Here is a 72,089-nt window from a genome sequence, read left to right as displayed (position 1 = left end):
AAAAAAAATCTAAATTAAAGTACCATGAAAGAATCTGATTTTTTAAAACTTTATTTATTGATATAACAAAATTCTATTGCAGTGTAAAGTAGGGGTTTTCCTGTGTATTTTTCCAAAGGAAGTTGGGGAAACTGTATTTGCAGTTATTTCAGAAGTGCTTGTAACAGAGTAACCCTCTTTCTAAATGCTAACTATGAAAAGCATGAGTTTGACAACCTCAGAAGGCAGCCAAGTCAGGTAGGACTTAAGTAGTAGGAGAGAAGAGACTGCTATGATGAGGTGAACTTTTGCCCTTTTTTTCTTTGAGAGCATCTCTAGATTTGCAGCTGAGAGAAACAAAGACAAACCTGGCTGACAACACTCTCACTGGGCCAAAGAGACAGGTTTGGGTGTTGAGAGCATCTAACGGGGTTAAGATTTAAAGAAGAGAAAACACATAAGAGTAAGCCTGAAATTCTGCCTTAATTTCCATCCAAAAAGGTTGCTGTCTCCAAAATTGCAGTTACATGAATGAGACTCCCAGAAACCTAGCAGAAAGTAGTGGTGTGCCAAAGAGATGGAGAGATTTTAGCAGTATGGTAGTGCTGAGGACACAGAGATTATAATTTGAGGTTCACAAAATGGAAAGGAATCCAGAAAAGAGCCCCATTATTTCACTTGAAACCATAAATAGGGTATACCCTAGAAATAAGTGCTATTTTGCAGGAATGAAGGCAAATTCAAACTAGACTAGTATGGCCCAGTCTAGTTCAGAATATAGAATCCATTCTTGACCAGAATCCAGCTTCTCTGTCATTATCTCTATCTGCTTTCCAAAATGAAGCTAAATAATCTCCAGGGAATATATTATAATCTAGGGTCTCCATCAGTTTTTCAAAGATGCCCAATGATGTTTCAATGATGTCAAGGATATCCAATGTTTCATTGAATGTTGCTAGGCAAGACCAGAAACAAAAACAAGACAAAGACAAGAAAAACAAATGGAGAATTAAAAAAAAGAGAATTAAAGACTATCCAGATAGTAGAGTTATCACTAGAGAATTTGAAATAATGATATCTAATATATTCATGAAAACTGAGAAAAATTAGAAGACAATTAGCTACTAAAGAATAAAATGGATGTTGTAGAAATGAAAAAAAATAGTAACTGAAATAAGAATACAATACATGGGTCTAAAAGTAGATAGGCAAATAATAAAAACATCTGTCTACACAAAAATTTGTACATAAATACCATAACAGTATTATTTAAAATAGCTGAAAACTGGAAACACTCCAAATGTCTATCAACTGGTGAATGGATGAACACAATGATAGTATAGGAACACAATGATATATACTTTAGCAAGAAAAAGGAAAAAACTACTAGTATATTCAACAGCATAGATGAACCTCAAAAATATGCTAAGTGAAGCCTGGCGTGGTGGCATATTACTGTAATCTCAGTTACTCAGGAGCAGAAGGATAGCAAGTTTGAGGCCAGTCTGGGCAATTTAGCAAGACCCTGTCTCAAAATAAAAATTTAAAAAGAAGGTTTGAGAGTGTAGTTCAGCGGCAAAATGCTTGCCTAGAATATTCAAGACCCTGGGTTCAGTCTCCAACACAAGAGAGTTTAAAAAATACACACACACACACACACGCACATGCACATGCACACATATATGTAATCATATTCTAAACGAAAGAAAAGAGACACAAATGCCTATATATCATTACATTTGTATGAAATTTCTAAAAGGGAAATCTACACACACAAAAGCAGATCAATGGTTATTTGGGGCTCAGGGTTGGGCTCAGGTTGAAGATAGACAACAAGTAGGCAGGAAAAAACTTTATGAGATGATGAAAATGTTCTAAAACATTTGCACAAATGCATAAATTTACTAAAATATACAAAATTGTACGCTTACTCTGTGCTAATTTGTGCTATGTAAAATCATAAATTATATCTATATCCATATCTATATTTTAAATCTCTAGATTACTCCTAAATTATACATGTGCTAGAAAACAATCCAATTAATGAGAAAAGGAATTTAACTGTAATTTGAGTTACCACAAAAGAAATAGAGCTTGGACTTTGAGTCCAACCAAGTTTATTTTCTGTTAAAGCAAAAAGATCAGAACTTTTGGAAGACTATTGCAGAATACACAAAATACCAGTGCTATGCTCAGGATACAAGTCACAGACACTGAACATTTAAAAATATTATTGAACACAATTTTTTAAAATGGAAAATGTTACCCAAGGGGAGAGGGAAGGTATTTTTAAAAGAAAAAAGTTGGAAATAGCAGGTAAGAATTATAACTATGTCCCGTGAGGTAAATAAAAATATGCCAGTAATGAATAAAAATGATAGGAAATCTCAGTAAAGATATGGTATTCATGGAAAAGAAATGAATTCTAAAACTTCAAATAAAACTGCATCTGATAATTTTAGTAAAAATAAAGATAACAGAGGGAATGATGCCCTTGATGATAAAATAGTGGAAATAGCTAAATCTGAAGAACAAACAAACAAAAAAAAGATTGGAAGAAAATGAACAAAGTCTCAGAGAACTCTGGAACCATAGTACAAGATTTAACATATCTGTAATTGGAATCCCAGAATGAGAGGAATGAATACATCTGAAAAAAAAATTGAAGAAGTAGCCAAGTACACATACTTAAGGAGCTTGGTGATAAACATGATAAGTTCAAAGAAGCTATGCGCACACATATCATAGTCTAACTGCTGAAAACCAAATAAGAAGAGAAAACCATTAAAGCAAATTAAAAAAAAATAATAAGATGGAAGATGTAAGTATACATGGGAACAATGTTTCCAAAGACCATACATTTCTCATTTGAAACTGCGGAGGCCAGAATTCCATAAAACTATCTATAAAGATCTGACAGAAAAAAGCATCAACCAAGAATTCCATATGCAGTCCACATATTCTGCAAAAACAAAGTGAAATAACAAGACTTTTAAATAAAAGAAACTAAGAAAACTTGTTACCCAACAAATCTGCCGAAATCCTAAGTGAAGTTTTTATAAAGGGAAGTAATTCCAGATGAAAACTTAGATCCATAGAAAGAAATGAAGATACTTGGAAAGGTATATTTGGGTAAATATAAAATATTATTTACCACAATCTCTTTTAAACACATCAAGTGTTTACGTCAAAAATTATAAAATTCAGGCTGGGCTTGTGGCTCAGCGGTAGAGTACTCACCTAGTGTGTACAAGGTCCTGGGGTCAATCCTCAGCACCACATAAAAATAAATAAATAAAAGCAAAGGTATTGTGTACAACTAAAAGAAATAAATATTTTTTAAAAAAATTATAAAATTCCTTGTTGATTTGTAGTGTAAGGAAACACATCTGATAATTATCATGTGAAGCACACGTAGGAGAATAATAATCTTATACGATAGAATGTACAGTCTAGTGAACTATTAACTCTAAATTGAGAGCAAAAGGTTTTATATATACATAAATATGTATATGCATAACACACACACATAATATATAGGTGTAGATATAGAGAGATGTATATTCTACATTATCTCCCTAAGTAACCAGTTTGCCTGGAATTATAATCTTTTAAAAAGATAGACCTTTGCCTTATTCAGCTTCCTTCCTGAATCATTCACTACTTTGCATAAAGTCAAACGGAAGGAATAAAATGAAACAATATTTGTTGAGGTGTTTAAAATCTACTCCTTTTACTAGGATCACTCACAGCTGGCTTATGATTATACTCTAAGCATCACATTTCACAGATAGAAAAGGTAAAATAGATGTAGATATTATTATTATTGGTGTCCTTAATGGTGTCTTTGGAACACAATAATGTCATGGGTCATGTTTTCTGAATCATCAAAGGATAACCAATTTATTTGTAATAGAACAGGTTTGTTTTTGAGTGCCCAGACTTTTGTTTGAATTTCATGATGGATACAGTTTAACTTAGATTTTTCCATTGTTTTAGAATTAAGTAACTTCTTGTTTACCTATGCAACATCTCACTTTACTTATGTGTTAAGCAAGATGATGCTAAAACTCACTATAAAGGGCTGCCAAAAAGATGAAAGAAAGGTCAAGTCAATAGCTTAATTGAACTGTTGGCATGAAGAAAGTGCTCAATTTATATAGGGTATATATATTGATGGAAGTTTTGGGATTGATGATACTCGAAACGAACTCTTTAAAACTTTGTAATTCATGGAAAAAATCACACAATTAATTCTGTGCTGATTAGAACTTCTGTTCTCCAAGCTTGATAGATCACTGTGTTACACAACTCCACGGTGTCATGAAAGCTACTTTCAAAGCATTTGTTTTGTTCCACCAAATAAAAAACTTAAGTAACCCTATTATCTCATCACATGAAATAAGAGCAATACAAAACACCAACCCCTTTGAAAAACCCGTAGGCCCCGATGTTTTTTGGAATTCAGAATGCTTTGAATTTAAGAAAGTTATGGATATCTTATCTAACAACCCGAGGGGAGATGGTGGTAGCTCTTAACCAAATATGTTAATAATCCCTCAATTATACAGGTGCATACTCATACATGATGGCGTAAATAAATACCTTAAGTTGTTACAAATCAATTCCAGTCAGATCTTGCCTCTAAACAAGTTTGCTACACTATGCACCTATTTATTTTGCAGTTTTTCAACTTCAAAATTACAAATAAGGGATGGTAGACCTGTGATAGCAAACACAAATTGCAATTGTTATGAGCCAGGTATGTTTTAAATGCTTTGCAAATATTTACCCACAAAAAGTCTATTAGACTTTCCCTTTTATAAATAAGAAACTGAGGCAAAAAGAAGTTAAGAAGTTTACCCTATGTTACATACTTAATAAGGCATACAATGATAATTCTGTTCCAGGGCATAAGCACCATGCTATGCTGAAATCTAATCTAAGCCCCAATTATCTACAATGCAACACATTTAAAGGTCATGCTAAATAACAATTTATAGGATATCAGTCAGCTTCTGGCCAAAGAGACCATTAGAGCTATAGAAAAATTCACCTGCTCTGTGTGCACTCTTGCACTCTGAACAGAAATAGAAAACCTCACTCAAAGTGCCAATATGTACAATATCCACCAATATGTACCAATAACCACATTTGTTTTTCTCCACCATGCTGGCAGTGATGGAAATAGCAGGGGGTGAGAAATTGGTGGAGGAGGCGAGCAGGATGGAAAATAACATGTGAAAAGCAACAGAGTCCCAAGTGGATCGCCTTTTCTCGTTCCCATGTGTTCATTTTCTCTCTTGGGAGAACGGGGTAGCAAGTTGTCTGGGCTTGACTAGAAGTCACATTACATCGAATCTCCTGGACCTCCTCTTGAGGAATTACATAAAAATCACATTAGAATGCTGGTTATTGATTTAGAACATTTCTCACCTCTGATTCACTCAATGTATTAAATACAACTTGAAAAGCTTTACCAGAATTTTCTGTATCTCAAATTCAACTACAAATGTATAATGGCTTCTTTTGAGGTCTCTGTAGTAACTGTGGCAAATCGTTACCTCTTCTTGATCAAGTGATCAACATCTTCCAAATTAGTTTCCTTTGTGAGTATATAGTAATTATATTCTGTCCAAATACCTTCTGTTTAGGTGATTGACTCTGTAGTAGAATGGGCATCACAGTTAAAAATGTTTTTTAATTAGATACTTTCACTGTCAGCCAAAGAAACAAGGTATTCATTGTGTCCCTTGCCATCCCAGATATAGTCAAATCTTGGCTGTGTCTAGAAGGTTGAAAATCATTTTAATTATATGTCTATATTTCTATTGGAAAACAATCTACTTTATTTTTATACTCTTGTTTTCCTATTCTCATTTCATGCCCTGGGCCCCCAGGTAATCATAGCTTTGGCTTTTACATTTGAAAAACAAGTTTTGTGAGATTAGATTTGATCCTCCTCAGTAAAAATGTTAGTTCACTGTAATATTATATTTATGGTATCCAGAGCAAAGAAGTCTCAGAATCAAAGGGTATAAGAAGTGGCTTAATTCTAAAACAATGGAAAAGCAAAGTTAAACTGAAAAAAAAAATGAGAATATAACAAGTAAGCTTGTTATATCTCTATATCCCAGACTTGGATACCATCAAGAAGTATTTAAAATTTTTTTTTAATGAGGTAGCTTAAGATCAAATGGACAAAAGTAGAAAAGGACAAAACTACGCAGATGAAACTTTCAAATAACTCAGTAGCCCCTATTATCTCTCTCCCCAAGGGCAGAAGGGCCATTACTGCCGCTGTGGGAAAGTGAAATATTCTCCTCCTTGCAGAATTGAACCAATCTGCCTTTCATATGGGTGATCACAGCAAGGGTAAATACACTAAGTGAATCAGGGAAATAGAAAGCCTGCAGGGATGTCTGAAGACAAGGTGGGAAAGAGCTCTTTTCTGGTTTTTACCAGGGCAATCACATTAAGGTAAGAGAAGCTTTCAATCAACTAGGAAGAATAGGTTATTATCCCATAACTCCTCTTTTTCACCTGTTTACAATTAAACATGGCAAGTTAAGAAGGAGGAAACTAGCATTGGAACAACACAATGGGTGAGATACCAAGGTAACTGTTTGTATGATCTCATTTGATATTATCATAAATTCTGTGACTTGGTCTTGTTCTTCTCTCATACCAATGAGACTAAACCAGAGAAGCCTCCACGAGGCAATTATGAGGATAACTTGTTCACCGTCACTCTACTACCAAGTGGTAAGATGGGATTCAAACAGCGGCTGTGTGACATGGAAGTATGTGCTCCTCCCACAGCATATGGGAAACAACGACCTGCCAACCAGGTTCCTTTTTGACTCTCTTAAAAATATAACCCATGCTCTTCTCCCTTATCTGAATCATGCATTTTCCAAATAGAACATCCCTGCCTCCTCTCGAACAGAGGTTCCTCTTCAATCAACTGTTTCCTTGAACATCTTTAAGAAATGCCATCGGCATGTAGTAGAGTCGGGACAAAAGGACAACACCCTTTTTAAAATGTGCTTTGTGAAATATAGAGAATGGAAATTGTTTTTCTGCGTTGTAAATAAATTCTGATGGTTTAGATTTAGGTCTATTCTGGATCAAAGTAGTACCTGTGTGCCCATGTGTCAATCATGGCTAAGAATGCCTAGATGATAGGCCTCCTCAGAGGATGCTGTTCCACAAGGGTCTAGGGATGCATCTTGGGATGGGGAATATGGAAATGGATGATAGGCTATCTTCAAGTCCTTCCTCTATTTTCTGCCTTGGTCTTTTGCCATATACTAGTCTTTACTGAATGTGTAAGAGAAAATTAAAATTAGTATGACATAAGATATTTTAAACTGCCTATTTAATATGACTTTGCTAACAGTTTAGAAATCAACAAGACATAAGTCACAGCAGAGTTTAATTTTACCTCCATAGTAGTTCTATCATAGTTTCCACAATTTGAAATTCCTCTTTTGCTGATACTAAGGCATGCAAAGGTCTGAAGTCCAAGAAGAATTACATGGATAATATTTATGGATATTTCATTTGATTCATAAAGAGGCATGATAAAATCATCTTACCATCTCAGGACCAGACTGTTTTCAGACCTTCATATGTGATGTCTCTCCCAGTATGCAATTGAAAAATCCTTTCTTTAACAGTGGATAAAAGCTAACACATTCTTTCACATAGTCAGTATTATTCATCTTTATTAAACTCTCTGCCATCTATGAATACTTGGAGCTTCTATTGATGCCTGTACACATATTTTTAAAACTCTTCTTGTAAACCTAATTTATACTTTATTTCACAAATGATACCTGGATAAAACAAAATTTAAAAGTAAAAAAAATGACAAAATCATGGCATTTGCAGGGAAATGTATGGCACTAGAGCAGATTATGCTAAGTGAAGCTAGCCAATCCCTAAAAAACAAATGCCAAATGTCATCTTTGATATAAGGAGAGCAACTAAGAACAGAGCAGGGAGGAAGAGCATGAGAAGATTAACATTAAACAGGGGTGAGAGGTAGGAGGGAAAGGGAGATAGAAGGGAAATTGCATGGAAATGGAAGGAGACCCTCATTGTTATACAAAATTACATATAAGAGGAAGTGAGAGAAAGTGGAAAAAAACAAGGGGGAGAAATGAATTACAGTAGATGGGGTAGAGAGAGAAGATGGGAGGGGAGGGGAGGGGAGGGGGGATAGTAGAGGATAGGAAAGGCAGCAGAATACAACAGACACTAGTATGGCAGTATGTAAAAATGTGGATGTGTAACCAATGTGATTCTGCAATCTGTATACGGGGAAAAATGGGAGTTCATAACCCACTTGAATCAAATGTATGAAATATGATATGTCAAGAGCTATGTAATGTTTGGAACAACTAATAATAAAAAAAAATTTAAAGTAAAATTCCCCTTTAATCAATACATGAAGGATTCTAGTTTACCCCAAGATTGAGATATGGCAGAAGATGGATGTTAAATGGTTAAATTTAGCACACAATGACAAATAAGATATAAAACACAAGAAGTAAAGTTCTCAGGCCAGTATAATGGACTGTATCTTGAGATGAATTAACAGTTAAAGAATGTTGATTTAACCAAGTTTCTCTGTTCTGATTTCATGTTCATCAAGTAAGCTTCAAGTTATACTTTGACATCTTATGTTCAGTGATTGACACGATAGAATAGCCTGATCATAGACTATGTTTTTGTAGTTAGTGGGACAATTGTATTTTCCATTAAAAATTAATAAATTGGCACTCAATTTTAGACATCAACTTTGAGAGCTTGATTTATGTGAATCTGTCTCTGAGAAACACATCTATTCTTTTGAGTTGACAAAAACTTCAGGGTTTCAAGCCTGGACAAGTTCAGGGCCAGATCATTTGCTGAGATAAATTCACCAAAGCAAAGCCCCCTTGTGGGACTCTGTGAGGTGCCTTGAAAGCCAGCTGCTGGCCTGGCCTTGACAACACACCACTCAGTCAGGGGGCTGTCTTCACATTTCCATTGCTTCTGAGCAACAGTGTTAACCATCACACCCTGTTAATTGTTGGCATCCTAATCTGCCTTATGTGCAGGAATTTACCACACGCAGAACATATTCTTCACATTTAATTGGGAGAAAATTGCACTTTTGTTGTTTTCTCAGCCCACCTTATGTCAATTGTCATTTTTAGTGAGAAAAACTAAAGTTGAGAAAGTCAAAAACCATTGCCCTCTCTTGATACCGAGAACATCAAGTTAATACATAAAAGATAATGATTTTTTTAAATATTCCAGTCTTATAGGCCTTTTGCATTTCAGTATATATGCTGAATTTTTCCCGTTTTGATAACAAAATACAAGATTTTTTTTCCTGTGAAACTTTTCTCTATCTTGAACGTCTGAAAAGAGGCAGATTTGCAAATTCATCATCAAACCAGGATACTGTAAATATACTTTATTCATGTTTACTCATGTCATCTGGAGTATTGTTTGCTCTTCCTGCTGTTTCTGAGGGAAAGTGAGAGCTCTACTTTGCAGGACTATCACAAACAATAGTAATGTAATTTCATGACAACCAGAATGTGGAGGCACTTCTCTATTGGTTTCCAGATGTATTTTGAACAAAATCAACAGATATTTATTGACTCCTTAGTATGCATGTTCGGCCTACAAGAATTCCCAAGTTTATATTCATGAAAATGTTACATTTGAAGTAGATTATATGTGTTTGTTTGAAATTGTGACAGTGACGAGTAGGGTCATTTTTTTTTCCACCCACATGCCACTCTCATAAAAAGCTAAAATATTTTTTTTCTGTAAAAAATTAAATTTCATCAATAGGCCTCTGTCCTAGCCATATGATGGGTGAAGGAGAATTAAAATTTTACTCAAACACATCAACCACAGAAGTCCTTTCAGTCCTAGTAGTCATTAATAGCCTTTGAAACCAATTAAACAAGGTATTGCTGTTGCCAAGCATACTATGCAGTCCTGAGAAAAGAAAGAATGATGCTGCTATTGCTAGAAACTATAAGCAACATCCTGTATAAGCTACCCTCTTCAAATCCATCAATAAAATCATAGTGAAAGGAGAAGAAAAAATGTTACATAAATAATAAGTGATCTCCCTAACAAAAGTGAACTGTTTCTTATGTTAGCTTCTCTTAAGATATATTGTCCTACTTATTATTCTCTAATGTTAGGAATACTGTATCTTCTGAATGGGTGGAAAGACTGAGGAGCCACAAATTCTTCGGTATCCTAGGAATGTGCCTATTCATTGTCAGAATGACTTTGGGGAAAGAATGAGAGTGTACTGTGATGAGAAGATAAAATTTTGTTAGACTTAATGAATAGACTATGCCAAGAGTTAATGTTCTCTTTCACATGACTGACCATAAAGCCCCCCTAAGAACTAAAAGATGTAATGTGCCTGATTTGGAGCAATATTGAAAGTCCCACAGATTGAATTTATATGGTTTAGATATATGCTCCTAGGTTTGGTTGTTTCTTTGGTGTGACATTTTTAATCTCCTTTCATTAGCCTCATTTCAATTTCTACTTATCCTGCCTCTTCCAAAAAATCTCTCCATAATTCCAAAGTGAACTTTCTTCTCTCGTCTTCATGACTTAATATGCACTTCCTACTCATGCACTCACTCCCTTTTAGGGAATTATTTCCCGTTTGTGAATTATCCTGGTGGAAGAATAATTGGAGGTTTCTGCCTTAACAGATTCCCATCTGTAAGCATAGTGAGAGGGTGGGCAGGCGATCTAACCTCAGCCCATAAGTTCTCCTGTTCCACACAATAAATCTGAGCAAGCAAGGCAAGAGTAAAATGAATGGTTGATATACATAGCAGTGTCCACATAGCAGCAGAGTCCTGACAAGATTATTCCAGCCATGCTATGGCTGTGTTCCTGCTTCTCTGCTCTTCACAACTCCCTGGAGTCTTCCCCAGCCCCAAGCATGCCCCCCCTCCTCGGTCAATCTGGCCTCCAAATGATTTCGAGAGCACCTGACACTTTCAAAACAACCTCCATTTTTGATTAATTATTATTGGGCTTCTGTTGCTTGCAACTAATATTTCTTGTTAATATATCAAATATGGTAGCCATTGCTAATATATTTTCCCTAATTTTTATATTTAAATGTTGTCCCACCAACAGGATTTTAAATTGCCTAATTAATATTTAATAAATACTGAAAATCTCAGTATACTAGAAAGCACAAATTAAAGGGAAATTTAAAAATAAGTTACAAATGAAAAAGTGAACGCTGCAGCTAGTAATTTGCTATAGGCCACACAATAGTAGAGTCAGAACTAGAACAAGGATTACCTGTTCTGCTACTTATTACTCTTTCTATCAGAACAAGTTTCCTTCTTGTTCATTAAGTGATTTTAAAAAAATATTAAGACTAAACTGTGAATCATATTCTCAGATAATATTCAAATAGAATATAATATGCATTCAACAAGGAGCCCTAAGAGCAGTTACAGAGCACTCTAGCAAAACAATGGAACTGCATCCGTCATTTTAGGATGTCATCCCGTGGAGCTAATGGAACACAGGAAATAATTCCCAAGAATGTGCCAAAGAAAGTAATTTCCCTTAAGAACCTAAGGAAATATACTGCTATAATGATGACTGCAATAACTGATATACTATTCATAAGCCTTCATTTATCATGAGCTTTATAGAGTTATTTCCATACTGAACAGAAAATTTTTTCTCAGTTTCTTCCATGAGACAGCTGCAATACCTAATATTCCAGGATTAACTAAAAGGTATCATGTTGGATACAGAGTGACTATTAGCATAAGTGTAGCAGGTAGAAGTTTAAGGATTGTGCTGAGAGGTCTGTAATTCATATTAGAGGAGAATCCAGGAACATTGCTGCAAAAGAGCTAAGCACACGACTCTCGTAGTCTGTGCATTCCTTAACATGGTTATAGGAGTGTCCCCTAATGAGAGATGATGCAGATGGCAGAGATTTCCACCTTTGGGGTTTAAAGTTAAGGAGGAAAGCTTTCCTGTCCAGGGTTTTAAGTCATAAATATCAAAGAGCAGAACTTTTAGTTGCTGTGTTTTCATTCTTTTCCATATGCTAGCAAATTAGTACCTTTCTCTTGGCATGACTAAGATGAAGTATTTATAGCAATACTTGGGCCTATTATTTCTATCTATGAACAAACTGATACTTCATTCAGATCCTAGATGTCAATTGTAACTACTTGAGTATGTGTACTCACTTGAAGGACAAGGATTGAATCCTTGGGTACCAAGAGCTGCCTGAGATGAAAATTAGAAGACTATAAATGATTTTTTCACAACTTTTTAGGTATAGTAGTACAAAAAAATCACAAGGAAACAAATGTGAGATATCTTAGTTGTTTCTTTCCTCTGAGATCAAAATTATTTATGTGATCCATTAAATAAAATTAGGTTAATAAATCTAGAGCCTTCTATCAGGATATAAGGGACAAAAAATGCTTAAAAAATTTTAAGGAAGGCAAATTTGTCATCAAAATATTTTACTATGGCCCATAAAGTCTTGTGTTACTTGGCCTCTGCCCACTTGGTCAGAAGTGTTTTCTCTCCCTGCCCAGCTCACTTCACACACCAAACTCCACTCACACAGGGCTTCCTTCTCAGTGTTAGCCTTGGGGCATTTTATACTTTTATCTCATTTTCTCTCTTGCCATTCTTGGAAGGAGTGGCTTTGGGTACAAAAGTCTCCCAAAACTCCTGTGTTAATGCAGGAATGTTCAGAGGCAAAATGATTAGATTATGAGAGCTGCTACCTAATCAGTGGATTCATCTATTTGATAGATTAATAATTTCAAAGGACCACCATACTGGGTAGTAAATTAGGCAAGCGGGGCATTGTTGAAGGAGGATTATATATTGTCCCCTGGCTCCTCCTCCTCCTCCTCCTCCTCCTCCTCCTCTTCTTCTTCTTCTTCTTCTCCTTCTCCTTCTCCTTCTCCTTCTCCTTCTCCTTCTCCTTCTTCTTCTTCTTCTTCTTCTTCTTCTTCTTCTTTTTTCTCTCTCTCTCTCTCTCTCCTCCCTAGCCACCATGAAGTGAGCAGCTTTCCTCTGCCATGCCCTTCTGCCAAGATGTTCCACCTCACTGGGGTCCAGAGTAATGGACCCAGTGACTATGGCTGAGACTGCTAAAACTGTGAGCCAAAATAAATAGAAGTTGTTCTTGTGGGGTACTTTGGTCACGGTGGTGTAAAGCTGAGCAACATATCATGGAAGTTCTCAGCCCAAATAGGGACTTTCAGACCACCACAACTGCATTAGCCTTCTACCCACTTCTACCTTCATAGTCACTTTCTACTCATTACCTCTTCACAGCATTTACTCTAAGCAAAATTAGCCCACTTATTTGCAATAAGTTTATTTGCAGTTGCATCTCAATGGAGGAACAAACATGAAACAGTTTTACACTTTTCCAGTCACTGCCTTCAGCCTTGCATGGGGCACTTTTGTTTTCCTGTCTCTTACCAATCTCTCAGGCAGCTCTCAAAGCTGTTGGGTGACTTTCAGTTATTAAAAAGGCAGTCTAACTCATTTTTTAAAAATATTTTTTAGTTGTAGATGGACACAATATCTTTATTTTTATTTACTTGTTTTTATGTGGTGCTGAGGAATCTTGGACACAGACCGACTACTCTGGCTTTCCTCTTCTAACCTTCCAGCAGTGGTTGGAGGCTCTCCACAAAGTTCTTACTCACCAACTAAGTGAGTCAAGAGGTCAGTCAAGTTCATTTACATTTTATAGAGTCCATGTGAACTGGGAAAGCTTCACATCCTCGCCATGCAAAGGTATTAGAACAGGCCACTGCCTCTCTCTACTCGATCACTTAAGATTTTTTTCCCTTTATGTCATTGTGGCATTGAGGCAGATCCACAAGTACTTGCATAAGCAAATGACCCATAAGAAAATGAGCTGCAGTCTCACTTTTGTTGCACATACCCCCAGTCTCTATGGGTGGTTCTCTTGAACTCCCTCATTTGGTTTTGGGGGTTAAAAAATGCTCACTTGACTTTTATGAGCTGTCTACCCAACTCCATCAAGTAGAGGAAAAGCAAATGTCAATTACTCTCACTTCAGAATGGTTCTCTTTCTTTCTCCCCATGTTCTCTAAAACCCTCTTCGAGAGATTGACTACAGTCAAAGAAAAAGGAGCTAGTGAGAAGTTGAAGAGAACCCAGCAAAGCAATCATAATCCCTGAGGGAATGTCTCCTCTCAGTCAAGGAGTTTAAGGAAGATTGTAGGTTGAGGGTTCCATCACTACTCAATGCTCAAGAGAAGAAAACGGGCATCCAGGACTGCAGTAATGACCAGATTGACATTCCTGTAATGCACTAGTGATCAAACTGGAACTAGAGTCAGACTAGGGGTATGTGCAGGTTCATTGTTGCTCCTTTCTTTCCTTCTTTCTCTTTTCTTTGCTTTAATTGTCTTCAGGGTGTTTTTTTTTTTCCATCCCTGCCCCTCCTCCTCTTTCTCTCCTTGTCTTTCTCTTCTCCTCATCTTCCTCCTTCTCTGTCTCCTTGCTTTCTTTCTGACTCATCCCTCCCTTTTCTCTTCCTTCTTTCTTAACCTGGAACAACAACAACAAAAAAAATAGTACCTCATTCCCATATATAAACAGAAGAGACTGTATTAATAAAAGATGAAATTTTGAAATGTTGAAAAACGAGAATAGCAAATTGACTAGAGTGATCTTTGATATAAAATATAACTTCAAATGACCTTAAGCTAAGCAAACAGTAATTTCACTATAAAGGAAGATTCTGATGTTGTTTATATCTTTAATATGAAAAGGATCCCTAGTCACATAATTATCTTTTCAGCCAAACTTTTAGAAAAGGATAATATTTCCACAATTCCTCCTATTAACCTTTCTTTTTTAACTCAGAATATTCTCCCCTATCAATTTTACAACAAGGAAGGAAGGCACCGAGCAATGTCTCTCTTGTTCACTTTAGGATTTTCCTAAACTCCCTTCAAAATATTTTCTCTGGGTTCATAAATTATTTCTGACCAAGTGCATCAAAAGGTGACATACTCTCTTCCAGTTCTGAAAGGGAGAGGCAAGGAGCAGCTAGAAAAAGCAGACACACTGTTTGCGATGGGATCCCATTATTAATTGAAGTGGCTGGAGGAGGGTGAGGCTGATAATGATGGAGTGGATGGCAACCTCCACCCAAGAGGCTCCATTTCAATGTCACAGAATTTGAGTTTCCAAAATGATCCCTTCTTTAAAAGTTTCCTTCCTATTTCCATTATTGACCCCAAAGCCAGTGTTAAGTCATTATCGTAGCACACGTGAAACAACCCATCCAGCACTGGCAACAGCCACACTCTCAATAGATGATCTTTAAATCCCTTTTCCCACTAACTATATCCAAGAAACTATCGATTTTTGTGGTTTCTTCCCTAAAGTATTTCCCAAATCTGTCCCAGCACCTTCCCATATCATCAGACAATTCCAGCCCACTATAGGGAAAGAATTGCACTTCAGTGTAAAAAGTATGTTTTATTTAGATTTTACCCCTCCAGGAAGCTGATTCTTGTCCTTACTTGTCCTTGAGCTATATTACAACTCTGAAAGATATAGATAAAAGATAACAATGCTCATTATCTATCAATGAGTCAATTCTATCTGGTAGAAAATCAATTGAATTTCTTCCCATCTGCCCCCAAAGACCAATTTTACCTTCATTTGCACATTTATTTAAATATTTCTGAATTGTAATTTTTCAAAAAGTTCTCTCTTGAACTTAAACATTCCACCTAAAGCTAAATAATATCTTTAATATATTTATTTTTATATTAATATGAAAATTGTGATATTTTATCTTTTTGAGAAATGGGATCTTTGACCATGCTTAGCATGTGCTCTACCACCAGCCATGACTTTACCTATTTTAACATATTTAATAGTGACATACTGTCATTTCTTAACATTCAAGGTCATCAGTAATGTGGCCCTTTTGCTCATAGTACTCCCCATGTAAACTGTAATATTAAAATAGCCTAAATTATAGTGCTGAATAGACCTCAAGAGCTTTCATTTCTTTCTTTCTTTCTTTTTTTACTCAGCCAAGAATAATCAAATGTTGATGTCTTCTCTAACCCCACAGCTGGATGGAGGAACAAGTGGGTACATCGGAACACTAAGATAGTCTTGATTTCATAGTCCAGAAAGCATCTCACTATATCTAAGTCTGATGGTACAAAGCCATATTTCCAAATACTGCTGTTTCATTTAGAAATCTGGTTTTGTGATATAATAATTTGGTGATGTCCCTCGGGATATAATGGGGATCAGTTTCTATTGGATGAGAAATGAGGAAAAATCTGGTTTATTAGCCTTTTTCCATTTATTTCTCATTTTGACAATATGTGAACACAACTCAGTCATGAAAATATTTACCGTCCCTGAAAGTAAAGTCATTTCTTTGACATCTGCTCTAGTGATGTTTTATGGTTCCATGTCTGCTGCTTCATGAAGTTGTAGGACAGAAACTGAAAATTGTCAGTAGGTCTGTGCATCTTTAATTGTGAAAAACATTTACCTCTATTTGTATGAGTTTGATATTTTAACACCCCTGGAGTATATAAATAAATTATAAAGACTCTCACATCTAAAGTACTACATTCTAATTGGTGTATAGAGAAAAAACAAGTACTTATATAAATAGTATTCTCAAATTTCCCAGGAAATAAAGAAAATTGAACATCTAAAACTGGCTTCAAAATTCTTATGGAAACCTGAAGGTCAGAGGGAGTTTGGATGAAAACACAAATTCACATCACATAGGTGACTTTTTAACAGATTAGGCTTGTTTGACAACTTTTGAGGTGGGAACAGCTGTATGACTCTCTGGGTTTATCAATGTGGTTGAACTGGCTTCCCCTTGCCATAAGAATATTGACATACTTCTCAGCGTAATACAGCAAACATTTATTATCTCACAGTTTCTGTTAATTAATCAAAACTAAATTTATTAGGCACACTACACTTGAAAGACCACCACCTTGAGAGATCCTTGTATTGCTCAAAATGGAAAGGTCAGAGACAAATGTTTACAAGGTTTGTAGATTGGGTTTACGTGGTTGAGGCAGGTTTGCAAGACAGGAAACTGAAGCAGGGGGATAATGCATGACATGATAGTTGAGGATTAGGAGATATGAGGAAGTGTTTTGTTGTTGTTGTTGTTGTTGTTTTTGTATTGTTTTTGTTTTGATTTGTTATGGTACCAGGTATTGAATCCAGGGATGCTTAACCACTGAGCCACATCCCCAGCCCTTTTTTATATTTTATTTTGAGACAGGGTCTCAGTGAATTGCTTAGGACCTTGAACTTGCCATCCTCCAGCCTCAGCCTCCTAAGCTACATGCACCACCACATCGACCAAGGAAGGCCAGCTTCTTGACATGAATCTTGATAGGTAATTTTTGTTTAACAAGCTAATTTTTTGTCTAGGTGATCAAACACTTATCTACATGGGAGAGCTCTTGACCAGATAAACAAACTTTATCAATAAATCACTTTTCAGAAATTTCTTAGTTAACAGTGAAGTTGTTTATGGGTTTAGAGCTTTAGCTTCCTGGACAAGAATTTCTTACAACAAATAGTGAAGTCAAATTGATACAGGGTTTTCAAAAAGAAGGAAAAATTTATATTGGGGATCTCAGTTCTCAGTTCCAACCATTAAATTGTGTGAATGCAATGCTCTAAATTCTTAAATTATTGTACTATACCTATAATAGAAAAAGTTGTAGTTTGTCAACTTAACCAAGATCCTTATTCAACTCTGAAACCTTGGACTATTTTTTGTTTGTTTGTTTTTAGAAAACGCACAAATTTATTAATGTGCAAAAGGGGAAAATCACAGTATAGGGAAAATAAGAGGAATGTGATTATTCATCTGCTTAACATGATTCATAAGCTTTTACAACTTTTTTTTCCTATAAGAGAGGGGGAGGATAGGGAATTTCTAAGACATGGGAATAATTATTAGAGGAATTAATGGTCCCAGAAACAGTCTCTTTGGAATTTGAGTGCACCTTCTACTATTCTTAAGTTACTTAATGGATAACCCTGAACATCTTGGTAGTTTTTAAGCAACATACAATACTGAAATTTGGCCACCCAGTTTTCAATATATGCACTTTTTTTTTTTTCTTATAGTGAATACATCTGTTGGCAAGTTAATGAGTATGCTTACCTTGGTAATTTAAAAAGTTTAAAAGATGTGTGTGTGTGACTCTTAAGGGGTTATGAGTACAGTCATGAGCTTTGCTAATTTGCTAAACTGTGTGATAGGTGCTTCTTATACTCCCAGTTTTCCCTTTGAAATAAAATTTAGCTAATTTGGCTGAAAGTTAAAATTCACATAGGAAATCAAAGACTACAGTAAAGCAATAGTTACCGAAAAGTATGACTATGAATGCGAGATCATGAAAAGTGTTTTTGTTTTTAAGGATAGGAGGATAGTTTTATCTTAAAGTAAAAGGTCTTTTTTTCTTCTAGAATATAAGAAAAGATCATGCAAGACAAATATAGAAAGTCATAGATATACAGAAAAAATATTTGCCTCAATTGCTGATTGTGAGTTTTAAAAGAATCCAATATATTCAAATTTGATGGGTTTATTTATTAAAAAAATTAAAAATAGGGCAGGGAGCTCATGAATTCTTTTCTATTACATTAATGTAAAGCTAGAATTTGGTTTTATGTATATTAAGATGATAGCTAATTAACATAAGCTAACTATTTGGTCTTCTCTTATCAAAGGATATGTGTGAGTCAGCTTTGCCTTGCTGTTACACAGATACCTGACAAGAACAACTTAGAGATGTAAAGATTTATGTTGGCTCATGGTTTCAGAAGTCTCAGTCCATGGCTGACCAAGTCCATTTCTCTGGGCCTGATGTGAATCAGAACATCATGGTGGAAGAGAATGGTTGAGGATAGTTGCTTAGCTTATGATAGCCAGAAGCAAAGAACCAGAGAGAGATAGGAAAGGCCCAGGGACAGATATAGTCCCCTGCTGCCTACTTACCACCCAGTAGTCCATTCAAATTAATAATCCATCAAATGGATCCATCCAGTGATGAGGTTATAACCCTCAGGATGAGATTATAGATTTCATGATAATGGCCGCACCCTTCAACCTTGTCATATTGGGGACCATGATTTCAATATATGAGCTTGCAGGGGGGAATTCCAGATCCAAATCATAATAAGATAGTAAAAGGTTTCTCTTTCACATTTTATGTGATCTGTCTATATGGCATAAATTCCATATCCCATGAAAATATTTTTCTGTATTTTGTACTGATTTTGTCAAGCCTTTGATCATCAAGCAACAAAAACTTAAAGTTTCTCATTTCTGAAAGAGTTAAGACTTCTTTCTTTTGTGTCACCTTTTGTTATTTAAAATATTGTCACTTTGATTAATATGTGCCAAATTTATTGTTTCTCAGGCACACTAGATCCTGTCTTAATAGGTGATCTGATATACTCTGATGGCTGTTTTCATTTCACTTTCTCACTATCATATCCCAGATTCAGAAAAATAAAATCTTTAGGATTTTCTTTATACATAAAACTATCCTTGAAATTTCCCAGAAAACACCTGTAAAATCATTTTAAAAATTGTTTTTTTTTTGCCTTATGATAGAAGTGATGCCCAAAATAATTGATGCTAACATATTGTATAAATTGTTCAAGAGAATGGCCAAATTAAAGGATAAATTTTATAGATAAAATACTCTTTTTTCTGAGGTGCTAACCATTCTAATCAAGTTTCTATTAAAAATTTACCTATTGTACCTCAATAGATAATTTACCTAGGGCTGGGATATAGCTCAGTTGGTAGATAGAGTGCTTGCCTAGCATGCACAAAGCCCTGAGTTCAATCTCCAGCACCACCCTAAAAAAAGAATTTCCCTGTCTTACATCTAATATTGTTGGATACCCAGTAAATTAACCATAATTAGCCATAATCATTAGTCTTATTGATAAATTTTCTATTATCTTCTGATGCTTGTTTAAGAGATCCTGGGTTAAATTAAGATTTTTGTGTTCAAAAATGGAGAATCTCAAAATTTCACAGAATGGACTGCATTTGATACATTTAATTATTTAAATTCTAACAAATAAGTTCCTAACAGCTTTGGAACATGAAGATAACATTGCTGGTACAATTGTCAGATGTATAGGAGAACCTGTGGGGAGTCTCAGGACTCCTATTAGAGCAAAAGCAGATGACTTCATAGGAGCAGCCTGATGACTCAAGTCACAGTAGAATAAGAAGTAAGTACTCAAACTAAATGAATTGATGAGTAATATTGAAGAAAGCTCTTTATTTCAGTGGGAATTGTACACAGGGTCTCACAGATGAAATCTTTTTTTTTTTTTTCAAGATTGGGTCTCACTAAGTTGCCAGGCTGACCTCAAACTTGCAATTCTCCTGCACTAGCCTCCAGAGTACCTGGAATTATAGGCAAGCACCATCCTACCCAGCTATTTCTATCTCTAACCGTTTGCATCAAATCAAATATTTAAAAAATTATTTCAAGCTTTCAATCCCCCTTTAGAATTTAGAACAAAATATCTTTACTAAATCTTCTCAACTTTCAATAAAATAAAATTACTTACATAGGGTCAAAAAGAAGCTGTCTTCCTTCTTACCAGGTACCAAAGTCTTCTTTAAAGAATTATATAATGGGGGCTGGGATTGTGGCTCAGTGGTAGAGCACTCACCTAGTACGAGTGGGACCCAGATTCGATCCTCAGCACCACATAAAAATAAAGGCATTGTGTTGTGTCCATCTACACCTAAAATTAAATATTTTTAAAAAAGAATTATTTAATGAACCCCAATAAAGAATTTTACCATCTTCAATAGCCACATAAGGTCATACCTAGAGTCATACTTGAGAATAAATGACATTTCAACTGATATTGAAAGACCATAATTATAGATGTTACCAATATCACCAAAAAAAAAAAAAAAAGACCTATTTTATTGTTAAAACCTCACAGGTGATAAGTACTATCACTTGCTGGCCAACCAGGAATCTCAGTGTATTTGGAGACTTCAAGAAGAAAGGAATTTGCCAGAATCTGTAAGTAATGGAAGTAAGATCTTCAAAGATGAATTTTATTAGCCTTTGTTTCCTAGTTTTGGATGAAGGAAAAATAATAGAAACATTTAAATTATCAAATTCAATATTCCTTAATGAAATTACTCTGAAGAATTCAGTTCTTCAGCACCAGTAGTTGATCAATACCGAATGCTCAAGGAAGCACAAATTAATTAATACCTCTTACTGAACTATGTAAACAATTAGGCCAAAACATAATGAAACTAGTTGTGTGTGTGTGTGTGTGTATGTCTGTGTCTATGCATGTGCATGTGTGAGTGAGAAAGAAAGAAATAGAGTGAGATATATCAACAATAATCTCCAGAGTATTTTATAAAAACTAGTGACTGTTAAGCAGATGCATTTAAAACTTAGAAATAAGGTGGAAAGGTGGATTGACAAAAGATGGGTCCTTTAATGTCACACTGTTTGTTTGTTTGTTTGTTTGTTTGTTTTTTTAACAGCCTCAGCAAAAGTTTATTTAAATATCTAAGGGTACGTATCTGCACTTGGCTATTTTCTGCCAATTAAACATTCAGTCTCTAAAATATGGGTTTACTCGTAGATTTATACTGGTGGAGGGCAATTTTAAGAGCAACTGCTCATGAACTCACCAGCCACAATGAAGTTTGAAGGAAGAAAGAGTTTTTTACTGAGATCATCTAAATGTCAAGAACTATACATTACTCATTTAGTCATAAAAACAACTTTGAGTGATAGATGTTATTATCTTCATTTTACAAGTAAGAAAGTTGAAGTTCAACAGGTAAAATGATGTGCCACATTGTTTAGCTGGTAAATGGTAGAGCCAGGTGTCAAACGCAAATGTTCTTTCAAAACCTACGCTCTTTTTACTACATTATTCTACCCCCATAGTAAAAACTTTTCTCTAACGACCACAAAGTTATACCTGCCACTCCTGCAAACTGAAAATGATATCTAAATGTCACAAAGGAATTTGCTAGTTAGAAAGGCAGAATTTCGTGATGAGAACTCTAAGTATATGTTCTGTGTGCATGGAGTAAAAAGATCTATGAGTCATCTCTTGCAACCCACTAAGTGTTTAGTTGAAGATTGTTCTTTATCATCTAGCTGGATGGCAATTAGAAGTGTGTGAGACAAAGTATGCCTTAGGAAAAAGTGGCTAAATAATAAATCATTTAAAATGCTTTACAGAGGCTACCTAATACATTTTCACGCGTCCCTGTGAGCTACACAGCCTTACACAAAAAGCAATCCTAATTTGTTTACAGGCATTCAAAGGTGATGTACTGTAAAGTGGAGGCCAAGATGAAGCTAACAGCATTAGACTTACCTGACACCTGGGGCAGTTTGGGCCATTTCAGCTATGACATCTCTAAGTTAATTAACCTCCATTGTTTTCCTTAACCTGCTTAATGAAAATGTCAGAACCATTTGGGCCATGAGACTGAGACCAGGCAGGTCATTTAGAATTTTCTTTTCCCCTTCAAATTGCCCCACTCTGATCTGATCAATGGTTAACATCCTTCACCTTAGAAAAAAATGGACATATTCATATTCACCTTCCCTAAGGGACAAGGTGGCTTTTAAAAAGCAATGAACTGTGAATTCCCAGCTAATCTAAACCACTGTTCCACAGGAGGGAGAATTTGTCTTAGCCTTTGAGGAAGTCTCCGGGCAAAGTAATTATCACACTACCATTCCTTTCTCCCAGTTTCTTAGAACTCATTGATGGAAAATGTGAATTTTACTTGAAAAAAAAAAAGTGTGGAAGCTGGGAATAGAAATGTACTTTTTGAATTTTTGTCCTGAGAGAAAAGGTATTAAGGATGCTAGAGAAAGTGTTTCAGACATGAACATTTCATATATGTTATATTTTTTGTGTGTTTTAACTTGTAAGTATACTTTAATGTAAACAAGAATAAAATGAAGAAATACCGTGATAATCTCTTCTAAACTTGTCCCTACTCCAAGAATAGGTTTCAGTCAGGAAGTGTTCATTGCAGCTACCAGTTTCCCAATACAGAAACAGAACTCTCTCTGATTCTCCTCCCCCTTATCTTCCGCTTGCAATCCATCAGTAAATACATTTTACTTCTAAAATTTGTCTCTGATTTGTCTACTTTTCTCTCATTTTCTCTGCTTCCATCTTTTCCCAAGTTATCACAAGAAACTGAGGCTAGGAGTTCTCTCGTTAAGTGCAGATATTTGGTAAGCCCTACAACTGGAAGCAGAAAGAAACAAGATAGAAGCTTAAAAAAGGGTAGGGACTGGGGACAGAATACACTTGGAATAGAAGAGGATTTAGATAGAAAGGACCAGAAATTCTCAAGCACTTGCAATCTAAAGGCATACAGGGCAATTGTGAATATAAGGTGCATTCAGGGTGTGTTTCTTATATTGAAAAATTGTTATATAATGGAGGAAGCTTTTATCTGCAAACTCAAAATAATTGAGATTTTTTTAAATCTTTTTTTTTCAAGGTGAAAATGTCTAAAAAAAAAAAAAGGTAACACTAAAACCAGAAAATAATTTTTAAAATTCTTTAGAATTTCTTAGGTTTATTCTTTTGTATTAGTTTTTAAATAGTTGAGTAAAAACAAATTGGATATTTGATTTTTGTTTTGTTTGGGACATACTCAACTCTATCCTTTGATCTAAAAGCTGATCAATATTCAAATTCATTGTGATAAAAATAAGCCTTCTTCAATTTTCTAGGGGAAGTTGTTCTCTTATTTAGATAAGCAAAAATTCGGTTTTAAAAATGTTTTCTACCATTATCATAAAAATTCTAAGATGAAAGTTATCTGTTTTCTAGTGTTATTCATAAAATGATCTTTAAGCTGAAATTAAGAATTATTGACTAAATTCAAGGAAAATGCCATGAGAAATCAGAAGAGGAAAACATTTATACTCCAGTAAAGAGCTATAGACACAAATTAATGAAAGAGTCAAACTAGAAAATCTTTAAAAGAAAGATTTTAAATAAGTAGAATGAATAGAATATGAGATGTGGGGAAAGTATTTCAAGCTAAAGGAGTAGTAAGAGAAAATCCACAGATATGTAATTTTCCTGGCTTATATTTACTCATAATTGGATAAAATGAGAGCTAAGAGGAAAAAGGGAGATTTGGGTCAAATAACTGACAATCTTAAACATGCAGAGGAGTTGGAAATTCATTTTTGTTCCAGTAGACAACTGCCACAATTTTTAAGCAGGCAAGTGACAAGATCAAATATGTCTTAGACAAATAATTCTAGCAGCAATTGGAAAAAGAGAGAGATTGAAAAGTGAGAAAGTAGAAATAAGGAGGGTTGTAGAGCCTGTTATCTTGGTTAGATTAGAGCCTAAACCAGAGTATTCTGAGAAAGAGTGAGTTTAGGGGAAGGCAGAACAAAGAGGATATGGTGATTCAGTGACTACAGTGTTTTGTTGTTGTTGTTGTTGTTGTTGTTTTGATGATGCACTCATATCGGTTAAAAATTTGAACATGTATCTCTCCAACTTATGCACATTTATTTATGAATTGTGGGCTGATATACTAATGTACTAAGATAATGTATATAGTATGAAATAGTCACGTGTGCTTAATTTTTTTGCTCTCAAAGAGTATTGATTTAATTCCTTTATGTTTTAGATGCTTAATTGCTAAATATCTTGTTAATTTTGATGCTCTCAAAGCAGTAGTTAACTCTCATCTCAAAGCCCTGTACACTTATAGCATGATCCATCTTTAACAATGAGTTGATGTGAATTATTATTTCAAATAGTTTTGATAATCTTTTTTTCTAATGTCTTATAGATTTAAGCGGTCATCATATGTGTCACATGTATCATAAATACACATAGAGACACAAAGATTTTTCATTATTATTTACTTATTATTCTAACTTGTTATATATGATAGAAGGATGCATTACCGTTCATATTACACATATACAGCACAATTTTTCATATCTCTGGTTGTATACAAAGTATATTCACACCATTATGTCTTCATACATGTACTTAGGGTAATGATGTCCATCTCATTCCACCATCTTTTATAACCTCATGCCCCTCCCTTCTCTTCCCACCCCTCTGCCCTATCTAGAGTTCATCTAATCCTCCCATGACAAAGATTTTTTTTAAATGCTGTAATATAACTGATAAAGAGCTACTGTTCATGGAAGATTTCATTCTGGGTTTTTCTGTCTGCTGGTATTTGTATGATTAGAATTATCCACAATTCACAGTTACCTTAGAAGGATTTTTTAAAGTTCCTTTCCATTTTATGAGTTTAACAGAAGTAGATAATATAATCTCTTGATCATTTAATGGGCTTATGGGTCCAATTTACTGACAGTGAACTATTAAGTGTGGTATTATCAAGCTTCCCACAATTACAAATTCCCTCTCTCCCCTAAAGATTTCTCTCACCATGAACTTGACATGACTATATATATAGATGAAGATAGGTGTTGAGAAAAGGTAGTCCTTAAATGAAATACTAATGAAGGCATACTTTAATTAACAACTATTTAGAATTCTTCATACTTTGTTTTGACTATCCAATGCCTTGTATGGTGAACACTCTTTCTCTGAGAACTTTAGACAAGGCAGAAGAAGAAGAGGATGAGTCAAAGATGAGTAGGTATGATTTGAAGGGTAGTGGTTCTGGTGAACTAAATAGTAAACCTGACAAGAAGAATGGATTTGGAAGGAAAATAAAACTTGTTTCTGATACTTTGAGTCTGAGGTGCTAAGAGGTAGTCAAGGACGCTGTACCTGATGTATGTGAAAAAAGCCCAGAGTACCAGAGAAGAGTCTTAGCAGTATGCGTGAATCAGATGCGATATGTGAAGCTAACTTGTAATTAGGCTCCCTAACAACAGGGACAAGGGAACAAGTGAAACCTGAAAAGTTTTTTTCATATAAGAGGTTTGAAAAAGCAAGAGGAATCTTCCTGGAAATGCACAGGAAGGGTAAGAGGAGAACGAAAGGGATACAGGATCATGAGAATCAGAAGATTTAAGAAAACATTTTAACAATGTTATCAAAGAAAAAGACACTGGATTTGGTAATTTAGGATGTGGCTGACATTTTCAGTTGTTTAAAGCAGCAATAAACAGATAAAAGCTGGGGGCAGTGACCACAGAGTGTTCCTTCTAGAAGTTTGGTGGTTAAGGGAGATAAGAGATTGTGCAATATAGCGACAAAGGTGATTATAATTAGGAAGCATTTGGCAAACAGTGAAAAGGGATAAACTGGAGGCAGAAATAAGGAGGGAAAATATATGAGACCAGGTTCTCAACTAAGATTCATACAATCATGGGCAGAAATGAAAGTGACAGTTTGGGGAAAGGTGAAGAGATTTTTTTCATTGAGTCAGAAGGAAAGGATAAAGTATGGTAGTTTGTTTTAAAGTTCCTATCACAGGGATCTCCTTTCCTATCTACCCCCTCCTCCACCCCACACTCTCGTCTTCTTTCAGACTATTAAGAGGTGAACTAACCTGCTAAGCAGCAGTGAACATTCTAGATAACTTAGGGTTAGCCAAATAAGTACGGAGCCACTAAATAGTTTTCATCAGGAAATGACATATCAGATTTGAGTTTAAGAAAGTTTCCTCTTACCAGAGGGATAGCAGAATGAGAACAACATTGGATTTTTGAGCCAGACCTGAGGAAGATGAGTTAAACAAAGGCAAACAAGAAGGTATGGTACAATTTGGTGGATAGTGAAAAGGGAAAGGCATATAGATTGAAAGTAGATGAAAGAGGAAGGACGGTGATGAGTTTGTATTGGGAATGAGAAGTATTAAATTCCTGAGGGATAGAGAGATCCAGCAGACAGATCATTCTGCAATATGGAGATAAAGATGGACTGAAAAATTGAATGTGTGTGCATGTGTACCTGTGTGTATGGAAAGTAATTGATCCTATGGGCATGATGGGGATACACTAAATGATAGATAAGAAATTCAAAGATTGCTTAGGAATAGCCATGGGCTAACAGATTCCTGGTTAATACCATTATTTAAAGGAGAGACCAAGGAAGGGTCTAGAAAGGAAGAAGGATAAATTGATGGATGAATACCAAATAAAGTAGAATGGAGCAATGTCAGACACTATAAAATGATTCAGGAAGATAAGGAATATAAGTGTTCTTTGCAATTATCAGAGATCTTTCCACACAATCTTGGTGAAGAAAACTGAAGTGTGCCAAGGAGTAAGTAAAAGCTGCAAATTAACACTACTCTTTCAAGGTGATTGTCAGAGGAGAGAAGAGATGGAGAGGTAAACACACATGTACATAGACCCATGGATGTTTTTCATTAAAAAGAGAAACTTATCAGTGGAAGGCAAATAGCCAGGAGAGAGGGAGAGTTTAAAGAGGGCACACAGAGAGGGTGATTTACATGAGGATAACTGATGGAGGCACCAACATCCCCAAGAAAGGAGGGCAGGAAGAGATTCAGAGCAGAAGTAGAGGGATTAGCTTTAAACTAGAGGAAAAGGAATAAAAGAGGTTCACAAGCTATTTACAATATTTCAGAAAGCCTTCTGGAAATCGCAATTAAATAAAATGTCAAGTTTCTTTACTTTTGGCAGGCATTAAATCAACCCTGTGGGCTAACACTGGTTATTGAAGTCTGATCAGAAATTCTAATTTGCTGTTGATGACATCATAGAAATGTCTACGATGTGATTGGCAGACCATATATTGTTAGCAGAGTTATTTATCTGGTTTTTACAATATCTGATTTAATTCTGCCAGCATGTGATCAACCTCAGATCAGAAGAATGACAGCCAAAATTAAGCGACCATTTTCAGGGAACAGTGCCTAAGTGTTTGTACACTTATTTAACTTTATTGCTTATTAGCATTACATTCATGACAGTGATGTATGTGATTTCATTTAAGTGACAAAATCTTTCAAGATATGAGGCCCATGGCTGAAAATATAATAAAAAGAGTCCTTGGATGAAGAGAATGGGAATGACTAGACAAGATCTCTACAGTCCCTTCATATCTAACATTCTATAATTTTGCAAGGGGCCTATAAGCACAAGTTCAGGAATGGCTGGCTAAATGGGAAAGTTGTAAAGAAAGCTCAGCTCAACAACACCTCCAACTAACCAGTGGACTCATTCTAAGCAAGGCAAGAACCACAAGCAATGTAAATAATCATTCCCAAATGAAAGGCATCATAAAAAAAGACCAAGTATATATGTGTACACACACACACACACACACACACACGTTCGTGATAACAAATGATTTACAAAGGAAAAGGTGGGATCGTTTATTAATAATGGCCTGCTCCGCCCAACCTTAGGAGCAGGGATGATTGTCATGCACATTTTGTTTTTCCTTTTCATATCCTAGTCAACCTTTGTGTAAATACAAGTAAGAATCCAGCTCTTTTCTTACTGACACTTTAGGCTCCTTCTGTACCTTCCACTCTGTACTTTGGTGCATTCTAGGTCCACTGGAACTGGGCAATCAGGACATTAAAAGAAAAAGTAAAAGTTTCAAGAGATAGGGACAAGTCAGTACTAAGACCGATCTTACCCAGTGCGTTGGGTGCTAGGACTACCAGCAACCCCAACACCTGGCCAGCACCTGGGAGCAGCCAGACTGGCCAGACAGGTTGGGGAGAACCTCACTCTAGCCCCACGACACTGGGCGGGTTCGGATAGTAGAAAGTTCAGAAAAGGGTGTGATAGGGAAGGAGGGAGTGGAACGATGTGTACTTTTCTCCCGGAACTATAGTTGTATTGCCCCAACCTGGCTCAGGTAGCGGCCGACAACCAGCAGACTGCCCAGGGGCTCCCATCCAAGCCAGGCTGGAACCCCTGGTCCCCTCGCCCAGCAGCCCCATGTCTCTGCAGCCGCCGCAGCCCGCCGCCGCCCGTGACCCTGTGACCCCGGAGGGCCGGATGGGGCCAGTGACCCCGGAGCACCGGGCATCCGGACCCCCCTCGCAGGCGCAGCCGCTATTAAGGCAGGAGGCTAAAGAGGAGGAGGAGGAAGGGGAGGAGACAGGCGTCCAGGGCGCCTGGGGAACCGGCACGGCGGAGCAGCGGCGGCGGGGCTGGGGGGAGGCCGCTGAGGCGGCCGCGGCCGAGGAGGGGCAGGCCGAGGCCGAGGGTGCCGCAGTCTCGGGGTCAGGCTCCCAGGCAGGAGGCGCGGGTGGCGGCCGCGGGGGCTGGCGGCGGCAGCCCCAGTGCTGCCCCTGTGCGGCGCCCCTTCCCCGCTCCGCCGCGCACTGTTGTCATGGAGGAACCAAGATGGCGGCTCTGGCCTACAACCTGGGCAAGAGGGAGATCAACCACTACTTCAGCGTGAGGAGCGCCAAGGTGCTGGCGCTGGTGGCTGTGCTGCTGCTCGCGGCATGCCACCTCGCCTCCCGCCGCTACCGAGGTGAGCGGGCCCTCCCCCTGGCCCGGGCCGGCGGGGGGAGGCGGCGACGCGGCTGCGGAGGCCGCCCCCTCGCCCAACACACGCCCACGCTCACGCGGCCTCCCGCCGGCCCGGCCCGCGGGGGAGGCGGTACCCCCACGTGCCCCAGGTGTCCCCAGTGGCGGGTCGACGCCCCAGGACAACTGCGCGTCCCCTCTGCGGGCCTTCAGGTTGAGGGCACCTGACTCTGGGCCCCCCAGCTACCCGCGCAGAGGTCAGGGGCTCTCGCCCACGCCTGGCCTGAGTGGCCTCGGGGATCCGGTTCCCGTGCTAGCCGGGCTCAGGGATGGCGCCAGGCCAGGCTTTCTGGCAGGAGGTGGGATAAGAAGCCCTGGAGACTGCCTAGTCGCGAGAAGGCCAAGGCCGCCCTACAAGGGCACCTCCTTTTGGAGCCCGGTAGCAGATCTGCATCTTAGGGGTCAGGCGCTATGGCCTTTGTTTAATCTGGCCTCTGCCTTGAAATAGCCAGGCCCAACTGTTGGACAGCGACAAGGGCTGCCCCTTTTCCCTTGCCAAAAGGGCCACCCCTGGCTAAAGATGCCTATGGTCCAAATGGAGGAGGTGCCACCCAGTCTTATGATTCACACATGTTTAAAAGGTTTGGGTTGCAGATTTCTGTGGGACAGAGTTTTGAAAAGAAGTTATGAGTTGACAGTAGTAGGGGTGGGTAGTGAAAGAAAAGTTGTAAGCAGTTGGAAAGCAGACTTTCCGTATGGATTTTGAAATTGGTGTAAAAGCAGAAAGGAAATATGACCTCCTTATTTCAGAATGAATTATCTTTCAGTAATCAAGGATATTTACTTGTCCTTGCTGATTGATTTTTTTTTTTCCTCTGTAAAAATGCCACCAGGAGAGAGGCTGACAGGTGGAGGAAAATTAATAATGATAGGATCTTTTATTTTTGGCTCCTAGTACTATTAAAGCCATTATCTGGACAGTTCTTGGTGACTGTGAGATTAATTAGTCAAGATCTAATGTGTAATGGACAGGTGCATATTAACAGTGTGCCCATTTAACTTCACACCCACTTTGGCAAAATATGCAGTAAACGGGTCCTAGAATCTGAGCTGTCCTCTAATCCCAAGAGACCTTTCAGCGCTTGGGCATTTTGATAAATTTTGCTGCTTTTGTTGTTATCTCCAACTCTTGAATATTAAAAAGTTTATACTTTAGTACCATATAGATGGACAGTTCATGATATAAATGTACTAAGTTGAGTTAAAAAGATAGATTCTTACTATCCTTTTGGCCTCTCTCCTCCAGCTCCCTACAGATTGATGGCCATATGACCTGGCAGGCCATGGTGATAGAAACCCAACACTTTCTTAGGCAGATATAGCTAGCAGTGTTAATGCACTGATTTGTGACAATTTGGAGAGAGTGTTTCTGTTATCTACTATTAATCATTTTACGCTGGTTTGGTATGAGATGGCAGTAATCTAAGGTAATTTTGTGTATGTGCTGTTAGAGATATATATTATAACTATAATGCTATTGTCCTAAAGGTAAACATCTAATCCGCCCCTTTTGACTGTGCATTTTATTTTTTCAATAAGCTTGAAATACTAATTTTTATATTTAGATTATGGATCTCATCTTATCAAGAACTGTCATCAGCAGGGAGAATAGAATGTCAGATGGGACCTTATGAGTCAGTGTAGCAATCTGGGATTGTTTGTAAAGCCTCCTCCAGAAGCTAGTCATCAGTTTCCAGTAGGTACTTCAGCGCCTTGAGTGTGAAGCAGTACACCTGGTGTGTGTACTTGCCCAGACTGAATGTCAAGAACTTGAGCCAGAGACTGTTTGGGAAAAATAAACATCTTACCAGGAACATTTTAGCCATCCTTATGCAGTGTCAAACTATGCCAGATATGATGCCCTTTGCATAAAGAAACATACCCTTGAATCACATTGTAAATTTTTAGAATAAGAAAGGATCTTGTATTGGAGGAGGGGGCAAGCAGGTAAAGCTGTGTGTTAGGAACTTGGGTGTGGGGATAGGAGTGTGCTCTGGCAAGGTGGAGTAAGGACAGTTTGAATCCATATTTCATATTTCTTGGTTTACAAGCTAAAGGAAGTAAGAGCTACACACTACAGAAAATATAACTTGGCAAATGCTGTGTACTAACACTGAGCACTTATTAAATGCCAGGCACTGTTTACTAAAGTTTTACATGTTTTAACTGATTTTGTCTGTACAACCATTCTATGAGTAGATACAGTTACCATATTGCATCCCCTTTCCTTTAAAATCTCTGTAACCAGGATGAGTCTTTTTAAGACTTTACATATCAAATATTGGGAACATTTTTTTCTATGACAAAATGTGATATCACTTATAATCTTACAATCAGTGGTCTTAGATTAAGTGAATTCAGTAGTATATACATTTTAAAGATGAAGCTGGAGACTGAGTGAATTGCCTAGGAAGGATACACTACTAGTGTATGCGGATACAGTGACTCAGTGACTGAGCTAGGATTTAGGGTCCTATTAGACTGCCTCATGCCATTATCTTATAGTATGCCTTCTCAGAGCTTCTTAGACATGGAGAAATATAGAAGATGAAGTGAGCAAGCATTTTCTAGGGGGTTAAATAATGTGGAAATACTAATTCAGTGTAACAGTACAAACCAAGAGTCCCCCCCCCCCTTTTTTTTCAGTCAAGAGGTAATTTTCTAAAAGTTGTATGTGTAATATTTAAAAATATGACTCAGGCCTACTTTTGCTACCTGTGGTTTTCCTTTATTCTTCCTAACCTCCAAGCTTACAGTCTAAGCATGCTTTTCTCTTCTAGACTTCTTACAGATGGGTGATTTTTTTCTACTTGCAGTGACCTCTCTTCCCTTGAAAGAAAGTATAGGTTTTTCCTTGAAGGGCTGGTTAAAATGTCACCACAACAGAAGTAGGGATTAGAAATTCAGTTCTGCCGCAACAACTTGCAGCTATTTATCACGATGTATTGTAATAATTGGTATCTGCCTCTTCCACACAAACTGTGAGCTTCCAAGGGTATCTTCATCTTTAAATCATCAGAGCCTAACACACAGTAGGAACTCCATAAATAATTATTGGATAAATAATTTTCAAAGTCTTTATTTCCTTCCATTTTTCTTCTTGCATTTGGTTCGTTTGTAGCTTTTATTGAAATTCATGTTCTAATCTCAATTTTAGAAAGTAGAGACTTTTTCATTATTAATAACACTTCCATATATAATACTAGAATGATGTTTAAAAAATTAAGCATATTTTTTCTCAATTTTATTCAATCTCTTACATTCTTGAATCACAAAGTGTCTAATAATAGTGTGATTACAGATTAAAAACATAATTTCTGTGACAAGAAGCCAGTAACTGTGACCTTAAGGATAATTCCAATCTGGATAAATTTTAATTTCCTAAATTGATGAAGTTAACTTACTTCAAATGTCTTAATTTTGTTGAAATTGAATTCTTTTCTGTCACTAAATATATTAAATGTCAATGTTAAGTATTATTGCATGTTTTAGAGAAGAGGACATTGAAACTTTAGGAATTAAAAGCAAGAAAGCAACTCCAGTCTTTTATTTCTTTGCTAGAAAGATGCTGATCTATATGACATTACTTGTAATGAATCACTCAAAGTGTTTCTAAAGAAAAAGTTAAATGTTTTTCAACCCAGAATACAATATAACTTGCTGAATTTTAGGCAAACAAAAATATTTTACAGATCATATTGTAAACTTTAAGGTCTGGAATTGTCATGGTTGGAATAGGAAATACAGCTTTCAGTATAAATAGGCACAGAGGTAGTCTTTTCAAAAAAAATGTAAATTGTGAATCATTTAGGAACTTGGATGTTTTCTCTAGTTTTTACATTTTGGTTTTCAGTTTGTTATTGTGTTAGCTTGCTTGCTTGCTTAGTTTGTTTGCTCTTAAATATCTATTACAGAAAAATCCTGTATAAAAATCTAAAGCTGTAGATTGGTAAACTAGAATGCTTTTCCTTAAGAAAATAGAATAAAGAGGAAGATAGCCATTCATCTTAGTATTGGAAATAGCTGAAATAGATAACTCTGCCCCTTTAGTTCCTTTTTTTATTGTGTTCTTGGCTTGATTTATCTGAGCACTTGGCAACTTTCATTTCTTGATGGTTGTACTAAAGGAACTATCAGAGTTATGCTAGACAACTGAAAACAGTGACTGGAGTTTTTGTTTTGCTTTGTGCCAGAAGATATTTACATATATGTATGCAATAAAATGTGGCTACATTATTTTGGCATCTAGATTTATATTTAATTTAATCTGAAAAATATTTCCTAATCAAAAAGAATTTGTTTTAGAGTAAAGAATTTTACAGGGTTTTCTAGATCAGGTTTATTTTTAATCAGGTTATAATAGTACTTATTACTACTATTATTTTTATTTTGATGAAAAATGTAAAAAAGCCATTCTGACCTTATTGCTTTTTTTACTTTTCTTTTTGACTTTTTACTTCTTTTACTTTTCTAACAATTCTTTGTATTAGATTATCTCTGTTAAAGTAATTGGTGTCATCTCTGTCTTCTGATAGATACTATTAATTTCAGATGAAAGGCTTGTAAAAATCTCAGCAGTATGACACATATTAAGAAGAATGATCATTAACTGGCATTTACTAGTAAATTAAGATTTTCTGCCAGACACAGTGGCACATGCCTGTAATCCCAGCTGTTCGGGAGGTTGAGATAGGAGGATCATGAGTTCAAAGCTAGCTTCAGCAAAAGTGAGGCACGTAAGCAACTCAGTGAGACCCTGTCTCTAATAAAATACAAAATTGGGCTGGGAATGTGGCTTAGTGGTTGAGTGCCCCTGAGTTCAATCCCTGGTACCACCTCCCCACCCCTCCCCCCCCCAAAAAAAAAAAAAGATTTTCTTTCCTTAAAGGCTCAGTGGTTTCTAAAACAACAGTGTCTGTAGTGCCTTTTGGTTAGTGACCTCTTAAAACCTGTTTTGGCACAAGATTTTTCTAATATGGATTCATCAGATTAGAGTTGTTGTTTTCTTCTAGATGAACTTTTGAAAAACCAGTAGTACTGATAAAGAACTTTGCATTTTCGACACATTTTCTTGTGGTTATTTTAATATGTTGGTATAGAACTTCCATCTCCACAAAATCATATTGATAACCCATGAATGCATAACAGCATAATCCCAGACACTTAGCATTGTTCAATTTCTATATAGGCTTTTATTAAGAAACAAAAATCAAATGACAGAGAAAAGAGAGAAAGAAAAGGAAGGAAAATGCCATGAATTATTGCCTAGTTTTTGCAATTCATTACTTATTTTAAAAATAGATGTGCTATTACCTTGGTTTAATAAATGTGTCTAAAGAGGTAGAAAAGCTATAATTATTGAATTATCATCCTGATTTTAAACATTTACTAGACTTAAATGGAATTCTACTATGTGGCCATTATAAAAGAATGATGCAGGAATGCTGTTCTTAGGAAAATAACTTAATTGTGTGTTCCTACAGTCCTTTCTTTACTCATCCCTGGTTATTTATTTAGCCTAATTTTTGTTTTAGAACTAGAATTAGTTTTTAATAATTGGAAAGAATTAAGATCTAATTATTTATACTTTAGAGATGTCTTATTAAAAATCTTTGAAATAAAAATGTTCAGACTAGTTATGTAACTACAAAAACTTAATCATCAAGTATCCTCTTTATACAGTTTTCCACCAACAGCACAATGTAGTATTCACTTTTCCTGTTTTTTGTTTTTTTTTTTTTTGGAATTTAGGACACTGAAGCAACAATATCTTCAGTATTTTTGTATACCTGTTTTGCATTTATATTACCTTTTCTTTGTATTTTGGCCAAATAAATGAATAACAGGATTGAGAAACGAGATGTATTGTTCTGCTTTAAATCTTTGAGTCTTCCCTATCTCCACCCTGAATGGGTCAATACTATTTTATTCTGTAGTGTTCCTTTTAGCAGATTCCTTAGCCTGACCTGAAGTAATCATAAGACAAATTTAGCTTGCTTTTGACTATTAATAAGGAACTAGTGATTACATTTAGTATACATTTAATTGTGACCTCACAGTTAATCTAAACATTTTTCCTTCATCCATTTGACATATCTGAGCTCTTAGAGCCTCCATATCCACTTTTCACTTCTTTGGTCATGTGGATTTGGCTAATATATGGTTAAATAGACAAAGGATGTAGAATGACTGTATCCCAGTTCATACAGGACAGAAGGGTTTCCTAGCTATGGACTCTGTTTAAAACCAGGTTTCCAGATATGCTAATACACATTATGCATTATCATAGTTGAATAGGAAGTCATTTTTGAAGTCTTCTCTTTTATCCCTTCAACTTTTCTCTCTCAAGTATAAGTTTGAGTTTGGGATGATGTTTCTGGAAAGAAAACTTGAAGTAGAAGGAAGGCTCTGCCAGAGCAGTGATCACAGCATTTAGAAGTTAGGAGTCTCTTACAGGGTAAAGTGTAAACCATAGTGGCTCTTATCCTCTTGAATATTAATGTATTAATATTTGCCATGTTTTTCATGAATGGTTTATATGTACCTGGAAAGTACAGATAAGCATAGAAAACTGTGTACTATCTGATCTCAAAGAGCTTAAATGGTTTCAAGAAAGCCATATATAAAAAATTAACTGATGTTTATAACACTCACATTTTACTGTTATAGGCAGTGATTCATGTGAATACCTTCTCTCAAGTGGCAGATTTCTTGGAGAAAAAGTTTGGCAACCCCACAGTTGTATGATGCATAAATATAAAATCAGGTAAAATTTTTTTTATTTTGTTGATTTTCTTTCCTTAGCATGAGTGTGTGTGTGTGTGTGTGTGTGTGTGTGTGTGTGTTTTATTGGTCCCTGATTGAAGTCAGGGCCTCATGCATGCTAGGCTTGCATTTTACCACTGAACTGTATCCCCAGCCCTTTTTTGATTTCCTTTTGAGATAAGGTTTCACTAAGTTGCCAGGGCTGGCTTCAAATTGCAATCCTCCTCTCTTATCCTCCATAGTGGCTGTAATTACAGACTTACATCACTGCCTCCTTGCCTAGGTCCTAATATCTAGTGGAGGGATGTTGGTTAAGTAGAGTACCATATTTTTCTTCTATATATGGGACAGATTTCCTGATTGAGGGTAAAACTTAATTCCAGATAAAAGTTTTTGCCCTAAAGCTTTAGTGCAACAGTTTTAGCCAAGCTGCTTTTAGTCAAGTAAGAGCTAACCGTGTTTGAATCTTAATGCTTGAGCAAAGGATCATTGCTGCTCTTCATCTTGGATATCTACCTTATGGAGTTATTCTGAGATAATGGATATAAGGCACATAATACAGTTAGAGTACTTTTTAAATACTTAATGAATTAGTTCATACTAAGTACATGGATTGGTTAAGTTAAACCTGGCCACATAACTTCTAGAGCAACCTGACTGAATGTGAAAACAGTCCTATACAGCTTTTGTCATAAATCATGTGATTTGAAGTGCCAATTAATGGTTGTTGTTGTTTTTTTTATTTCAGTGAAGCGAAGAATTGCCTTGTAGATAAACATATTGCATTTATTGGAGATTCCAGAATTCGTCAATTGTTTTATTCTTTTGTAAAAATAATTAACCCTCAGTTCAAAGAAGAAGGAAATAAGGTAAAAGTCTTTTATTCCTTTCTCTCAGTTATCATTTTAGAAGTTAATCAATTTAACAATTATAGGAGGAATGTGCCTCTCCATATTAACATTAAAAACTCTGTTTTACTTTAATTTTGAGAAAATTGAGGGGAAAAGAGGGATGATTGCTGTAAATGGGGAACATAAGGAAAATAAGTAGAGCATAGGTATTGGCAAGCTTTATTTCACTTTAAACATTTAGTTTTCAGAAATAATAAATTCTTACTGTGGAAAATTTTCTAAAAATTCCTTAGAAGACAAAATATCCCTTGTTTTCCTGTTAATATCTCGCCATATTTTTTTTCAGTCTCTCTTTTTAAAATATACTTATAATCTTTCTTTTTTTTTAGTTTCAATTTTTTTTTTCAATTAAAAAGGGCATTTCTACTTTGTGTAAAAATTTTGCTTTCTAAGTTATTTCCTTAGGATAGAATTTCTCAACGTGAATATTATGTTAAAGAATGTAAATTTAAATATTATTAATTGTATTACTGAATTATTTCACTTTGTCTTCTAATTAGCATCATGTTGGCACCCAAATTTCTGCAACCTTTGAGGCACTGGATAATCATGCTACCCATTAAACAGCAGTGTGATAAATTTCTGCTATTTTGATGGAAAATTTCTCATTTCAAAAATATGTTTTTAGCTGGGGATGTAGCTCAGGGGTAAAGCACTTACTAGCATGTGTAAGGACTTGGGTTCAATCCCCAGTCCTGGCAAAGTAAGAATAAAAGTGTATCTTTCTTTGAAAACTAATAAGAATTAATATCTTTCCACATTTGATTAGTTACTTATTTTTTGGTTGACATATCTCATCATATTCTCCTTTTTATACACTTTTAAGTGATCCAGCTTCTTATCTCTGGCTTTAAATAGCATAATATTAGACATGGGGAATGGCAAAGAGTGAAAAGTAGAATACAAGAAAATCCATAATTGTAAGAGTAATAGCACATGAATTGATGATGAAAATCTGCCTTTGCACATCAATCCACCCTGTGGTAAGGAACTGAAAAATTAAGGGCTTCATAACCAAGTAGCTATTCCATAGTGCTAATGATGGTGGTCCTAAGTTCTTGTGAACTTATTCCTTATAAGAATAATGGAAAAGAATAAAGTTGCTTTTTGTATTTGTTACCTACAAATGTATCTTTCATTATTATTTATACACAAAAAAATATACAGGAGAATTATTGCATTTTAAAGACATGGGAATTATCACAATTTAAAGTAAAAACTGCAGTAAAATTTTAGAAAGTAAATTTCTGATTTCATAGTCTTTAATAATTCTGGGCTTAGAGTCATGTGACTTTCTAAAAATTACATTAATGGTTTTGACAATAGTTGAAAAAGCTATAATGGCCTAGCCTGTAGCCAAAAGTAGATGCAGTATGTTATATTATTTTTAAACCCTAATAATAATACTTAGGTTTTCAGTTTTTATATTCTAAGGATGCCCCACTATCCCAAAGTTAACAAACAAGATACACTTTAATCTGTATGTTTTTGAAAAAGAAATTAGTTAAAGACAGTGTGTCTCAGTCTTTGAGACAGTTATCATAAAAATATTTCATTCAAAGTTCTAGTAGAGCGTTTGCCAAATTACAGTTCACATATTTTCTTGTCTCTGCCCTTCAAAGGCAGAGGTTTTCTATCATTAATTGTTTTTTGTTTTGTTTTGTTTTGTTTTTAAAAATTATTTTTTGTTCCTAGCATAGTATGGTGTATTGTAAAGGTGTATTAATTGTTTTTTAAAGCCTTAGGATGAATATTGTTGAGTGGAATAGAAGTATTACAGATTATTTGTTTCAATTTTGTTTCTTTTTTGTATTGGGGTAAAATTTTTTTAAAAGATTTCATAGCAAATGTTTTTCAAATTATATTTTACTTAAAAAACTAGTTCTTTGAGAAATTCTGATCAAATGAATTTGGGCTGAGCTGGATCTCATATCTCCCTCTTAGATGGTTTTAATTTAGGTTAGGATATTAAAAACTTGAGAAGTCTTACAGTAAAGAAACCCCTTTAAGGTTGCTTCCAGCCATACCTCAGACTAGATACTCTGGGGGCCACTTCTACTTGAAACGAATTGGATCCTAAATTTTAAAAAATATTGTAGATGTATTTCTAGACTGAGAAAATGGGAAATACTACTCAAAAAGAAACAAAGTATAAGGCAAAACCAAAGATAAGAGCAGTGATGGTAGGCAAGTAGTAAAGGATCAAGTAGCCCTGCAGGTAGATGCCAGTAGCTATAATTCCCTTTATATAGAAAACTAAGCTTTGAGCCAGTGTATTTCTCAGTAGCAATATTGGCAGCTAAAGGCCAGTAGAATAATATCTTTAAACTTCTGAAAGAAAATGTGTCAGTCAGCTTTCTGTTACTATAAGAAAGTTTGGAGATTTCAGTCTGTGATCGATTGGCCCCGTTTGCTTTGGGCTTGTGGTGAGACAGCACATCATGGTAAAAATGTCTCGTGGAACAAAACTGCTCACCTCATGGCCAAGAAGAGAAGAGTGGGGTCTTGTGAGCCCTTTTAAGGGCACGCCCTCAGAGACTTACAGACTTCTCACTAGGCTTCACCTCTTAAAGTTTCCAGCACTTTTAGATCCAAGCTATAACATTCAGTTTCAATTAGAATTGTATACCTAGGATAAAAATGTCTTTATTTTTCTTAAAATGTAGGGCATTTTCAGATATCCAAAAACTATGAGGATTTACTATCAAACAAATTTATATTAAAAAGAGTTTCTGAAGAACAAACATACAGAAAAAGGGAAAGGGAAGGGGAAGGGGATTAGCAAGGATGATGGAATGTGATGGTCATCATTATACAAAATACATGTATGAAGATTTGAATTTGGTGCCAACATACCTTATATACAAACAGAGATATGAAAAATTGTGGTATATATGTGTATTAAGAATTGTAATGCAAAAAAAAAGAGTACATGTATAATGGCATAAATTGGCATGAACATACTTTATATACAGAGATACAAAAAATTGTGCTCTATGTGTAATAAGGATTGTAATGCATTCCACTGTTGTCGTGTATTTAAAAAATAAATTTGAAAAAGGGAAATATTCAGAAAAAAATGATCTGAAATATAGTAATCAATGATTGTAGAAAATAGTAAACAATATGGATATAAACCTATCTATATAAAATAATGTTGTCTTTTTGCACTTAGTAAAAAGATAACTAAAGAATTGTCCAATAAAATGCTCTATTGTACTCTATACTAATATATTATCTTTCTTTAAAACTTAAGGTAAAGAAGTACAGTAAAACTTCAAGGGTAAAAACTAAAATAATGGAATGAGGATGTAAATTCTAAACCAGAAAAGGAAACAAAACAGAACAAAACAAAATTTAATCTAGTGTCAAACATGTATTTATATGTGCATGCAAACACATATATTCTCAGGTGAAACATGCATAGATATAAGTACAATTACGTGTATAAATAAAAAGCAGTATATATATATATATATATATGTATATATATACATATATGTATATATATATACATATATATGTGTATATATATATATATATATATAAAAAATATGTATATGATCAAACTACGTGTAGGGGAATAGAAATCAAAAAGTAAGATGGTAGAAATATAATCCAAATAAATGCAAGGAACTAAACTTTTGAGCTAAATTTTTTGAGCTAGATTTTCGGATGTTTTGAAAAAAATTTGAAAACTTCCTGCTGCTTAAAAACATAAAAGGACACGGAAATATTTTAATTAATTAAAAATGAATAAAGATTCACCAGATGCTAAAGAAAGTTAAGCCATATCAATGCAAGACAAAATAGATTTTAAGGCAAAAACATTATCAGGAATACAGAAAGTTGGTAATGACTAAAAAGGTAAATCATTAAGATTTTAAACTTGTAAACCATCTACTAAATTAGCCTTAAAATTAAAGGAAAAATATAGTACACTGTTAACATGTTTGATTTTTACAACTTTATAGCTTAATAAGTCATACTGTAAAATTAAAGAATGTATTTTTCCAAAGCAACACAAGAAACATTTTGATCACATTTTATACCATTAACCATGTCTCAATAGTATCAGAAAATTGGTATTATTCTTTTTTTTTTTTTTTTCAGGTAATGTATTTTATAGTCACACTTAACCTGACAAAAATTCTAGAATTCTACAGTAAGTGTTTTTAACGTGCAATGTTGGATATGGTATAATTTACATTAGGAAAAAGACGATGATATTCATTATTACTGTTTCTATTCAATATTGTATTAGAAGATTTAACTGAAGAAAGATAAAAATTAAGCATTAGAAAGAAAGAAAACTCAAGAGTCCATACGATACAATTATCTACATAGAAAAACCCAAAGAATATATGGAAAATTTACTAGAAGTAATAAAGATTTTAAGGTAGCTGATTACAAGATGAATGTACAAACATTAGTTGTAATGCTTTAATAAAGTTGTTAAAAATTAATTGCATGGGCTGGATATGTACTCAGTGGAAGATCACTTATCTTTCACACACAGGGCTCTGGGTTCAGTCCCCAGCACTAGTAAATAAAGTCAACAAGAAAAATTATTGCATATTTATATGCCAACAATATGGAGTTATGGTGTCTACAATATATTTTTATATAGTTCAGGAAAAGAGAATAACTCTTTGCGTATATAGAGAGGGAGAGAGATGGAACTGACATAGGAAAACCCATTGCCAAAGGGTTTTAGGTGTTTATTTAACTGCCTGCTTTGCTATAACTTTACAATTTTTCAAAATTAAAAGTTGGAAAGTTAACAGCACTAAACACTGTATTGTTTAGGGATGCATATATACATGATAAAAGCAATATAATAAAGTATAACACAAAATTAAAGACAGTGGAGTTCTTTTGACAAAGCCAGGAATTAAGACAGGGAGTGAACTACACAGGCAGGTCATTGTATTGGTAATGCTGTGTTTTGTATCGTGGATTCATGAGTATTTGCTTTTTACTTTACTTTGCAACTTTATATGTCAGATATTAAAATAGTAAAGGAAAGGAAGAAAGAGATTGAGTTGAATTAATCAAAGTATGCAAAAGAAGGAAAAACAACACACTTCTCTGAAGAGAATTTATTTGAAAGATAGGGGATGGGATAGAACAAAGAGTGATATTGTTTGGTTTAGTTTGCCAGATTTATTCCATCAAGGAAATGCTTTTCATATGCCAAATCTTAACCTTTCATTAACTTAATGGTCCCAAGATTTTTGGGGGGAAATGAAGCTTTAAGAGAATCAACAAGAATCTTAAAAGTCAATTGATAAAAGTAAACTTTATTTCATAGAGAAAATAAATTTAAATATTATTTGATTAAATTAATGAAAACATTTCAACCTTATTTTTAGAAACAGAATTTACTTCTTATTGACCACCCCTACTCCCACCCTCCCAGGATGTCTAACTCTGAAAGGATTTCCATTCTTTGTATGGACTGCCTGATAACAAGAAGTTGTAGTCTCCAAATTTTAATTTTGTTTTACAAGTGGATATTTATCTCCTGTTTTCAAAGTAAAACCTCTCATAACTTAGAGTCATGTACATCTATTCCTGTTCAATCAGGGCCCATTACTAATATGTCATTGGGAATGGACTGAAATGTTGCTTTAGCCACAAACTACAATCTGAACAAAATGCAAGATGATTCCTCACCTAGTGCTACATGTTCTTCATAGGTTGAAAAGAGGCTTTGTTCTACACAGTCATTCAAGGATTTCTGCTATTGGAATTTCTAATACCTGGTATTCTCTGGAGCATTCAGCCTCCTCAGTCTCTGAAGTCAGGTGAGCTAGTTCCAAAGTACACTAGAAAATGGTAAAAAATTCCAATAGCAGCAATCCCTGAATGACTTGTGTGGAACAAAGCCTTTTGCCAGCCCATCTAAAATACATGGCACTAAATGAGGAATTACCTTCTGTTTGGGGAAATTCAGCCTGGAAGTGACCCACATCACATCGGGCCTTATTGCATTAGCCAGAACTAATCATGGCCTTGACTAACTGGCTGGGTTTTAGGCAATGTAGGAAAGCAGTCTGTTTCTGCTACAGATAGTAATACTAGTACTTAATTGGATTCATAGCAGGTTTGGCAGAAAGATAATTTATATAGGTATGTTCATGCATCTACTTGTTTTTAGCTCAAGTTTTGTCTTATCCACATCTTAGATGTTGAAAATCGCACATAAACAACTGGTGTCATTTTTTTGTTTTGTTTTGTTTGTTTGGTGCTGGGGATTGAATCTAGGACCTTGCCCTTATTAAAGCATGTGCTGTACCACTGAGCTATGCCTTCAGCCCCTACTTTTTTGGTGTGTTATGTACTTTTTGTTGTTGTTGTTGTTTATTTGTTTTGTCCTTTCAAGTTGAACATATAGATAACCTAGAATTGGTATATAAAAATAGATCAACAAAAGCAGCTAAAAGGAACATTATTTACACAAGTTTAACCTATACAACAAACTTCTCTGTTGTCTCCTTTTTTAAATGGCAGCATGAAAACATTCCTTTTGAAGACAAGATTGCATCAGTTAAAGTGGTAAGTTTCTATACTAGTAAGCTAAGTGTATAATGTTGAAGCCATATTCATTGGTCAGTTTATTTGTAGATCAACTAGTGCTTTATACATACTAAATAGATTTAAGTGTATTCTTGAGAGTTGATACAGTAATTGGAATAAATGTTTTATGTAAGTTGTTTCATGTAATAAACATTTATTATTTATCTCTCAAATTTTTATCCAGGAGAAAATAACCTTGTATGATAATTTGAAATGAATATGTATACAGGATTAATGTCAAGAAAAGAATATATATATATGTATGTGTGTATATATATATATATATTTTTTTTATTTTTTTTTTTTTTTGCGGGGCTGGGGATTGAATCCAGGGCCTTGTGCATGTGAGGCAGGCATTCTACCAACTGAGCTACATCCCCAGGCCGAGAATATATGTAAATGTCCTTCACCTATGGAACTTGTAGGTCATTATAGTTCTCTGCATGCAAATACAGGTGGGATAGGATAGCAGAAAACAAAAAGTGGAGAAGTAGGAATATACAGAGCAAAGAATTAAAAACAGTTTTCCTCCTTGAAGAAGAGATGTTTTAACATAGTCCTCTAGGATAAGTAGGATTGGTCAAACTCAGTGGAAGAGTCCACGAACATTAAAAACAGTACGTGTAGAAGTAGCAGTGTATGGGAAAACTCTAGAGACAAAGGAGCATGTGGAGCACTCAAGGAGCTGAAAGAGAACTGAAAAGGTACTTAGCATATTAGTCAGCTTATGGTCACTATGACATAATACCTGGGGAAAATAACAATAAAGGAAAGATTTATTTTGGTTCAGGTTTCAGAGATTTCAGTTCATTGTTAGCTGGAGACCACACCTTTAGTACCCGGCCAGCATATTAGATCCAAACTATAACAGAGCAAGGAAAAGGAAGCAAGAGAAAAGTCAAACGGGACAGGTAGAGGCCACATTCTCTACCTTCTTAGCAATTTTAAAGAATTTTGGGTTTTATTCTGAGGCCAATTAAAAGTCCTTGAATATTTAAATAAGAATGTGGCAAGATCAGATTTAAATTTCTTGAAGATTTCTCTGGTATAAGTGTAAAGACTGGAAGAGAACGAAAGTGCATATGAGGAGACTTGCTTGAGATTCTTGCAAGTTTGAGATAGATAGGAGATGAAGATGTTTTAGACTGGGTGTTTTTAAGTATTCTTTAAGAGAATGTTGTCAGTGTTTATTTTCAATGGTGGAAATATTAGTATTTTGTACTTTTTTTTATTTCTAACATTTCTCTTTTAGGATTTTCTGTGGCATCCAGAAGTTAATGGTTCTATGAAACAGTGTATCAAAGTGTGGACTGAGGTCTGTATTTGCAAATATAGGCTTTTTTTTTTTTTTTTTTTTTTTTTTTTTTTGGTGAGCAACCAAATTTTTTAAAAAACTCACGAGCAACCATGTTTTTCTTCCCTTTACTCACTCTCCTGTACTTCTCCCACCTTCTTGAGAGCAATTAAGCTGTTCCAGACTGATGCTAACACTTCACTGAAAACAAACAGCAAGTGTAGCTCCTATGTCTTTGCCCTGTTATCACCATTACAATCCTAAGGCAGATGATGCTTATACCAGATTTTCTAGACTGAAATTTTTCTTTTACTGAGATAACTCAGCTAATTGAAACCCGATCTTTTTTCTGCACAATACATGTTTTCTAATACATGAACATTTTTCCATACTGTCCTTCAAACTCATGTCCAGGTACTTAAGAAAACTTTTTTAGTTGTATAGACTTTATTCCCTTTTAAAGGGAAGACCCAGCAGATAAGACTAGTATATTTTAGCTCATAATTTTTGAAGATAAATTAAATACAAGGGCAAGTATGTTGTTAACCTCAGAAAAATCCCTGAATTCTCATAAATCCTCTTTACAATCTCCGTGGTAGTCTCCATAAAGTTTCAGATCAGTCTTTTGACTATACCTGTAATTTTTCCTAGAGACATTTGCATTTGGTATGGATAAACAATATTCAGTTTTGTTGACCTTATTTTTCTTACTTGTTTGCAAGTAACTGTTTGCAACAGTTTTTTTTCTTTTGGTCTGGTTTGGGGTTTTTTGTTTTGATTTATGTTTGGTTTTGGTGTTCTTTTTATGTACTTTATTTTGGGAAGAGTTGATAAGCAATGAAGTAGACAGATACTAGATTATTAGTTATTCTAAATACTTTAAGTTATTTTTAGTGAAATAAGGACACTGGAACAAATCTTTTGAAGGTAGTAGAGAACATTGAAAGTTTTAAACAGAATGGAGAGAGAGAGTTGAAAAGTGGGAGGAACTTAAGGTAAATTGTGGAGAAAATAGCTCAACTATTAAGATGGATTTGAGAAGTCTTGGTTCAAGTGATGCTTGAAGTTGTTTGAATGGAATAATTTGAAAAGGTAAAGAATTTAGAAATTTAAGAGAAGAGTTTGTGGTGAGTGGAATTATAAAAAGCTTCTGAGAAGTATAGTAGAAGGGGTAGAAAGAAAAACAAAAGAGAAACTGTGATATCACATGTAGGGGGTGGGGACGGAATAAAATGTAGATAGTCAGTAGTGTGTCCTTAGAAACTAGATAAGATAGAAAGAAGATCCAGGATTTGGCAATCCAGAGTTTGTTAATGAGCTCTAATTGCAGTTTAAATGGATGGTGAAGTACAACTCAAAACATAATAAATTGAGGTGATGCTTGAGAGAGAAAGAAATTGGCATGCTAAGGACAGAATACTCTTTCAGGTAATCTGTGGGTGAGGCATGTGATGAAGAAGACTAAGAATAGACAGCATTAAAGGAAACAGTTTTGAGGATAAATATGATTGAACTTTTAGGTTAAGAGAAGGAAGGAGAGTGGAAGAGGGAGACAAAATTGACATTTTGAAAGTTATCATGGACCATAGCCCTAGAAATGAAAAGGGAAGTATTTAAACACCATAAGGAATGAGCTGTTGGGAACAGGGACACATTTCTTTCCTCTCTTGTCAGGTAGATGAAGTCATAAGAGTGGAGGCAAGAAGGCAAGAGCTCATGTATTAGATGAATTGTTTCTTTGTAAAGTTTGAGAATTAGACTTTATGCTGTGGAATAGGACCAACAAAACGTGTTTGAGGAATTTAAGACTTGGGATTCTTCGTGAAGAATGAGAAAGGGAACTACCCAGGGATGAGGATGAAGTTTTTTTTTCCTTCATTAGTGAAAAATTAATGAAATATCATTTTAATGAGAAATTTTTTTTATCAAATTCTGTAATGGTATAAAATGAAGCAAGCTAGACTGGAAATGGGCCTATTTCTGAAGACAAATGATTCATTTTGTTATTCTTTATTTTCTTAGAGTACTATACTGAACATTTATTATCTTGATAATGGGAAGGTAACAACTGTTATTTTAATTTTTTATATGGGGCAGATAAAAAATCTTTTTAAGTTTCTTGCTTATTTTAAATTGTTTCTTGTACACATTATTATAATATTGGGTTGTTCATGTGGTGAAAAGTACATAAATTCAAAAGTTGAAAAGTGAACTTTTGACTGTTCCTAGTAGGCACTAGCAATAACCTTACAGATCAGTAATAACTGAGTCTGTATCCTTGTTTTATAGGTTTTATATCTTTGTGCCTATTTCATAGGGTGGTAAGAATCTATATTAAAATGAGATAATTTAAGGGAAAATAGTAAACTACTAAATATTATAATCGTGATGCTATATATATTACTATATGTACACATATTATTATAGCATAACTGCATATTGTAAATAATACACTCAGTGTATTATTCTAGAGATTTCTCCTTTTTGTCTGCATGGAACCTTTAATAATGATCAGTTTATTTATTAAATACATGTTAGATTCAGCTTCCCCAAAAGATTACGTTTCCTTAGGGCACTGATCTTGTATTTTATTTAACACTTATACTGTGTACCCTGTAGGCTTCCACGAATACCTTTTAATTGGTTGATATAATTGACTAAAGCTTTACTCTAAGCAATTTACCCAGAATTCAGAATAATATTAGGTCATGTTAGATTTCAATAGTGTTTTTTTTTTTTTTTTCTAAGAACAACAAAAGAATTAACAAGTGTTTTGCCATTCTGTATAACCACACAGCCTTGTAAGAGTTTAGGCATCACATATATATCTTTGTTATAACAAGAATTCAGAGAAGAAGTCTAGAAACTTAAAATGCATTTAGGAGGAAGAAGAACTTAAATTTTGAGGAAAAAGGTATTCGGTCTCTGTACTGGTGTAGAATAATTATAATGGTTTTTCTTCCTTTAGGATTCTGTTGCAAAGCCCCATGTGATTGTAGCAGGAGCTGCCACGGTAAGTACTTATCTGTTATTCTACGTGATGATTTTTGTTTCAGACTTAAGGTCATGCTAAGAAAAAGTTAATTCTTGATTGTATTTATATTTAATTTCTTATTTGTATTATAGTAGATTAATTTTAATAGAAAATCTGAGCAAATGGTAAACTAGTGTTAAATCTCAGTATTATTTTATATCTATAGTTTTATTCCTCTGAAGTGTTATATTTGAAAGTCTAATTTTGCAACAGCTTTTTGTAACTATTTTCATGAAATAATTTTACCAAATTTTATTCTAATATTAAATAAAATGGAAATTTACAATAGGTAAATTATATACTTTAAACTTTCTGTGACAAATACTGAAAAAATGCTAATTTTTACTTCTTAGTGGTCCATCAAGATTCACAATGGTAGCAATGAAGCACTTTCTCAATATAAAATGAACATTACCTCCATAGCACCGCTTTTAGAAAAATTGGCAAAGACTAGTGATGTTTATTGGGTCTTACAAGGTAAGAGATCAGTAATGAAAAAATGTCATTTTGTATATATTTTAAGGCATGTGCTTTATTATCTCCTGCTTCAAGAAGCAAAATTATTGCTTTATGAGAATAAACTTTGAAATAAGGTTTGCAAGATTAGAATAATCTTTAATTATTTGCTTTGTTTTTTTTTTAATTTAAGGAACAGATTAATAAAATATAATAAATAAATAATAAATAAATAAATAATATTCTCCAAGAACCTCAATAGGCAGAATGGCTATAGAATGTAATAAAGAGATAAATCCAAAACAAGTAAGTTGGTTGCCTCTGATTCTTTAATATTTTACAAAATATATTTATTGTGATTGCAAAATGCATAAGAAACTATTAATAAATCTGTTTTATAACATTACAGTCATTGGAAATAAATCATTTTCAAATTGACAAGTAAATTTAAATTCACACCATCTACTTTATACTTGGTAATGAAATTCTTAAAGAGAAAGTAGTTATTAGGTCAGCTCATTTCAGGAATTTATTGAATGTCCATTACTTAATGCCTAACACAATATGAGATGCCTTGGATATTTTAACGACTGAAGTTGTTTGTCAGAAATTCTTATGATTACTTTCTAGTTGAATGTCAAGGTGAAAAGAACAAGAAAGGGCAATGATATTGTTCCACAGTTCCTATTTATTCATAGATTCATAGCATTTCTCTTACTAAAATGAAAAAAAATTATTTATAATAAATGACAAGAAAATAGACAGACCTGAGTCCTCAATATTACTTTTGAATTATGTGAACAAAGTTTAGGTGAAAAGAGAAAAAAATTAACTGCTATTCTTTATTAGGCAATCTTTTATAATCAAGTTTTAACTTATTACCAATATAAAAAAATTTAAACTCTTTAAGACATACTAGAACACAAAAATGGTTCCTCAAAGCTGTGTATATGGAAAAAGGAGTAAACATTCTTTAAATATGAGGGAGCTAATGACTGACTCAAAAATTAAATGTAAGGTAGGGAATTTATTGCAAACCTTGGTCAGCTTTATGTAAAAAATCATTATTTGGTGCCTGTTATCAACTGAAGTTTAAGAACAAAATATAATGTATGATCCACTAACTTGCATGATCACAATTTCTACTGGTAGGGATTTTATAAATTTGTTTTTAAAAATGTGTTTCATGTACAGATCCAGTTTATGAAGATCTATTAAGTGAAAATAGAAAAATGATCACTAATGAGAAGATAGATGCCTACAATGAAGCTGCAGTCAGTATTTTGAATAGTAGCACCAGAAATTCTAAGTCAAATGTTAAGATGTTCAGTGTTTCCAAATTAATTGCTCAAGAAACCATCATGGAGTCTTTGGATGGCTTACATCTTCCTGAATCAAGCAGAGAAACTGTAAGAATTCTTATATTTTTCTGTAATGGAGACTATAACACCAGTTGGTTATAGTCTCACAACATGATTATACATATTTTATTACAGTCTTAATCACTCATAGTTATTCTAGCTAAAGATATATCTGGAAATAATTTTGCTTTGACTCATCTTGCTGAACACATAAGTGAGAATTTTAGTATAAGAGAAAAAGAAATTAGGGAAGGAAGGAAATGAAACTTCATTTATTGAGTGCTAATCACTGTTAATATATCTTCTAAGGAGGATATAAGTTTGTAGCTCACTACTGCCCTATTTTCTCACTGTAACCCTTAAGCTTATAAGATTAAACTTCGGGGAAGAGCACAGTTTTTAATATAGAAAATAATTCTTTATTTTTTTATAGCTGTTATACTTTAAGCATTATTCAAGGTATAGAGTTGACAGTGAACAAATTCAGGCTAACCAATAGAAAGGGACTTATATTAAATGTGAAAATAAACCTGCACATAATTATAAATTTTCATACGTAGTAGAACAGATTATTTAACAGTTGTGTTTTTGTGTTTGTTTTTTCTAATAAAGTAATGGTGCTTAAGTTTTTTGAGGGTCATATAAGCCCTTTGGGTATCTGGTAAAAAAAAAAAAAACAGTGGTTCTATTTATCTCCTGCAGAAAAATACATGTTTGCAAATACATATAATTCTCCATACTTTAAAGGATGTTGTGGGAGCTGGGGATGTGGCTCAAGAGGTAGCGCGCTCACCTGGCATGCATGCGGCCCGGGTTCGGTCCTCAGCACCACATACAAACAAAGATGTTGTGTCCGCCGAAAACTAAAAATAAATATTAAAATATTCTCTCTCTCTCTCTCTCTTAAAAAAAAAAAAAAAAGGATGTTGTGGACTCCTTCAAAAATGTTTTAAGAAATTTGTTATGGAATTTGTAGGCTCGGACCTACAACAGTACCAAGCATCGAACTTCCTGAAGTCCCAGGGCTAAAATGATGAGATTTTTCTGAACACTTGATTGAGTATTTGAATGGCTAAGCTTAATTAAATAATTGATCTCAAAGAGTTTCACAGATGTCTAAACTATAAAAGTTTTCATAAAACTAGAGTTTGAGTCTTCAAATAGAACCTCATCAGCTTACCTAGAAATTTTTATTATAATCATACCATGTTGAAGATTCCACATTTTATTTAACGTTAGAAATCTTAAAACTGCAGAGTCCTAAATGTCCATAAACTATTACTAAAATGCTAAGAATTAATAATTTGCTAAGAATTAATTTTGTGATGGCAGTTATTTTACATTTTTTTTTAACCTCAAAAGACTGGAATGCTAAAATATTTTGGTATGTTCTGTTTTGAAAGTCTGCCAATTAAAATTCTTTGGTCCTTGACTCATCATTATTTTTTTAACCAAAGGTTATGATCAATTGGCAGCCATGAAATCCATCTTTTTCTCAAAGGATAGTGCCATATCAAAAGTGTATTTCAAGTAATAAAGACAGGTATCGTTTCCTATAAATTGCTTCCTGCGTCACATTATAAACTGAATTTTTTGTCATGGATCATAGCCTAGAAGTTTGAAGCACCCTGAGCTACTCATTGCAGATTGGTGGAATACCATTATTTGCATGAGTTTTTTTGGAAATGGTTACAAAATATACAGTCCATTTTGGTTTCAGTGTTGAAAACTCAGCAATATTCATAGGAGAAAAATCAAATGTGAAATACATCACTGACAAGATAATAACCAAATAACTTGATTTGTTCACAGAGTGCAATGATTCTTATGAACGTGTACTGCAATAAGATTTTGAAGCCTGTAGATGGTTCCTGTTGTCAACCCCAGCCTCCTCTTACTCTCATACAGAAACTAGCTGCTTGTTTTTTCACCTTATCTATTATTGGATATTTAATTTTTTATGTAATTCATCGTAATGCTCATCGAAAGAATAAGCCATGTACTGATTTGGAAAGTGGTGAGGAAAAGAAAAATATTATTAATAACCCTGCATCTCCATTAGAAATACTTTTACAATCTTTCTGCAAACTTGGCCTGATTATGGCTTACTTCTACATGTGTGACCGTGCAAATCTTTTTATGAAGGAAAACAAGTTTTATACCCATTCGTCTTTCTTTATTCCAATTATCTACATCTTGGTTTTGGGAGTATTTTACAATGAAAATACTAAAGAGGTAAGAATCGTTCTCTTTTTAGTTTCTACTGTCCATCTTATCTCATTCCAAAATTTAGGTTAAAGAAGTAATATTACTTATTATGCCAGAATATACAAATATGTATACAGATGAGGATAAAGGAATTTTGTACTTCTACTTAGTGGATTTTTTCTTAGAAAAATAATTTATTTTATTGATACATTATAATTACACATAATAGTGGAATGCTTTGTAACATATTTATACATGCATATAAGATAATTTGATCTATTTTATTCTTCAACATCTCCCCTTTCCATCTTTTGTTCCTTTCCCCACTTAGTGGATTTTTAACTTAATTTTTTTGAAATAGTTTGGAGAAAGTTCAAAGGGTTGAGTGAAGATTGTTGAAAAGTTGGAAAAGTATGACCTGTGCAAAAGAAGTCATGACTTAGTGTTATTTTGCCTACTTGGGGATGGAGAAAAGTAGAAGCACTTCTGATTTTATAATGGTCTTTAAGCCCCATCTAAGGCTTAACTAGAATCTACTATTTTATTTTCTTTTATTTAAAAAATTGTATTAACAAATGCTTGTGTGTGTGTGTGTGTACGCACGTGCACGCTCATGTGTGTGGGTATGCATATACATATACACACACAAATGAGAATTTACATGATGATGTGGCCACTACTCCTAATATGCTTAATTTTCTAATTTAGAATTGCTGTCATTCCTCAGAATAATGAGTTACTTAAATTAATTCTAACTTAAAAAAATAACTCTCAAATGAGGATGATTAATCGACTGTTCATCTCCAATGAGAGTATATAGTAAAATAAATTATAATAATAGAGCTGTCAGTAAAATGTAAGAGAACTGTAAAATCTTTTTTTAATCTCTGAAATTCTAAAATTTGATAAATTGTTGAACGCCATTTTTAGATTTATAAATACATCTGTCATAGTTTAAAGATCACCTAATAAGAATGTAAAGATCAACTTAAGAAACATTCAGAATCTTTTTAGTTTATAGTTTTTTTAACTTCAAAATAATTTATTAGATCTTTTTAAATAATAATTTGTAGCCATCTCCATCACTCACATAATCAAGAGTCTTTTGACAAAAGCATTAGCTTTATATACTATAAGAAAACTATTAACATAGTTGATATATATTGTTCAAATAATTACTTCCTGGTAGATTTTAAAACAGATTTTGATTCCTTTCTACAGACTAAAGTATTAAATAGAGAACAAACAGATGAGTGGAAGGGCTGGATGCAACTTGTGATTTTGATTTATCACATCTCTGGAGCAAGTACTGTGAGTATTTTAAATTTTAAGTTCAGAAAATATAGGAAATAATGTCAGTTTAACATTTTTTTCAGGGATACAGGTTTTTTGTTTGTTTCTCTCTACAGGTTAGAGACCCTTTTTAGTTCTCAATCTTTCTCATTCTCCTACTCTGAGAATCTATTAGTTTAAAAGCAAAATGAATTTAAAAAGAAAAGCAATACTTTACTTGATTTGTATTAACTTGGCCTTAACATAATAGGAACAGCTGATATCTCAGGGTATTATTTGATGTCATCTTGTTGAATAGCCAATGCAAGGTTTTCAAGAAACTTTGTAGATGACCAGCTATTAAGAATAGGCAGGTAACTATCAAAGTAAACAAATTAGTTTATATTTTACTCTTCACTATAGTTTGTGAAGTTTACCAATTAGTTTTACATTTTTAAAGTTTAAGAAGCTTAGAACTGTCAGGCTGAGTTCATGGCTCAGTGGTAGAGAGCTTATCTAGCATGCGTGAGGCACTAGATTTGATCCCAGCCCACGTAAAAAAACAAAGTAAACAAAATAAAGCTATTGTGTCCAAAACAAAAAAGCACAAAACTCTCTTTCTTCAGTTTAGAGAATCCAGATACACATGGACTGCAATTGTAGACTATGTTGGGTATACCATACTTCCTGAGCATTTCCTCCTTGGAAATGTGGAGGATCCTTCTGTACTTAAGCAAACTCCTTTTGATGTTCCTAGGTGTCTTAAAAGACAGTATTTTCATGATCTGTGGCTACCTTAGATATGGTAGGACTAGATAAAGATGTGTTCATTCTGGGTTGTAACATTCCAGCTAACTTACAGATAAAACATGCTTTTGCAGGTGAGCCTAACAACCTGTATTCACACAGCTATTAGAGTAAAGAAATTATTGTATTGCTGTACTTGCTTATATAAAGCACATAATCTGCTTGAATCAAATGTATGAAATATGATATGTCAAGAGCTTTGTAATGTTTTGAACAACTAATAATAAAAATAAACAAATAAAGCACATATCTATAAACAGTTATTTGAATCAATGATAAATTAAGATAAGAGAAAGTACTCAAAACAGAGTAATTTGAAAATTTAATAGCAGCCAATTAAGAAGGTAACTAATATTATCACTGGGGTATTTTCAGATGACTTTAAAAATTTGAAAACAATATTATACTTCATTTTCTGTATTATTTCCAAAAACTGTTGGTGATTTTATGGATGTTTTGTTTGGAGGGTAGAAGGCAAAGGAATGAAATGTAATTTTTACTGGTTATGATATATATATTTGTGGGAGCAGTGAAAATTCTGTCATTACTGCAGCTGAAAGGGGATGGTGGATTTAAGTAACTCTGGTTGAGCCAGGAAAGTAAAAGAGATCCAAAACAAAGAAAAATGGAGATGGTAAGATTTAGTTTGTAAACCTAGTTGAGAATTAATTGGATAAATCCTTAGGTTCTCTAAGAAAGATGTAGGGATGAATATTGAATCCTAGAAATATCTGACATATGAATGAAGACTGAATTAATTTGGGGAAAAAAAGTGTTTTGTTTGAAAATGCCGTTTAGAGACATAATTAATTGCTGACATATTAAAAGGTGATACTACTATTAAAAAAAATTAGGTAGAAAGAATTAATGGCAGATTAACTTCCTCGATTCAGTGATTCTAGAAAGGATTTAAATCATAAAAGAATGAAGGCAATTTGGATTTTCTTATAATCATTTACCAGCCTAACATTCTAATATGTCTTCTTAAGCTACATCCCAATATATTCTAATATATAATTAAAAAAAAAAAAAACCTGTTCTAGAAGGGTATACTTTTCTTTAACAGATCATTTATAATGATTAATCAATATATCCCTGTTGTATTAGATAAGATTTTGTGGTTAAAATTACCTATTTCTGGGCTGGGGATGTGGCTCAAGCGGTAGCGCGCTTGCCTGGCATGCGTGCAGCCCGGGTTCGGTCCTCAGCACCACATACAAACAAAGATGTTGTGTCCCTGAAAACTAAAAATAAATATTAAAATTCTCTCTCTCTCTCTCTCTCTCTCAAAAAAAAAAAAAATTACCTATTTCTACATTAGCAAAACATTGTTAATATAGATGTTTTTGGGACCTGATTCTTAGATCGTTGAGACATTAACCTCACTAAAAACTTTTTAACTGCCATGATTATTTTTATTACCTAATCTAATATTTTGAGTACAGGCACTGGGGTTGTAGCTCAGTGATAGAGCACTTGCCTCGCTGGTATGAAGCCCTGGGTTCCATCCTCAGAACCACATAAAAATAAATAAATAAAATATTGTGTCCATCTACAATTTAAATAGATAAATAAATAAATAAATAAATAAATGGAATATTTTGAGTACGATATGCCAAACTTTTAGTTATACTGTTTTTATGCTAAAAGAGAAAAACTGTCAAAATTCAACAGAATTATTAAAATAACCCAGATGGTCTGGCACATTGTACTTGTTAGTACAAACATGCTTTAAAAATGTAATATGTAGCCGGGTGCAGTGGCACATGCTCATAATCCCAGTGGCTTGGGAGGATGAGGCAAAAGGATCACAAGTTCAAAGCCAAGGTACTAAGCAACTCAGTAAGACCCTGTCTCTAAGTAAAATACAAGATAGGGCTGGGGGGCTAGAGTTGTGGCTCAGTGGTAGAGCACTTGCCTAGCACGAGGGAGGCACTGGGTCTGATTCTCAGCACTGCATATAAATAAATAAAGGTCCATTGACAACTACAAAAATTAAAATAAATAAATAAATAAATAAATAAGATAGTGCTGGGGATATGGCTTGGTGGTTGAGTGCCCCTGAGTTCAATCCCCGCTATTCACCCCCTCCCCCAAAAAGTGTATCATGGCATAGTCGCACATGCCTGTAATCCCAGTGACTCAGGAAACTGAGGCAGGAAGAGCACAAGTTCAAGGCCAGCCTCAGCAATTTAATGAAACCCTGTCTCAAAATAAAAAAGGAAAAAGGGTTTTTAGGGGTATAGGTCAATGGTAGAGTTCCTCTCCTGTGTTCAATCCCTAGTACCCCCCGACACGAATAAATATATTTGTGTATAAATATGTATGTATGTATGTATGCATGTGTGGACAAGAGATGATTTTGTGTTCCATTGTGCCTTTGTGTGTGTGTGTGTGTGTGGTGGTGGTGGTGGTGGTGGTGGTAGTGGTTTTTCCTTTCAAAGTTTCAGAAGGAGACCTGAATGAAAGTTTGTGAGGAAAAATTGGGGACACTAGTAAAACAATAGAACCAGAAGTCAGCTTAATTATTAAATCTAATGAAGTTAAAATTCCATATATATATTTTAATACTAAAATTTTGTTAAAAGAAACACTGAACTCATGAAAGACTTAGGAGTCCAGAAAAACAGTTGGGATTAAAAGATGCTGAAGAACTATGACAACTAAATACAAATGATCCTTGATTTAAGAGTCCTAGATTAAAAAGCAGTTTTTAATCATATAGGATATTACTAAAATAATCAGAATTTAAGTAGAGCTTGTGTAGTAGATAAAATTATATTCATATAAATTTCTTGGATACGATCACTATAATGTGGTCATGTAAGAAACTATCCTTTCTTCCTAGGAGATAACATAGTGAAATATTTAGGAGTGTTGCTACATGTTCTATAACATAATTTTAATTTTTTCACCATGCTATATAGATGTTCATTGTACTGGTCTTAGAACTTTTCTGTTAGCATAAGTATCTTAAAGAGTTATGAAAAGGCCAGGCACAGTGGCACATGCCTACAATCCCAGTAACTTTGGAGGCTGAGGCAGGAAGATAGAGAGTTCAAAGCCAGCCTCAGCCTCAGTAACAGGAAGGTGCTAAGCAAGTCAGTGAGACCCTATCTCTAAGTAAAATACAAAACAGGGCTAGAGATGTAACTCAGTGGTTGAGTGCCCCAAAGTTCAATCTCTGGTACCCAAAAAGAAAAAAAAAAAGGAAAAATATTTCATGAAGTTTATAATAGGCCAACATTGGTAAGAATTTAGAAAATTGTTGTGATAGTATTTAATTCAGTTTAAGTTAGTTGTATTTACTGTTTTAGTATAATAATCAAGCCCAACTTTGCAGTCTCAGCCCCAGTATTAAAGCAGCTTGAAAACATGTTATAAGAAGAGTGGTTGGAGTCATTGGGGATAGTTAACATAGGTTTGACATTTGTTTTCAAGTACTTGTAGAGCCATCAGATGTGATTTAACCCAAGAAAATGGCTCCAGAGCTAGATTCTCCATTGTGGTAACTCTGCCATATTGACCACTTGAAGTACAAGTAGTAAAATTAAGATGTGCTATACATTTGAAATACATCACAGATTAAATATGATTATTTATAATAAATTCATACTAAGGTCAAAAACTTTATATAAAAAAGGAATGCAAAATATCTCCTTGCATGTTGAAATGATAATATTTTTAATATTTTGAGCTATTCTGCAGATTAGAAGTCTCAAAGTCATATAGCTAAAAAGTGACAGAACTAGACTTTGGATCTACACCTGTCTGATTCCAAAATCTACATTGTTGTAATTCCTGCTATGATCCTTAACTATTGAGAATAATCTTGTCATTGATCTAGTACCAAATTAAAATGCTATTTTATTATCTTCATTAAATGTACTTGTTATGATGATTCAAGGTATAGTTTATTCCATCTTATATTTTATCTATTTTTGTCAACAGTTTTTGCCTGTGTACATGCACATTCGAGTTCTGGTTGCTGCATATCTGTTTCAGACAGGGTATGGACATTTTTCATATTTTTGGATAAAAGGAGACTTTGGAATCCATAGAGTATGTCAGGTAAGAATGTATTCTCTCTCTTTTTTTTTTTTTTAACTTAACATGCTTTTGTAGGGATAGAAGGAAAATATAATTTAGAGAGTATTTATGAATATATAATAAAAGCACTGATCCACAAGGAACAACATTTTTAATTTAGTTTTGTAGAGATATACACAGTTACCTGGAATTACTATTATATTCTGTTTTTTCTCTCTGAGGATTTCTGTTTTCTACCTCATGCTAAGTAGTTTCTAACCATTATTTTTATTTATCCTCTGTTGCAACTCTTAGTTGTCTTCATGTTTATAAATGAGGAAACTGAGGTTCAGAGAGATTAAATAATCAACCAAAGTCACATAGTAAGTGGAAGAGCACTATTTAAATCTACTCAAATTTTGTCCTTTGAGTAACTTCAAACAGGTATCTGAAAGACTGTTATAAAGGCCCCAGGGACATTTTTTCTCTTGAGTAATATTACTTCATAGTTAAAACAATACTGAATTTTAATTCCAAATTGGGTAAATTAACATCATTTGTGTGCAAGAGACAGGCACGCTTTTCTCGAGGTCATCTAATCACTGCTTACCTATAGCCCTATGAAGGAGGGTTACAGTTTTTCCCCCTACATTTAACAAGGTGGCACTTGTAGCCAGACAACTCAGGCTAGGACTTTGCTAGGATGTAGTTAATATAAGGATTATAAGGATGCATCAGCTCTTTACAGTGATTGTTTAAAAAAAAAAAAAAATTAGTAAAATGTACTGTCATTTGAGTCTTAATACTCTGTCAGAGAAAATCTGTCTTTGCTTTTCACATATCTTGAAATGTAAACCATTTTCTTCTCCTTTTTAATAGGTCTTATTTCGTCTCAATTTCCTGGTAGTGGTGTTATGTATAGTAATGGATCGGCCTTATCAATTCTATTACTTTGTTCCCTTGGTCACTGTGTGGTTCATGGTCATATATGTTACTTTAGCACTGTGGCCACAGATTATCCAAAAAAGAGCAAACGGTAAGTATACTTTCTTATTAATTTCTTTCAGTGTATTAAATTTCTCTTTAGTCACTAAAAGCTATTATTTTTATTAAGAGAAGTAGACCGTTTATATGTAGTTCTCATATTTTGAAATTAAAAAAAAATTGTTTCTAAAATGTAAGTCACTCACTGTAGAATATAATATAATGTAATATAACACTCCAGAATACTAATTTACATTTATGTTTGGTGTGTGTTTGTTTTTTAAATTTAAATTTTTTAAAACAATTTCGCATGTTAATTGAAACAGTTTTCATACTGCCTTATAAAGAGCCAGAGTAAAAGTAGCTGTAATAGAAAAGGGAAAGCCAAATATGGCTTCAGGCCCCTTATATCTTGTTTCAATATTAGCACCTTTTATATTTCTTAAATATATTGAGATTTTGAGTAAACATTCACTTGTAGATTTTTTTTGTCAAAGTTTAAAAGCATTAGCATACTTTATCATCTAGACAACCATTTAAGCAGTTATTATCTACCTGTTTTATATATAAGTAACTAAAGTGTTCAAAGGGTTGTCATTTTCACATTTACCATACCCTGTTATTGATCATGTTCAAAGTAAGGCCAAGGTCATTTATATAGTGCTTTTTTCTCTCAAGATTATATCTTTAAAATGAAATCTTCCCCTTTTTGGAAAAATAAAGAAATTTTTATTTTTACAAATGTTTCTAACTTTCAAACAAATGTTGTGTATCAAAAATATTTTTCCATTGGTGTTCATTATAATAACGAATAATTTTCAAGAAAGAGGTCCATCCTCTGTAAATGTTAGTGTCTTTGTGCAGTTTCTATTGTGTAATTTCTGTATTACAAACCTAACATATTAATTACAAACCTAGCATATTAATCAGCTAAACAATCAATATACCCAAACTTTGAACACATAACTTAAAATATGCATGTTAAAATATGTTTTATGATTAAATCCTAGTCCATTAGAGAGGTTAAACTCTCTTCTTGAAACTTCAGTGTTATAAGCAATATTACCTAAGTTATATTCAGCATGAGTTTTTAATAGTACATTGAGCATATCATTCTATATTTTGTTGTATCTTTTGATAATGGACAGGTATAATTGAACCCAGATGTAATTTCTAAATATATTTATAGTACACGAACAGCAGGTACGTAGGGTGTCAGTTATATGTTGTAGCCTCATTCATCACAAGAATCCTCCGCCTTTTTTTCTTTTACTGTAATTTATACTATGTAGTTATATTTTGCATATCCCTATAAGCAGCCTTAAATTATTTTAAGAACTATTCAGGGTATAAATATGTTAAATTAAGAATATTTAATATGCTTTCTAATATAAATTTCTATTTCTTAGTAAACTGAATATTTTCTCTCTTAGGAAATTGTTTCTGGCATTTTGGCTTATTGTTGAAACTAGGCTTTTTGCTGTTATGCATATGTTTTTTGGCATATTCTCAGGTTGGTACAGTCTTTTCAGTTTATATTTTGTAATTTATTTTAAAGTTCAAGTCTATTAAAGTATGTGAGAAGAATCAGAGCTTTTTTTTAGCTTCATTTTTTAATGACTGTAATAAAAGTGTCACTCTGTAGTTGACTATTCAGTATAGTTCTTTTGAGACCTATCTACTTTTGTTACCACTGTTTTTGTTGTAAGAGCAATTTAAAGCTCTTCCTCTGGCAATTGTTCAAGATCCATTTTACTTGACTTTGATCAATCAAACGTTTATTGAATGCCTCTTATAAGACACTACTCTAAGTGGAAATCAAAATTCTCTTGACAGAATTTGTAACTTAGTTTGTGCATTATTCATTGCATCAAACTGTAACTTGATTTTTCTGTAACTGCACGAAGTAAAATTTTGGCAGTTAGTAAAACCAACTTAGGTGAAGAGGGATTTGTATTTGTGTCATATGTTTAATTTATTAAAATTTTTGGTCATCCCATCTCTGACCTTATATCCCCCTATTCTGATGGTTGAGATTTTTCTGTTATTTTGTCAGGGTGACAGTCTAACTAACTCCTGATTAAATCTACCCCACAGGCATGCTATTTGGGCAGCATGATATTTATAACAAAATATTTTAATTTGAATGCCTATAGTTTTGACATATTCTACAGTTTACTCACATCTCCAACACTGTTTTATACCTGATTGTGTCAGGTGTAAATACACTGTAGATACATTGTGTATATGTGTGATTCTGCAAGGATGTTTTGGGGAGAGATTTGGGGTAGGAAAGGGAGGATTTTGTACTTACTTTCATACTTGAAAGTACTTAAAACATTTCTATTCTGTGACATCCAGGGTTTTTTATAGGAGATAAAGTAGTAAGAGAACAACTGGGCTGGGGTTGTGGCTCAGTGGTAGAGCACTCACCTAGCATGTGTAAGGTGCTGGGTTCGATCCTCAGCACCACATAAAAATAAAATAAATAAAACAAAGGTAGTGTGTCTAACTACAACTAAAAAGCAAAATATTAAAAAAAAAGAAAAGAAAGCAACAGGCAAATGTATAAAAAAATAGGCAACAAGAATGACTACATGACATTAATTCATTAATATTCCCAATACTCTGTGAGCATTTCTAAGGGAAATAAAAGAAAGCTGATTCAGTAGAAGATATTAAAAGGTTTCCTCAGCTTTAGGTCAGTGTTGACCACTGGATAACAAAAAAGCACATAGTCTAGTGTAGCCCACTATCTTTTTTAAAATGAATGCTCAATAAATACTTGTTTGTTGATCACATAATAAAAGTTTAGATTATAAATATATCAAATATATTGTCAGATATGCTACACATGTGATCTATGAGATACATGTATCTGTATTTAATATAGGTATATATAACATAGCTATATTTCAGTGTATTTCAGGTTGCAACTCTGTAAAAATTATCCTTAATTTTCTGAGCTGTAGATTTTAATAGAACCTATTTTTAATGTGCTATATGCATTTCTTAATTCTGTGCTTAAGTGAAGATTATTGCATTTTGTTATAAAGTAATAAAGTTCTTCTGACCTAAGGATCCATCATTACCTAAAATACAATATTATTTTCATTTATTTCCTTGTTTTTTAATAACTTTTTTAAAGCCATATGCTGTGTCATTAGGGATAAAAATGGAGCTTTCCTTAATAAAGTTTGTCATCATTCCTTACCCTAGAAATTGAGGGTTTTATTCTCTTTTTTAAAAGACTTCATTAATGTGCAGGAATGTACCCAAGACTTCTGCCTCTTCATTCCCAGATTTTCCAGCTGTCAGATTACTAAGAGGGTACCATTCACTAACTTGACCAAAGTAAAAGTATAAACTGTTTCAAAGGCTAGTAATGGCATTTGGGTAAGGTGACTAATTCAGAGCACTCTTTTAACTCCAGTAGTTAATTATAGATTACTAAGGACATTTAGAGGAAGAAAAACTATATTTTAACGTTAACAATCATTCTTTGGAATAGTATTAACATATTAGTGGAATTATTTTGTATTTTTCTGGTAGATTAGTAAATATTAATTGTTTTGTATATTAGACTAAAAATTTGAAAAGAATAATTTCCTAATTACTAGAGTTTTTTAAATTTTTGCAGTGTCAGTAGCTTTATGTGAAATCCAAATCAGTTGAAAAAGCTTTAAGTCATTTTATTAGCCAAGGGTAAATTTATTTTAAAATGAATTTCAAATGAAGTCATATTTTCATATGAAATGAATAGAATTTAAAAATTGTGAATGAACCCTTATTGATCCTAACTTTAGAAAACTAAATTTTACAATAGGCTTACAAAGCAAGTATTGACATATATCATCTTAGCTTAATATTTTTTTGGATTCTTTTCTTAGGGTGCATTTGAGAAGATCTTTTCTCTTTGGCCATTGTCCAAGTGTTTTGAACTGAAAGGGAATGTATATGAATGGTGGTTCAGATGGCGGTTAGACCGTTATGTATGTATTTACTTTATGATATTTTGCCTTTTCAAATTATACTGTTACAAAATGATTTGGAGATTTTCTGTCTAGTTTTGACTAATTTTAGAATAAAGAAACATTGATTTAGTAAGGCAAAGCAGTCCAAACCCACCCATGCGTGGGTGTATTTATTAGCAGGAAAATGTAAAAATGTTGTCTATGAAGTAAATGACTTTTGTCTGAGTTATAATTTTAACTTATAGGTGATTCACATATTTATATACACACAAACATACATTTACTAAGTTTCAGTGCATGTCCTAGGTGTTAGTGTGATGAAGTATATATTAAAGATTAAGAAGATGTACTACTGGGCTTCTAAGCCTTAATAATGTAGTTTAAAATCCACTATAACTAGTTATAGTGGGATACTAAACTATGTGATATGGGTTTTATGGTAGATATATGCAAAGAAGAAAAGCAGTGAGTTGAATGAACTTAAGTTCCATGAACTTAATTTTGAAAAATGGTTAAGATTTAACAGGCTGAGAAAATATAGAACATCTAGTACAGCACTGGAAAATACTAAACAATAAATATTATTTCATTCCTCTTTTCTTTCCATCTTTTGACTCTTTTTTCTTTTTTTTGTCCCTTTTTTAAATTGATTTTAAAAAAATGACAACGGAGTGCATTACAATTCTTATTACACATATATACCACAATTTTTCATTTCTCTATTTGTATATATAGTATTTTGACACCCAACTCGTATCTTCATACGCGTACTTTGGGTAATAATGTCTATCACATTCCACCATCCTTGCTAATCCCCTGCCCCCGAGATTGAGACAGGAGGATTGCAGGTTCAAAGCCAGCCTCAACAACAATTTCTTTTTTCTTTCAACAAGTGTTTTCTTACTATCTATTCTGTGACATTCCTGTTTTTCAGTACCTATGCTCTTTCCGATGTACTTCACTGCATTTCCAAACTGCATAAATAAAAAAATCTTTGCTAAAGTCTCATGGGAGTACTCTACATGATATACCTACCTTAGTCTTTTTGGGTTACCTTAACATCATACCATAGACTGGGTGGCTCATAAACAATTTAAAAATTTGTTTCTCTTGGGAAGTCCAAGATAAGGTGCTGGCAGATTTGGTGTCTGGTGAGGGCCTACTTTCTGTAGACTGCTCTCTTCTAGCTGTGTCCTCACATGATGGAAAAGGCAAAAGGGCCCTATAAGGCATTAATCCCATTCATAAAGGCTCCATCTTCATGACCTTTTCTTTTCTCAAAGGGGCTCCTCCTCCAAAACTGTCACATTGTAGATTATGTTTCAACATTTGAATTTGGGAAGGGGGACACAAATATTTGTTCTGTAGTAATAATTCACATTGTCTTTGTGTATGTATGTATGTATGTCTTTTTTAAGACTACATACATACACAAAAAAGTTCATGTTCTTTCTGCTCCAACATTTTTTTCATTCTTATGTGCATATACTCCTTTTTAAAAGAATGATTTAGTGGTATTGTTTTTTATTTGACTAAAAGGATCAGTAAAAAATGTTTTATCATTGTTGGGTATATTTAAATTTTATCATGTTTCTTTAGGAGAGTTTCTTATTACTTTTAATTTTTTAGGGCTGTAGGTATAGATCAGTAGCTTAGCATGCTGGGCTCAATTCCCAATACCAACAAAATTTAAATAAGTAAATTGCCTTTGTTACAATTGCTAACTTTAGAAAACTAAATTTGATTCTAACTTTAGAAAACTAAATTTTAGTTGGGATTTTGAGTAAACATTGAGTGGGATTGCTGAAAATGAACCAGGTTTATCTCATAGTTTTTTGTTTTGTTTTGTTTTTAATATTTATTTATTTATTTTTATGTGGTGCTGAGGATCAAACCCAGGGCCTCACACGTGCTAGCTGAGCGCTCAACCACTGAGCCACAACCCCAGCCCTTATCTCATAGTTTTGCCAGACATGTTTGCCTGTCTGTTGCTGGTGGTTTCTTAACTATCATCGGCTTTATTTTGTTGTTTAAAGTTTTACTTTTGAAGTTTAGCTTCTTGATAGGAATTCTAAATTTTAAAGCTTTCAACCTACTTACTGTTATTAATATAGTTCTTATTAACCAGATATATTTGCTAGGTTTTGAAAGTATCTATTAAAAACAGATTTTCTCTTTTTCAGGTAGTCTTCCATGGAATGCTGTTTGCTTTTATTTATTTGGCTTTACAGAAGCGTCAAGTACTTTCTGAAGGAAAGGGTGAACCTCTTTTTTCAAACAAAATTTCAAACTTTCTATTGTTTATTTCAGTAGTTTCTTTCTTGGTAAGTTTTAAGATATAATCTTCTCATTTACCAAAATCTTAAGTGGTATAGAAAATGAACTTTAAGATATAGGAACATAATCAGTTATTTTTAATAAGTACATATATACTTTTAAAATTCCATTTTTAACCTTATAGTTTCCAAGTGGAACATAAATTCTAAAAAGAATAATTGAGAGTTCAGTGAAATAGGAGTTTCAAAAGTTATATTCAGTTTGGCAAAAAATATATTATAAAGTGTTTGACATGAAGAGCTCATGTTTGATATCACTGCTTTATGATCATTATTTCCAGAAAAGCACAAATCTCTTTTCCCCTGTTTTCTTGTGTGCACAATAAAGTTAGAATATTGATGAATACACCTGCAGATAGTTGGAACTGTAATGTTTTAAATGAAGAAAACTATTTTAAAATTGTGAGAATTTCCTGTTTAAGAATTACCTATTTTTGTGAACTTATGGGTACATTTTTTTGTTGTAGACCTATTCCATCTGGGCTAGCAGTTGTAAAAACAAAGCAGAGTGCAATGAACTCCACCCATCTGTTTCTGTGGTGCAGGTAATTATCTTGATTTAGGGAAAATTTTACTCCTTAATTTTTTATAACAACATAGTCTTTAGAGATAGAGATTTCAATTCAAATTCCAGAAAATGTAGGGAAGTAACTAAATCTTTTCAAGACCTGCCTTCCTCTGTAATAATAGAGTTATTAAAATCTCTCTCAGAATTGTTGTATTAAACATGTGGAAATCATGTAACTCCGTTTTTGTCACTTAGGAAATGTTAATTCCCAGGCTGGGGATATAGCTCAGTTGGTAGAGTGCTTGCCTTGCATGCATAAGGGCCTGGGTTCAATGCCTAGCACCACCAAAAAAAAAAGAAAAGTTAATTTCCTTCTCATATAAAAACCTGTCCACAAGAAAATTACACCCTAATAGAGATATGGGTCAGTAAATATTTAACACTTTTTTAATTCATTTAACAATTTTTTTATACTATATGTTAGATATTATACCGAGGATGCGGTGGTTCCCAAATCAGGCATAGTTTTTACCCTCATGGTGCCTACATTCTTATCATACAGATAGTAATACTATGATAAATACATAAGTCTGAGCATAAATACATAATGCTATAATGGAATATAATAAGGGTATGAGACCTACTTGGAGTTGAGGGGAAGGTGATCAGGAGCCAGGGATGATTTTCCTGGGAAAATTAAACTGAGAATGAAAGGATGAAGGCACAGTGGGAAGCAAAAACTTAGGCCTTGTAGTGGAGGGGATCATGGTATATTCAAGGAACTTGAAGAAAGGGCACTGAGGTTGGAACTCAGAGAGCCAAAATCCAGAAAAGTATGCAATTAGTACAGAGATGAAGACAACTAAAATAAGATCGATATTTTGCAGAGGTATAGCACCTCTAGTAGTAAGTACGTTGTGATTAGTATGGGGATGATTAAGTACAGATTGCTTTGGAAACATGTAGAAGTTCTTTCTAACTTGACTTCAGAGCAGGGTTCTTAGAGGAAATAGTGTCTAAGTTGAAGTCTGAAAGATGAGTAGACCAACCTAGAGGAGCAGGGAGAGTTCCTGGAGAGTCTTCTCTTAAGTTTTCTTTTCCATACAGAGACTATTTTGTTTTCTTTAAACCTTTGTATACTAAGTGGCACCAAGCAGATGATAGATTTTTCCAAATTCAATTGATAATGAAATTTTATGCTATATTCAAGTAACATTTTCATGACTTCTGTAGACAGTACTAGTAATGCTTTGTATATCATATATCAGCCCCATGACTCACAGGATGGGAGGGAACATTAGCATTACAGTGCACCCATACAGAAGAACATAAGAAAAGCAAAGGGAGAGGGTACCAGCACATAGAATGACACTAATAGAAGCACTCCATCCTCCATATATTCCTATTTTCACAGTTACCATTTTTATGAGAGCTTAATTCTCCATTGCAGACTAAAAGAATGTACTGAAAACATACATTTTGAAGCAAGCACAAGTTACATTGACTGCTACTTCATATATATATATATATATATATTTTTTTTTTAGTTGGATCAATATCGTCTTTATTTCATTTATTTACTTTTATGTGGTGCTGAGGATTGAACCCAGGGCCTCTCACGTACAAGGCGAGCACTCTTCCGCTGAGCCACAACCCTAGCCCAACTGCTACTTCTTTTCAAGAAAATTTGTCCCACATTATAAAAGTCAACAGCATCCAAGTAGCTTCATATACTATAGGTTACATTCTATTCCAGACCATATTTCACTTTTTTTGTTGTTGTGGTGGTGGTGTGGGTGATTGAACCCAGGGGCTTGTGCATGCAAAGCAAGCACTCTACCAACTGAGCTATATCCCAGGCCCCATATTTCACTCTTACTTTAAGGTGTGAACAGATGTATGTATTTGTGTGTGTGTGTGTGTGTGTGTGTATTGAGTGTGTATGTGTGTATTTGTATATCATAGGACATTGTGATTATATGTCACATAAGGATGTGTGTGTGTATAATATATATGTAATATAATATATATACATATATATACACACACATATATATACATATACATACATATATACTATATATATATATATAAAATATGAGGGAGCTCCTTTAAAATTTTAAACATATTAAAGATTTCTAGTATTCTATTGAAACTTATTTCCCTGACCCATCAGAAGGCTTATGTATTAGTCTTGAATTTCAACCTTTTCAGTTTGCCTATAAGTCTGGTTAGAAATTTCAGAAAGGGCTTACCTGTATAACAGGTGATTAACCATAAATAATGTATGTTAAATACTTAGCACAGTACCCAGCAAGTGATAAATCATGGTCAGATTTTAAACATTATCATTATGTTTGTGTTAAAGTAATAAGAAAAAATTTTCAGACCTCACCTTTGTTCTCCATGGTTATTATTTCTTTGAGTTTCTCCCCCAATAACATTCCTAAGAATATGACAAAATGAAAGATTTGAACATACTAAAGAAATGAAATACATCTTGGAAAATAATAGATTACAGACAGAAAGAAGGGAAGAGTCATGTGACTATCTCCACATTTTCTGTCCCTCGGGCTAATGATTTATATGTGTCAATTTTTCTAGTATTTTATATCACAACTTATGTAATATTTTAAATATAATAGTCTATTAAGTAGTTTTATGTTTGAGGATTCTACTTAGGTCTCACCTTTATGATTTTTTTTAACCACTTATGTATACTACCTATACTGTTAATTACCTAATGTTTCTTTAAAGGACTTGCAATGTATGCTGTAGTAAGTACCTCATATAATTTTCTCAACTTAATGGTCACATCACCTTTTCAAAGTTATATGTATCTGTGTCAAATTTGAGAACATAAAGAACAAACTTTTTACTGAAAGGAAAAGCTTTATGCAAAATACTTTTTAATAAATATGTTAATGAAATTTACCTGTATGGTTTTTCCTTAGATTTTAGCCTTCATCCTAATAAGGAATATTCCTGGATATGCCCGTTCAGTTTACAGTTCATTTTTTGCTTGGTTTGGAAAAATTTCATTAGAGGTTGGTGCATTCATATTTTGCTTTATGTTTCACAACCAGATATTGTGTATGAGTGTACAATGTGAGTGTGTAGAACTGACACACCTTTTTTAAACCAGAACTATTTTATTTATAAAATTATGAAAAGACTCAGAACTTTAAAAAACATTAAAGTACTTTAGAATATTTTTAAAGCCTTATTTTAAAATGACTAGATGAAGATAATTTCGAACCATTCTTCATGATGTCTTAAGCATTTGAGCACAAACAAGATACTGAGATCAGAAGAGAAAAATACTCATCCAGATATAAATGGGATTTTGATTCGTTGTTCATCTCCATAATTAAACATGTTTCTGTAATTCAGATTATTGATGCTTATCATAATAAAATTTACCTTTATTATGATTGAAAATTGTGGGAAAATATTTAAATTCATTACATTTTTGTGAGATGCATAATATAATATTACCTGTGAAGTCAGTTTAAGTAGATACATACTGCATAGCCTAAGTTTTATTATTTAAAACAGAATGTCTTAAAACAATAGAATTTATATCATAATCAGATTAATTTTAATATTATGAAGTTTATTAAGTTTTAAAGTAGGAAAAATTTGCATTCTCGAGTTAGTCTTCATTTTGTTCAGCTTCACTTGTAAGAAAGAGCATACAGAGGTAGGAATTCTGGAGAGTAAATGGCACTGGACTTTTCAGGGCCAGTATTGAGTAAATTAAGAAAAACTGTGATTTATTCATGGACCCTATGTACATGTCTAACTTCAAATATTTTTTCTCCTAGCTGTTTATTTGTCAGTATCACATATGGCTGGCAGCCGACACAAGGGGTATTTTGGTACTCATACCTGGAAACCCTATGCTCAACATCATTGTCAGCACTTTCATCTTCGTTTGTGTGGCACATGAAATTTCTCAGATCACTAATGATCTTGCACAGATTATTATTCCTAAAGATAACTCATCTCTCTTGAAAAGGTTGGCATGTATAGCTGCGTTTTTTTGTGGACTACTCATCTTATCATCCATTCAAGATAAATCAAGACATTAGGTTCCTAAAATCTCAAAAAACTTAAAACTCTTCAGGCTTACTTTGTATCTGTCTGGAGAAGAAAAGGATCTATCTGGAAATACAAATGTCTGTGTAAATACAAACATGTGGCAAAAGAACAGTTTAGGGATGTCTGTTGAACAGTGTGGTTGTATATATCAGCAGTGTACATACCTGATGTGAAATACTAAGAAAAAATTGATGAACCAGAATGCAACATAGGAGTGCATGTGAAAAGTCTTTTCTACTGGAGCTGTTTTCCATTTATAATGATTTTAAGTTAACATATGAAGGCAGGGAAATGATTACCTTTCCAGTACAAAGTATAGATGATATAATTAGCCTAGTGACACCACTGTTTTGATATTTACTAAATTTGTGGTAATAAGTTTGTCTGTGCCTGTCTTCATTGTGGAACTTCTACTTCATTGAAAACTTTTCTACTCAAGAATGACTTACAGTATTGTGTTCTTATGTGCAATGACATGGAATGATGAACAGTATGCCTTTAATTTATATGTATTCATGTTCTGCTTGTTCATGTTTGCTGACATGATTTTTGTCCTTACTGTGGTTGTCAGGTATACAAGTCTAAATCTTTGTACCCTTTGTCTCTCAGAATTGTTATAAGGCTCCATGACAGGGTTTTATCTTTGTTGATGTTGTCATTGCTTCTTTTTATAAAAAGGCCAAATTTTCCTTTTCAGTGCAAACATACACCCATTTCTTTTCCTTAAGCTCTAGCAGTGTAATACCAGTTACCCTGTGGTTTAATGTTTTCCCCTCCCTAATTAATTTTTGTATATTATTTCCAATGTTTGGAAAGTTCTTTATAACCATTTTGGTATTTCCTATTATCCCTCCCATTAAAAAAAAATATTTATCAGTCTAAACATGTGCAGTAAAGATTCAAGTTGTTATGATGGAGATGTTTGACTGTAGTAGAATTTTAAGTAAACTGGTGACTTGGGCAATAAATAATTTTTGTTTGGTTGTTTTATAAGCTAACTGTTAGAGGTAAATGTTTATTTATCTGTTGTACAGATTTGATTATGATTTTTAATGTTTGAAAGATTGCACTTATTTGCTTTTACTATGTGTGAGGTAAAATATATTTTCTGTTCACAGTATCTAAAAATGTGGAGTAATTTAAACAGTAAATAAACATTCTGTGGATGCTTATTTTTGTATTGGCAAAGGATCAATTAAACTACTTATGTTCATTTTTTTAAAAAGCTCGATCTGTTAATAATTGGTTCAGGTTTCTAATTCATTTCTTTAATTTCAGTGTGCTTTTTCAAACTCATTAAACAGGAATAGATCTCTAAGTTACAGTGAGTAAGGAATAATTTAGTTGTTAGTGCTTGTAAGGATAATCTCTTCTTCTACCAGAAAGTTTAAGCTTCATGGTATATATGTAGTTTTACTTGAAGATTTTTAAAATTTAATTATTATTTCTGTAGCACTGGGTTTATGTGCTACTGATATGTTTCCACTAATTGAGGAATATTTCTTGGACAGAAATGTGTGTTTTTTCCTTTTCTCTCTTCTTCTGCCCTTACTTAATCTTTTGACATTTCCCGGATAGACAATTGTAATGATTCATTGCTCTGCCTCCTAGACTGCAGCCTTATAAGTAGAGAATAGTACAGTTATAAATCAAAAACTTCCAAGTACTGTGATCACATTATTCTTGCTCATGTAGCTTGCCAATGAGTAGAGTGCATTTTAATTTAGCTTGTAAGTTTTATCACCTGAAAAAGATTCTTCCTGATGAAACAATTGAAAAAGAAAGATGACCAGTAACTTACATCTTTCAGTAGTGATTGCCATGTGATTATATATAA

At 34.0% G+C, this 72,089-nt stretch overlaps 1 protein-coding gene across 4 annotated transcripts; it reads left to right on the top strand.

Moving 5' to 3' along the window:
* Positions 1-28,873: 28,873 nt before the first annotated feature.
* On the top strand, positions 28,874-71,424 carry Casd1 (CAS1 domain containing 1). 4 transcript variants are annotated; one of them, XM_046426380.2, is made up of 18 exons: positions 28,877-29,571; positions 36,297-36,393; positions 37,141-37,261; positions 43,820-43,864; positions 45,138-45,200; positions 48,148-48,192; positions 48,567-48,690; positions 49,864-50,078; positions 51,843-52,265; positions 53,460-53,549; positions 58,269-58,388; positions 59,226-59,382; positions 60,764-60,843; positions 63,221-63,322; positions 65,488-65,628; positions 66,108-66,185; positions 69,103-69,195; positions 69,976-71,424. In XM_046426380.2, exons 1-18 carry the CDS (start codon positions 29,028-29,030, stop codon positions 70,240-70,242), a joined length of 2,805 nt encoding a protein of 934 aa, XP_046282336.1. In that variant the 5' UTR covers positions 28,877-29,027; the 3' UTR covers positions 70,243-71,424. The 4 variants fall into 4 exon arrangements, with proteins under 4 accessions (XP_058429216.1, XP_046282336.1, XP_058429217.1 ...); XM_058573233.1 differs by lacking the exons at positions 69,103-69,195; positions 69,976-71,424 and having other exon boundaries at positions 28,874-29,571; positions 65,492-65,628; XM_058573234.1 differs by lacking the exons at positions 28,877-29,571; positions 36,297-36,393; positions 37,141-37,261 and adding an exon at positions 41,446-41,468.
* The last annotated feature ends 665 nt before the right edge of the window (positions 71,425-72,089 follow it).

Source organism: Marmota monax, unplaced genomic scaffold (genome assembly GCF_021218885.2).
Source record: "Marmota monax isolate L192 unplaced genomic scaffold, Marmota_monax_Labrador192_F-V1.1 WCK01_AAM20220418_F8-fsc00321, whole genome shotgun sequence".
In the NCBI taxonomy this organism is placed as follows: domain Eukaryota; kingdom Metazoa; phylum Chordata; class Mammalia; order Rodentia; family Sciuridae; genus Marmota; species Marmota monax.
The sequence above is the reverse complement of the archived record's forward strand: the minus strand, read 5'-3'. Positions and strand labels throughout refer to the sequence as shown.

Bases quoted from the DNA above. Each gene is read 5' to 3' on its own strand.
- Casd1 (XM_046426380.2), top strand. From the start codon at position 29,028: ATGTCTCTGCAGCCGCCGCAGCCCGCCGCCGCCCGTGACCCTGTGACC. The intron at 48,691-49,863 runs GTAAGAGATCAG...TTTCATGTACAG, and splicing joins TGTTTATTGGGTCTTACAAG to ATCCAGTTTATGAAGATCTA. The intron at 53,550-58,268 runs GTGAGTATTTTA...TTTTGTCAACAG, and splicing joins ACATCTCTGGAGCAAGTACT to TTTTTGCCTGTGTACATGCA.